This window comes from Micromys minutus, assembly GCF_963924665.1.
Source record: "Micromys minutus genome assembly, chromosome: 22".
NCBI classification, from domain to species: Eukaryota; Metazoa; Chordata; class Mammalia; order Rodentia; family Muridae; genus Micromys; species Micromys minutus.
Genome location: NC_137957.1, coordinates 4,205,729 through 4,277,817, shown reverse-complemented (window position 1 = coordinate 4,277,817; position 72,089 = coordinate 4,205,729). Strand labels below are relative to the sequence as shown.

The 72,089-nt window shown below is 37.1% G+C and overlaps 1 protein-coding gene and 1 pseudogene across 2 annotated transcripts in view; one reads left to right on the top strand and one right to left on the bottom strand.

The window, feature by feature from the left end:
- LOC308435116 (non-selective voltage-gated ion channel VDAC1-like) overlaps window positions 1-181 on the top strand; it is an 825-nt pseudogene extending 644 nt beyond the window's left edge. The window contains exon 1 of the transcript in view: window positions 1-181. This exon is cut by the window's left edge and continues 644 nt beyond it. The product of the transcript in view is annotated as a non-selective voltage-gated ion channel VDAC1-like (transcript).
- A 28,601-nt stretch (window positions 182-28,782) lies between these two features.
- Window positions 28,783-71,307, bottom strand: LOC308435273 (vomeronasal type-2 receptor 116-like; the record flags this gene model as incomplete). The annotated part of the gene is made up of 6 exons (XM_080935945.1): window positions 28,783-29,699; window positions 48,450-48,573; window positions 49,975-50,193; window positions 50,741-51,547; window positions 53,634-53,925; window positions 71,291-71,307. 6 exons carry the CDS (start codon window positions 71,305-71,307, stop codon window positions 28,783-28,785), a joined length of 2,376 nt encoding a protein of 791 aa, XP_080792071.1.
- Window positions 71,308-72,089: the final 782 nt, after the last annotated feature.

Sequence of the window (72,089 nt, the reverse complement as noted above, 5' to 3'; positions counted from 1 at the left end):
CAAGTACCAGGTCGACCCTGATGCCTGCTTTTCGTCCAAAGTGAACAACCCCAGCCTGATTGGCTTAGGGTACATTCAGACCCTAAAACCAGGCATCAAACTGATGTCACCCCTGCTGGATGGCAAGAATGTCAATGCGGACAGCCACAAGCTTGGTTTAGGACTGGAATTTCAAGCATAAATGAATATTGTACAATCGTTAATTTTAAGCTATTACCTGCAGAATTTAGTGCACCTTTTAATGTTATATGTTGGGGATGCGAGAGTTGATAAATACTACGTTAGACCTCCAGGCAAAGGAGGGCTCGGCTTTAAGGTGTTTACTATTTCAGAGGTAATGCAGAACTCCCATTCCAGGAAGGGCCCTTTTAGATGCAGGCATGGGTGGGGGAGGAGCCCCTCTAGAGATGCCAGGCTACAAGTGCAAGCTGGGAACCTGTGGACCCTTTGTAAACCTGTATCCAGTCCCCAGATGAAATTGTGACTTCCTGAGCATCGAACTCTGGTGTCCCCATGCTATCTGCTCGGAAGCACGTGCTCACCTACGTGAAAGGGACGCTTCTAGACTGATCGTCACACCCTGTTCCCATCATGCCCTGTTCCCATCCTAGCCGATCACTTACCCGTTTTACACCAAAAGTAGTCTTTAGGGTATTTAGCTATTTCTTTTGTGCTATTTTAGGGTGGAGAGGTTGGGGATGGTGGAGCCAGTCATTCAGGACTTAATTCTTCTTTGTGTTGTGGTGTGGTTTTTGCACACGGAGGGGATGAAATTGCTCCGGGATTCTCTGGCCTGAGCTGGGCGGGTGATGGTGGTCACACCCTGACAACACTAGGGATCTCAACTGACTCCTCCTGTAGCCTCACCACTATTTTTTTAGCATTTTAATGGGTACATTATAAAGTCTTCCATTTTGTATGGAATTAGCTCCTCCCCTTCAAATGCTGTAATTAACACCACTTAAAATAAAACTTGAATAAAATACTGAAAAAAAGATGCCTCCATGTATATTTATGTACAGTCAGCTAAGATAACAACCCCTTCTGCTTATGGTTGTACATGCACACACAAATGTGTATTACATAAAAGTAAAGACATAACATTAAAAACAATTGTTATTGATTCTTGTGGAAATGTCTGGGGTAAAAATTACAAATACTATTTTACTCTTAGACTTTAATGGAACTTTCATCCCTGGGATGCTGTGGTAAGAATTGTTAATCTGGAAACAGAAACTTTTTGCGGCATCTAGGCAATCAATACAGCAGATTCAAGAGATTATGTACAAATGTTTGGAAACAAATCTACCATCAGTCACTACAGGGTAAAATTGATCTTACCAGTCTAAGGAGTACAAAATATGTAGATACCATAAAAATAGTCTTAATGAAAGTAGGCTTAGATTTTATTATGTGAGTTATCATGGAGAGAGTTATAAATAAACAAGTAATTATTTATGGCTTAATTTTATTTTAAGTAGTGTGCTTTACTTTAGGTAGTCTTAAAGAATACCTAAAGTATTATTTAGGTACAAGAATACCATGATACAGAAGTTGTAGATTTAAAATATCTACTATATATTTACAGGATGACTAGAATAATCAGGTATGAAATTGAAGAACCAGCAGTGTTCACACACTTAAATCAGGAAAATATGAAATGCTGTAGCAGACAAAGGTAATAATGCATATACTTTGCATGAGCTTGGGATAAAAGAATGAAGCTGGGCTTCAATACCTTTATCTAAGTGGCAACAGAGTAATCTTAGATAATTAATTGACAATCTTCTTCTTCCAGAAAATATTTGGTAAAGTCCATGATCACTAGCACTGCTGTTAAAATGAAATCAAAGGATGATATCATGTGGCAATGCTCAATGAACTGTAAATGCCACTAACCCCCTAGTGGCAAAATACCTTAAAATCACAAGCTGTGCAAGCTGTAGCCTTTGTATAAATCAATTGAAGTTAATATATTAAAAATAGAACTACTTTTATTTTTATAACCTTGTTTAGAGTATTTGAAAAATGAATATAACATGCTAACACATGAATAAATGTATAAAGTGTGTGTGTGTGTGTGTGTGTGTGTGTGCATGTGTGTGATTCAACCACTTATTAAAGAAAATAAAACTGGGGCTGCAGAAGAGGCTCATGGAGAACATGATGGCTTGAGTTGAACTGCCAACACCTGTGCCAATGTATCCTTACTACAGGATTCTGTCAACACCTGTGCCAATGTATACTTACTACAGGATTCTGCCAACACCTGTGCCAATGTATACTTACTACAGAATTCTGAATTCTCAGGCTCGTTTGGGGAGACAGTGATAGAAAAAAATTTCCAAGAGTCTCACAGATCAGGGAGCCTATTCTACAGAATAAAGAACAGACCATCTTTTAAGCAACATGGCAGATAAAAATAGACAAATAGACACACAACATTTTCCTCTATTTATTTTACACACACACACACACACACACACACACACACAAGTTATGTATGCATCCAAGTTTACACAGTATACATGAATGAAATCTCTACATTTCTAACCACATATACAGAGATGAAGAGTATTATATCAAGGGATATAAATTTGGCAAAAAAGAAAACATGTTTAAGTTAAAAGTAGGCATAAAATGTATAATATTATTGAGATGACATAATTAATGCATATATATGAGTTGTCAGTTGGATGAGAGCAAAAACTTTCACATGTTCTATAGCAGTATTAGAGTTGTTAATAATAATTGATTGAATAAAGTAACTGAGAAATGGTTTGACTATGCACAACATGATCAAATGATATGTCTCATGCCACCTAAATAAAAATTACAGTGATTTGATATATAAATATTATATACATGTATTGAAATACAGTATATACTATAACATAAATACTTATGTAAACAATTACTACATGTAAACTCAAAATTTAAAAAAATTTAAAAACATGACACTTATATAGCTATCTAATCTTGATTACAGGGTAAGATGTTAAATTCCCTTTTGCTAGACTCTGATAGCTCTTGCTTACAAACCATTGAAATAATTCGTTACTTTTTCCAGTTCAGTAACATCAGGAATTTTATAATTTGGCATTATGGAAGAAAGAAAAAATTTGCCCCAGGGTACTCTCCTGGGCATCAGAAGCCATATAAGAAAGGCAAAAACCAAGCAAGTAAGTTTTTTGGAGATGGCTCACCATTTATTTTTGACCTGTGGTAGGCGAGCTCTAAGAATTTAGGGTTTCTCGAAATGTCATTCCACGATTGCTTCTTACTGTTAATATGACTTTCCTGTCATGATTACATAGTGTAATAATTCATTGGCATCAACCAGCCCTATGGAGAAAAATTCCTGCAAGTCAACATGAACTTACATGAATTAATGCTGTTTAGACCCTGCCAAAGTTACCAGGGACTAAATCACCAACCAATCTGTACGCATGGTGGGACCCATGTCTCCAGTTGCATATGTAGCAGAGGATTACCTTTTCTGGCATCAATGGAAGAGGAGCCCCTTGGTTCTGTGAAGGCTTTATGTTCCACTGTAAGGGAATGCTAGGGTGCTGAGTGGGAGGGGATAGATGGGTGGGGGAACACCCTTATATAAGCAGGGGTGAAGAGGAGGGGATAGGAGTTTAATTGGGAAGGAACATGATATTTAAAATGTGAATAAATAAAATAATTAAGAAAATAAAAATAATTCTATAGAATTCCTGTTCTGATTCAAAATCTTACAAAGAAAACTTAAGGAGATGGTTTTACCAGAAATAAGTAATAAAGTTAGAACCAAGAATAGAATGTGCCCAGGTCTGCTTAATAAGGCATAGAATGAGTTTTCAGTTACACTAAGAAGAGAGACAGGCTTGAGGCAAATTTATGATAAAGGAAAACATTCATTTTAGGTCAGGTCCAAGAATGAAGTAAGCACTTTGATAAAGTGAGGTGTAGACTGATATCAAGGTGATACATGATTGAACAGTAGAGAGGTAGGTGGGAAAAGAGTCTGGAGGAGTGAAAGAGAGGGAGACTAGGTGGAGAGAAAGAAGGAAGAAAATGGAAGCTGACATGTATGTTTTTCTCATTGTATCTCTAGCATGATGAGATTGTTATAATTATTTCTAAGGTTTTCTATCATTTGTGGATTTAGAATTTAACATATAAACCTGTTTGATAAATTAACCATTGTGAAATCATGTATATACCAGGCAGTGGAGGAAAGTCGAGTGAAAAACAAATGCAGGGGCGGTGGAGTGAACCATGCCTGAGTTCTTAGAGGAGGCATGGAGCCACCAAGTTAGAGATCTCCACAGTGCTATATGGTTCCCTGGGTGCTGGCACTAATACTTGATAAAATGGTTTACACTTTTTACTATTTACCCCAGCAACAAGGTCATGAAAATCTTTCTTTGAACTTATAATGAAATTATAGAATGAAGCATGCTTTTAATTTAATAGTAACATACTCTGTAACTCCCCTTTTATGTAACATTTTATCTATGAGGCAATTTTCTAGAGAACTTTTATCTAAAAAGGTATAAAAAGGCCAGAGATAAGAAAAAAGTTGTAGTTTGGTGGGATCTACCGTATCCATTCAAATGTATATGTGTGACTTGGGAGGCTCTAGCCCATTCATCTAAATATATGTGTGTGGTATGTGGGACTCAGACCCATCCACCAAATGTAATATGAATATGTCTGCTTGTATATATATTATACATATATGTATATATGTGTGCATATGTGTATGTATGTAAGTATATGTGAACACTTGTGGATGAGACTGTTGGTTGGGCCCAATGAGAGTGCACATATGAGTGTCTGTATATTTGTGTGCATTGTATGTTTAAATTATTTACTTTGTTTTTCCCTTTTCTCTCTCTTGTTGTTAATAAGTTTCAAGCCTTGCCTATGGCCAGCAAAAGATTCTTGAGTACAGAGAGAAAGGAAACCAGTGCTTTTAAGGACAAAATAGTAAGAGAAAGGAAGCCAGCACTTATTAGCACAAAATAGTAAGAGAAAGTTACAAAGCCAATGTCCAGTGCTGTATTTTGCCCAGTCAAGCCCCTGGAAATCATATATTGTAAAATGTTTACCAGTATCCTGGACTCTTGTTATCTGTGAGATGTTAGTAGAACATTCTGGAAACCTTTAAATTCCAAAAGCAAGAGCATTCTGGGATAAAAATGTCTCTGGTTGGGATATATTACCTTAGAAATTTGGCATGAATAGGCAGAGTATGAAGTACAGAAATTTTAATAATCATTCTATCTCTTAGAATATTAGCTATTGACCTGTAGTTTATGAATCCTTTTGGTGGACAAATGGACCTTTCACAGTGGTTGGTTGTGTAACAGATATCCCTATTTCTAAACCATCAGTTATCAGTAGGATTCGAAATTTAAAATCTTGATATACTAAAAATTCAAGAATCAAAAATTCCTAAGATAAAAATGTCCCAATTGAATAACCTTGCTTTAGTGTTCTAACAGGGATAGGGTTAATATGACCTAGAAATGTCTCAGTTATAAATTATCTTTTAGAAGTATGATTTTAATAATATTAAGTACAAACTGAACATAAATCATGAGAATTGATTCCAATTTCCTGAAAATAATTAATAATAATAATAATAATAATAATAACAACAACAACAATGAGCTCTTACAATTTCATGATGCTTTAGATCAAAATAGATATTCCTAGTTACTAATTATTCCAAATGAGAATAAAAATAATTTTTAATTCAAATATCTTTCTTGAGTATTAAATTGCACAAATTAATATGATCTTTCACTAACCTATAATTCTCCAAACAAAAATGAGCGGTGTTTGCATAGCATATGTCTAAAAGGCATATGACTAACAGTTATAACTTTAATATTTTTAATTCTGAAGTTATCAAAATTAATAGCACAAATTGTTTCAAAGTCTTGTGGGTGTTCTTTATGTCACGGAAATTTACAGATTGAAATGGTTAAAATATTAAACACTTTTAACAGTTTTGCAAACAGTACCTATAGATAAAATTGTTTAAGTATTTTTGCATAACATGGTTTGGATTCAAGAATAATAGTGATTTTTTAAGTGCTAATCTACATAAAGCAACAAGATCTAGATTTGGAAGACAGAAATCTGCTTCCAAAAACACATGTTTGCTATAATAGATAAGATATAGAAAAAAGCATACAAACTGTTGTTAGAAGTATGGCAGTTTTCCTACTGTGGTGCTTTTTGAAAACAATTTACAAAACCTCAAAATATAACTGTCATATGATATACCCATTCTTAAAATATACAAATCTAACAATGAAGTAAGTATATGTCATGTTTTTGTTCATCAATGTATTTTTCACAAAGGCTAAAATATAAATTAATAAGATGTCTACAGTGAGTTAATAAATAAATATGTGTTGTTATAAAATACATGTATTTTTCAGAAATAAAAATAGTCAAATACTGGTTTTTAGAGGAAAACCAATGTAGTTGTAGAACTCAATAAAAAATTAACCTAAATATATTATGTCACAGAATATATATTTTCTTTTATCATTATAAGCTAAAAATATGTCTGAAAGTAAGAAAAGGGAGGGTGGTTACTAGAGTACAGGAACAAGAATAGGGGAAAGTAATTGAGGATGGAAGAATACGTAGTTATGATCAAGACTTATTTATTACATTCAATTCACACATGTTAACAATTATTATATAAAGGTAAAAAAATCAAAGCATTTCTATTTCCTCAGTATACAGCAAACATCCAAGAAATACATCAAGTAATGCTAGAGAAACGAGTAACGTTAGAGAAACACACACACACACACACACACACACACACACACACACCCCACGAACAATGTAACCTAAAACAAACAAACCAAAACCACACTTACCTTCCATTGTTCTTAAATGAAAAAAAACCCTCAGTTTAAAAAAATAACTTTGCTTTTTTTATTGTAGTGCTGTTATTTCAATGCTTTATTTGATGTATATACTGTTTTTAAACATTAAACCCACAAACTGTTTAGAATAGAATGTAATCATCTAACTTTACCAAAAGGTTTATCACTCTCAAAATAAATTGACCTGGTAAGACAAAAACAAGCACATATAGAAAAATAGCCATTAATGTCTGTTGTGTGGGATGGAAGCTTAGGGCAAGTGAAATTTCCTCTGGCAAGTACTGCAGTTGTACTTTCCTCTGAATCTTTTCCCAGTTTTCTCAAGAAGACAACATGTGGGTCTGTATGTGCTCTCTGAGCATGTTAAAGGTATGAGATCATACTACTGCTCTCAGCCAAAGTCCCACACATCTACACTGTGACTGGGAAGAGTATAAAATCTTCTTAATTTCAATAGTCATATTATTGCATGAGAATTTTCTGAATACTGACACATATTGAGCATTTAATTATGTCATTTAATTGCCATAGATCAAGGATTCAAAGTACAACTTGTTCAGCAGGTATGTGTTGAATGAAAGAATTCTATAACTGAAATATTTTTCTTAGAGGTAATGTTTTGGATAAGTAGGCTAAATGTGTAATGAGGAAAAGAATTTGTTTATTCCTACAGCTACAAAAATAATAAAGATTTGAGCTGGTGTCCGATTGGTTTCAAGTCCTGCACTCTCTAAAGATATCACTTCTTTACTGAGTTTGGTAATCAGTTGCTCTGCCATGAAGTTGTAACTGAGAGTTCATCTTGGTAATTCTCATTTTTCTAGCACTCAGAAAGCAATAGAAGATGACTGCCATTCATGCTAAGCAGATTTTTCTGGTTGTTGACCCATGGCTATTATCATCAAATTATTACCATAGCATTAGTCAATTAGAAAATATTGTAATAAACAAAAGTCCATCTTTCCATTCAAAAGCCTACATGGACTAACTCACTATTCTGTGGAAAGCATCAGTTAGAAGAACCACCGTGGAATTCACTCATACTATCTCATTTATGCCTATATGTGCCAAGAACTTCACAAACTTTACACACTCACCTGTGGCTGTTTGTAGATAGTGAAGAATTACTCTTGATGATCCAAAATATGTTGACTCCATTTACTATGAAAGTATATGAATTCTCCCCATGTTTCATAATCATTTGTCTAGTCAGTGTTATATGAAGTTATTCAAGCATGAAATCATCATAATCAGATAATGAAGACTCCACAGAAAACATTTTCATCAATAATCCCATGAGTTTTCTATTCTTCTATGGAGAAATTAGTTTTAGCAGAAGCTGGAGCCTTGGCAATTTATATAATCCCTGGAGTATTTGGGAGAAATGTTTATTTACCTCTCAATAAACACAGGCAAAGCTAGCAGAGACCTTGAAACAACTAGAATTAATAGATATATACAGAACATATCATCCTAAAGTAAAAGAATACACCTTCTTCTCAGCACCCCATGGCACCTTCTAGAAAATTGACCCCATAATTGGACACAGAACGAGCCTCAATCGATATAAGAGGATTGAAATACTCCCATGCATCCTCTCAGATCACCATGGTCTACAGCTAGTCTTTAAAAACAACAAAGACAACAAAAAGCCTATGTACACACGGAAACTAAACAATGCTCTGTTAAATGATAGCAGGGTCAAAGAAGAAATAAAGAAAAAAATTAAGGACTTTCTAGAATTCAAAAAAAAAAAAACCAAAACATAAACAAACCTATGGGATGCAATGAAAGCAGTACTGAGAGAAAAACTCATAGCACTAAGTGCTTCCAAAAAGGAACTGGAGAGAGCTTACATCAGCAACCTGACAGCACAGCTAAAAGCCCTAGAATAAAAGGAAGCAGATATACCCAAAAAGAGTAGACGGCAAGAAATAATCAAAATTAGGGCAGAATTAGACCAAATAGAAACAAAAAGAACTATTGAAAAAAATCAACAACCAAGAGTTGGTTCTTTGAGAAAATCAACAAGATTGATAAACCCCTAGCCAGACTAACTAGAGGGCAAAGAGAGAGTATACAAATTAACAAAATCAGAAAGGAAAGTGGACACATAACAACTAAAACTGAGGAAATTCAAGAAATCATCAGATCCTACTACAAAAACTTATACTCCAGAAAATTGGAAAATCTGGAGGAAATGGACAAATTCCTAGACAGACACAAGATCCCAAAGTTAAACCAGGACCAAGTAAACCACCTAAATAACCCTATAACACCTAAAGAAATAAAAGAAGTCATCAAAAGCCTTGCAACCAATAAAAGCCCAGGTCCAGACGGGTTCAGTGCAGAATATTATCAGATATTTATTGTGGATATAACACCAATACCCTCCAAACTACTCCAAAAGATAGAATCAGATGGAATACTACCCAACTCATTTTTTGAGGCTACAATAACCCTCGTGCCTAAACTACACAAAGACCCTACAAGGAAAGAGAACTTCAGACCAATCTCACTTATGAACATTGATGCGAAAATACTCAACAAAATCCTTGCACACCGAATCCAAGAACACATTAAAACGATCATTCATCATGACCAAGTAGGCTTCATCCCTGGGATGCAGGGATGGTTTAATATAAGGAAATCCATCAATGTAATCCACCATATAAACAAACTCAAAGAACAAAATCACATGGTCATCTCACTAGATGCTGAGAAAGCATTTGACAAAATTCAACACCCCTTCATGTTAAAGGTCCTAGAAAGAACAGGAATCCAAGGTCCATACTTAAACATAGTAAAAGCAATATACATCAAACCAACAGCCAACATCAAACTTAATGGCGGGAAACTTGAAGCAATCCCACTAAAATCAGGGACTGGACAAGGCTGCCCATTCTCCCCCTACCTATTCAACATAGTACTGGAAGTCCTGGCTGGAGCAATTAGACAGCAAAAGGTGATCAAGGGGATAAAAATTGGAAAGGAAGAGATAAAAACATCACTCTTTGCCGATGACATGATAGTATAATTAAGTGACCCCAAAAACTCCACCAGAGAACTCCTACAGCTGATAAACAAGTTCAGCAAAGTGGCTGAATACAAAATCAACTCAAACAAATTAGTAGCCTTTCTATACTCAAGGGACAAACATGTGGAGAAAGAAATTAGGGAAAAGGTACCCTTCACAATCGTCACAAAAACTATGAAATACCTTGGTGTGACTCTAACTAAGCAAGTGAGGGACCTGTAAGACAAGAACTTCAAACCTCTAAAGAAGGAAATTGAGGAGGATCTCAGAAAATGAAAAGATCTCCCTTGCTCATGGATTGGAAAGATCAGCATTTTAAAAATGGCCATCCTACCAAAAGCAATCTACAGATTCAACGCTATCCCCATCAAAATTTCAACCCAGTTCTTCATGGAATGCGAAAGATCAATGTGCAATTTCATATGGAACAACTAAAGACCTAGAATAGCGAAATCCATCCTCAACAACAAGAAAACATCTGCGGGAATCACTATCCCTGACCTCAAGCTATACAACAAGGCAATTGTGCTGAAAACTGCATGGTACTGGTACAGAAATCGGCATGTGGATCAATGGAATAGAATAGAAGATCCAGAAATGAGCTCTCACGTAAATGGTCACCTGATTTTTGACAAAGGTGTCATAAACATTCAATGGAAAAAGGACAGCCTATTCAACAAATGGTGCTGGTCCAACTGGCACTCAGCAAGCAAAAGAATGAAAATAGACCTCTTCTTATCTCCTTGTACAAAGCTCAAGAGTAAGTGGATCAAAGATCTCCACATTAAACCAGATACACTGAAACCATTAGATGAGAAAGTAGGGAAAACCTTAGAACACATAGGCACAGGAGAAAATTTTCTGAACAAAACACTAATGGCTCAAGCTCTAAGGTCAAAAATTAACAAATGGGACTTAATGAGATTGCAAAGTTTCTGTAAGGTTAAGGACATTGTCAAGAAAACAAAATGGCAGCCAACAGAATGTGAAAAGTTCTTTACCAACTCTACATTAGATAGAGGCCTAATATCCAAGGTATACAAGGAACTCAAAAAGCTAGACACCAGAGAATCAAACAACCCTATTAAATATGGGGTACAGAGCTAAACAAAACATTCTCAGTTTAGGAGTATCGAATGGCTGAGAAACATCTGAGGAAGTTCTCGACATACTTAGCCATCAGGGAAATGCAAATCAAAACAACCCTGAGATTCCACCTCACACCAGTCAGATTGGCCAAGATCCAAAACTCAGATGAGAACAGATGCTGGCGAGGTTTCGGAGAAAGAGGAACACTTGTCTACTGTTGGTGTGGTTACAAAGTAATACAACCACTCTGAAAATCAGTCTGTCGATTCCTCAGAATATTGGACATAGTACTACCAGAAGACCCAGCTATTCCACTTCTGGGCATATACCCCAGAGACACTTTAATACACAACAAAGATATATGCACCACTATGCTCATAGCAGCTCTATTTATAATAGCCAGAAGCTGGAAAGAACCCAGATGTCCTTCAGAAGATGAATGGATACAAAAATTGTGGTACATTTACACAATGGAGTACTACTCAGCCACCAGAAACAATGACTTAATCAAATTTTTAATAAAATGGCTGCATCTACAGAATATCATCCTGAGTGAGATAACCCAGTCACAAAAGAATAGACAAAATATGCAGTCACTGATAATTGGATACTAACCCCAGAAACAACTCACAGACTCTGTGAAGTTCAAGAAAAGGAAAAAAGAAAAGAAAAGAAAAAACCATTATGCTTAATCCTTACACACCAAGAAAACATTGACTAATTCTGGGTTACATCCTGTTTTACATGTACTTTATGTTCATTGTAACTAGTAAGGTCTTAATGCAAACTATCAAACCTTCAAAAAAAAGCCAAGCACTGACAAAAGTGTATTTGTATACGTTTATGCAAAGATGCTTAACATTTATACATTTATCTTTGTTTTTGTTTTTTAAAATAAAGTTGTTCAATAAAAAATTGTAACAACAAAAAATAAATAGAAACTCAATTTGATCAGTCTTAACAATTTTGAGTATGATTATATTACTGACCATTTGATATCGACTAACTCATTGGTGCATGTTTCTACTAGTAAGACATTTTTCTCCTTTCGTCGGAATTTCCTAATTCCCTAAAAAAAGAAGTGGCATGAAGAATACAAGGCCTGGGAAATCATGGAGCCTGCTATGCGCTTGGGTCTCCTAAAAGCGCCAGAAGGTATACTAATGAAATCTCACTGACATGACCTCTTCAACATGGCCCAAATGAGGGCAAAAAAAACCATATGCTAATGGTGATGCACCCAGTGTCTCTTAAAACTTGAAATGTAAATTCTCACTAAATGTTGGGTGATTGAACTCATGTAATTTATCATGAGACACCATTGTTTTTACAGTAAAGAAAAAAGATTTGTCTTACAAAATACCACAAGGATGATGGCCACAATGGCCTTTATTTTTGAGGAATTCTTAGTGTTCAATCTTTGCCTCATAGTTGTAAAAAAAGTCTTCCAAAAACCACAAGATTCAATAGTTTAATGTTTATTTGGTACTCCCATCCACCCAGACTAACAAATTCTATTTGTATTAAAACAGGACTGCTCATTGTCCTAAGCAGCTTAAGGGACTCAGGGATTTAGAATAGGTTCTACCTGTGTATGTCGACTCTGTCAATGACCTATATCTATTAAGTTTCCTCCTGGGATTAATCTTCAATACATAAAATATTTATTAACCTATCAATCAGTCATGTCCAGTATATAGATTCAAATACTGCCTTAAAGAATTAAAGGGCTATGAAAATCATTTTTCACTCCACATCCCAAATCAGCTGACCAAAGGTCCAGTTCCCAAATATTGCATCAATAACACAACACTGAAAGCCTCTCTAATCAGCATGAGAATTTCATATTAACTTGGGGGAAACGAATCACAGAGAACAACATCTACTGCTTACTATTATTTTACAGAGCATGGATTCACCATATTTGGCATATGGGGCTGAGAGATCTAGAGAACATCTTCTTAGTTTTAATTTCTAAACTGATATGTACTAATAATCTTCACAAACATTTACTCCAACATCCCCATTCGCTCCTCTTAGTCTCATAAAATTACTTCCTTTGTAAGTACAGTAGTAAAGAGTTGCCTGGGTGTGTTACCAAAAGATTTGGATTTCTGGGCACTTACTGCTCCTCTCCTCTCTTCTGACATGTAGGCATTGTTTTTCTTCTATTGAGCGACCACTGGCATCTGTGACTCATTATAAGTTAGGCCTCTAAATATTACTGATGCAGAGTAAGATGGTCCATGTCTCAAACCAAGTTCCAAATACCCTCAGCTAATGCATTTTCCATAGTAATTCAACACAATCAGCAAGTACCAAGTACCCTTTTAAAGACACGCGGATCATACTATAAAATATGCCACACTTGGTACCTGTCTGCTAGATCCTAACCCTGGGTTCCAATCCAGTATTCCTCTGCAGAAACAATTGAATTACTTCTATTTTTGAAATAGATCCCCATTACGCAGTTCCACTGCAATACACAACATGCCCTGAAGATGGCAGCAGTATATTTTCAGAGAAAGCATAGCATTCAGGGTAATAGGAAGCAGTTGCAAAGTTATGAGCCATGTAGAAGGACATCTATGTCGTCCCCTAATGTTCTCCGTCTGGGGGTAGAAATGAGACATCATCACAGATATTCTGATGCTTTCTCTTTTCCTTTCTTTATTACAACAATTTATTTGTATTTTTGGTGAATTAATGTTTTCTCTGAATATATGTGTGTGTAACATATATGTCCATGGGGCTTTGAGACACAAGAAACAGTGTTACAAACCCTAAAACTGATAAGTGGCATGATCCACTGAGGTATATTTCAAAACCTTGGGCCCATGTTCTATTTGTAGCCCGTGGTCATCAAAAGATGTGGAGAAAGGAGGATCGGTCATGACTAAAATCCTTTAGTGAAACACGATCCTGTCATTTTCTCCACTACTGGAAGTGACCTGGCTTCTAATTCAGGTGACCACTATATATTGAGATGGATTAGATGTAATAGATTCCATTAGTCTAATATCCTATGCAAAGAACTGGGCATAATGATAGCTTAAGCAGGCAGTGAAAGTTCTCTTCCATGCTACCCACGTTCAGTATCCTACTTTCCCAAGTCTATTACGTACCTCCTGCCCAAGAAATTCAGAACATTTAAATTAAGTTGTCAAAACTATATTAGCCCAGAGAAATAAGCTCTTAGTTACTGTATCCTAAAAATAGAGAGTTCATAATTATTTTCTTCAACTGTACTGTGTGGGAGACAAACACCTCCAATATACATTTGAATCTTTCTTTATGAGTAAAGTAATTCCTGAGCCATTACTTTTCCTATGAGGGTTGGCCAATGTGTTCTCAGGCCAGCCCTGAGAAATGATTCACTTTCTACAAATCACTGAGCACAAAAATTCTAGCCTAGAAGAAAATTGGCAAATAGAATTCTTCCTGAGTCGGAGGGCGTTAGTGTTTGATACATATCAATATTTTAGATTCTTTTATTGCATGACGTAGGCATTAATCACTAAAGCAAAAAGGTACTCAAGGGGATTGAGCTGCCGCAGGAGCTGCTGACAGTTTGCCGAGCCCATTAGCTCCGTTGGCCCAGAGTCTAGAGGCAGTCATGCCCGGATACCTGCGCTTCCAATAGGTCTCTCTTCATCAGAAATGGAGCTGACCACACCAAGTTTGAAGATTTATGCCGGGAATTTGGTTGTTATGGTCCAATAGTAGAAGTTTATGTTCTACTTGATTTCTACACTCGACGTCCAGGAGGCTTTACATATGTTAAATTTGAGGATGTTCATGATGCTGAAGGTGCTTTACATGGCATAGCTGAAGCCATTCCGACAATGATTGACCAAACTGTAGCTGGAACACCCAGTACAGTTCTGCTGACTACACTTCAAGAAGGATCTCAAAGTGGGAAAAGGAACCGAAGAAGGGCAGTTCAAGCGACCAAAGGGTGGGTGGAAGGTGCTGCAGTATTAATACTGTACAAATATTTGGACTCTGGTACAAATTATTGAAAATTACACGGAATAATTTGGAAGTTATGCAGAGCCTTTTGACGCCACTGGACAGTTGGCGGCGGGGATTTTTGACATCACCAGGACAATCAGAAGCTAGTCAAGGCAGAAATCTGACTCTGGCCCTAAACTCAGGAAACTGGTCCCGATTAAGAACATATACAATTGAAGCTCAGGACAGAACTTTTACATTTGTAGCCCAGGGTAGGCTCAGCGGATGTAGGTGTGGCAGTCTCTTTGTCTCTTGGGAGCCCCTCTTTTCCCTGATCTCCCCTACCTAGTCTCCAGAAAGATGTTTACAGAATTTTTTGATCATTAACTTGCTCGTTCCCTGACTCAGAACTTATGTTGTCTTTCTTCATGTAATTAAAGTGGTTGAAGACTGAATTTAAAAAGGCTTCACATTAGCCTCAGAACTGGCTGAAGTAGCGTTATAATTTTGACTCTTTCTTTTCTTTCAATTCTTGCTCCTGCCCTGGGGAACCTGTTGTCTGACCGAGCTGGCCTCGGACAGAAAGTAAGCATTTTAGGACAAATAAAAGAAAATTCAACATTTTGTACTTGTGGAAAAAATTTGTACTTGTGGAAACTAATCCCTAAATATGAACAGGTTTTTATTGACTCATGGGTATCCGATCTATGGTAAGTTACTGGAAGCTAGGATATCTGAATATCAAGGAAGACAGACATAGTCTCTAACAGTGCCTCTCTTGGTCTGTCTCAAATTAAATTGGATGGTAAAGGTGTGGTCCAATATAAAGTTTTTCCTGGTTTTCTCTTAAAAGTCAGTCCACTTAATGCGATGTTGGCAAATCTGCCTTTGTTTATTCCAGTGCCAGTATTTTCTTGTGTACTCCATACAGTTTATATCTAACCACTCCTTCCCACACTAATTCCACTTATACTTGATGTCCATTCATAAGGACCCATCTCTTCTCACCTGCTGTGTAGACAGTGTGTTTAACAGATATTTATTGAACCCATACTGGATAGTTAGAGAGGAGAACAGAGTCTTCCGTAAAACCTACTGATTACAATCTAGTGAATCATTACAGTATGACCTCATTATCTCGAGGTGTATTATAATAATATTTTATTTAATTCATATCCAAGTGTAATTATAAAACCCAATATACCATCAAAGAAAAGCAATTTTATAGTTGTCTATCATTTAACAGCATCTAGTTTTTGTTATATCTCCTGACTACAAATAAAGAAGAAAGGCTGTGATCAGCTGATCTATTGTGCAGTGATTAATGCACTAGAGTAAGATTAAAATCCCCCAAATAACAAGTATTTAACTTTACATTAAAGCAGACCCTGGGTGCTACAATTAGATTACTTTGAGGCAGACAGATGTTATCTCAATGGACTTGGTATATTCTGTATTAAAGAAAGTGTTTACTGGATAAGACTTTTTAGTCATCTACTTGTATATTTTATAAGGGACGTATTCTGTGTATAGTTAATAGGTAACTGTATAGTGTCTCAAATGTTTTGAATTACTTAGTTTCTTATCAGGTTATAAAGCTTGTTTATCCTAACCTTAATTCCATCACATTTGGATTTTTGTTGTATCTTTGCCATATATTTAAAACTGTCAAAATCTGAATTCTGGAAACAGTTTTAAGCCTTGAACACTTTTTAAACTGTAGTAAGATTGCATATAAATGAAGGGAGTGGTAAAATGAAGGTTATTTGTGGGAAATTTAAAAAAAAAAACTTTTTTCAGCCTGCCCAAATTTTGTAACAGGTACCAGACAAGAAATGTAAATTTTTGTTTCATTTTTGTTGCTGTTTTTATTTTGACTCAAGTTGGAAAAAAGCATTTCCAAGGATACAATAAAGATTGATAAATACTGAATTTAGTATGATTTCAAGATTATAAATACAGAATTATTTGCGGCATTTACATAATCATCAACATTGATGATTGTGGTTGATTATGTCTCAGGTAGAGGTGATGTGTATTAACAGTATCTGTGCAGTTCTTGTTGTGTTCCCACCTCCTTCCCTTTCAAACTGAGCTTAAGACCTTCCAGAGGAGAGAATTAAGTTGTGTGTTCAGATGCGGGTTTTGTTTAGTTTTTAAAATTGAATACCTTGTTTCTGTTTACTTTTGGGATTCTTTTATTTGGCAAGTGTTTTCAAAAGCTGGAAAATACCCCCGTTCCTTTATAAATACCATAACAGTAATTGATAGCTCCTGAGTTTTAAGTGTAGTAAGTTAGAAAGGACCCTGTGGTTTTGGGTGGCTGTTGAGTTAGGGTAAATTGTTTTTATTCTTGTCTGCTGTGGTTTCCACGTATATGAAAGGCTGTCACTATAACTCAGCACTTGCTGTAGCTAGCTGTCTGTTTTTCAGATGCTCCTACTTAACCTTAAAATTCACTCCAGTACATAAATATTTATCCCATTTTTCAAAAAAGAAAGTTGTCTTCTGTGGAATACCCACCATGTGGACAGGGATTTTTGCATACATGCCTTCTAACTTTACTAAGTTAAAAGTAGGTTTTAAGTATATCCCAAGATTATAAGCTGTTGAAGGTCCAGCACTCTTGAGCTGGCTTCCAAACTTCAGATACTTTTATATCTTCGTTGTACTTACCATGCCTCTCCCCCCCCCCTTTTTTTTTTTTTTACAAATATTGAGATTAAAGACTGTAACTTCAACAATAGCCAGGAATCAGAGAGAGGTTAAACAATTTTTCTTCAACTGTTAGCTAGCCTCATCAAGACACTCTATTCATTGTTGCAGAAGACTTCTCTTGGGTGTTTGCCTGTCCTTCCAATCCTGTTAGTTATTAATGTGTGTGTATTTGTAAAGCTGGTTTATCATTTACCCTGTGTTAAAACTGTAGTTCTTGTGGTTTTTGTTGTTGTTGTTGAGTTTTTTGTGTGTACAGTGGGGAGGGGAATAAAAACATGAAGCATATAAATTTTTATTAGTAACAGTAGTTTGTAAAGAAGTAAAGGGTCTTTGTAATCCAGGTTTTGTTTTTGAAGATCACATTTCTTTGACTGTCAGAGAGCAAAATAAACTGGTCTAGGTGCTTAAAAAAAGGAAAGAAAGAAAGAAAGGAACTCAAAGACAACCACTATTACACTATTATCTTAGGGAAAACTATGTACTATTTCCACAGAATTACAATTCAATTCTGGCCTATATTTCCTCTTTGTGAAAACCATTGAAATGTAAAATATCTCAAAATTAAGTATTATTATGATAACCTCAATCTTGTAAAATATAAACACTAATCTAAATCCTTAACAAATTGCCCACTGATTTTACACTCAAAATTCAAGAGCCTGCTTTTCATTCAAATGCATTTTTTTTTTTTTTTTTTTTTTTTTTTTGGTAAATTTGAGTCACTCCAAAGTCCAAAGTCTACCTCAATCTTATTGAAATCCTTTATATTAAAAATAGGTTTTTCCAAATGCATGATGATTTCTGAATACCAAAATTGTCACATGGCTATATTCTTAGCTCTTGAAATATTAATGATTTAAGGTCCAAGTGTACCACATTTTTAGAAGATGCTATACACTTATTTTTTTCTAAGAAAGACTAAGGCTTTCACTTTTTGGCCTTTATTTTATTTTATTTTATTTTATTTTATTTTATTTTATTTTATTTTATTTTTGAGCTTCATATGGCCTGTGAGTTGTTTCTGGGGGTATTCAGAGCTTTCTGGGGCTAGTATCCAATCATCAGTGACTGAATATTATGTCTATTCTTTTGTGACTGGGTTACCACACTCAGGATGATATTCTCTAGATGCATCCATTTTCTTAGGAATTTGAGTTCTTTGTATACCTTGGATATTAGACATCTATCAGATGTGGGGTTGGTAAAGATCTTTTCTCAATCTGTTGGGTGCCATTTTGTTTTCTTGGCAGTGTCCTTAGCCATACAGAAAATTTGCAATCTCATTAAGTTCCATTTCTCTATCCTTGGTCTTAGAGCACAAGCCATTGGTATTCTGTTCAGGAAGTGTTCCCTTGTGCCTATGTGTTCTAAGGTTTTCACTACTTTCCCTTCTAATAGTTTCAGTGTCCCTGGTTTAATGTGAAGATCTTTGATCCACTTACACTTGAGCTTTGTACAAGGAGATAAGAAAGGGTCTATTTTCATTCTTCTGCATGCTGAGTGCCAGTTGAGCCAACACCATTTGTTGAAGAGGCTGTCCTTTTTCCACTGAATGTTTTCAGCTCCTTTGTCAAAAATCAAGTGACCATATGTGTGAGGGCTCATTTCTGGATCTTCTATTCTGTTCCATTGATCAACCTGCCTATCTCTGTACCAGTACCATGTGGTTTTTAACACAATTGCCTTATAATATAGCTTGAGATCAGGAATGTTGATTCCTGCAGATGTTTTCTTTTTGATGAGGATGGATTTCTATATTCTAGGTTTTTTGTTATTCCAGATGAATTTTCAAATTGCTCTTTCCAAATTTATGAAGAATGGACATTGTGGGTGAGGAGCTTTATGTTTTTTACATCTTCTCTAAATGTTTTGTTGATATTTTCAATGTTGTCTTTGGCCCCTGTGATTCTCTCTTCCATCTCTTGTAGTCTGTTGGAGATGCTTGCATCTGTGACTCCTGATTTCTTTTTTAGGTTTTCCATATTCAGGGTTGTCTCTTTTTGTGTTTTCTTTATTGTTTATATTTCCATTTTCAAATCCTTCATCTCTTTGGTTGTGTTTTTCTCTAGTTCCTTGAGTTCTTTGAGTGTTTTTCATGTTTCCTCTTTAAAAACTTCTATTTGTTTATAGTTTTCCTCCTGTACTTGTTTAAGTGAGTTAATCACACTCTTCTCCGAGATCTCCATTATCATCTTGAGGTATGATTTCAGGTCTGAGTCTTCTTTTTTCTGGAGTGTTTCGCAATCCACTGCTTGCTGTGGTGGGAGAGCTGGGTTCTGGTGGCGCCAGTTTGTCTTGGTTTCCATTGCTTAAGTTCTTTTGTTTTCCTCTTGCCATCTTGTTGTCTGTGATTATACATGGTCTTGTTGTCAGTGATTGGTACCCATCTCTCTCATTGACCTGAGGCTCTGTGGGTTCAGGAACAAAACTGTTTGTGAGTGTCCGGCTTTCAGTGGGCAAGCAGTAAGTTCTGGTAGCAGTGACTCAGCTCTGTCTTTTTGGGCTTAGATGTGAGAGCTCTTGTGAGGCTGTTCTGGTAGCTCAGTCCTGTGCCCACAGGTTCTGAGTACTATTGTCAGGAACTTGGCTCTTTCTTTAGGCCACAAGGGACCCTTTTCCAGATAACACAGTACTTTCTGCTCTCTGAGAACTCCCGGTTTGCTCTCCCTGGGCCTGTGTGTCAGGCTTCCCTCTGGTCCAGGTGTAAGAGTGTCTGTAGAGTTGAACTTCAATCACTGCCTTTCCTGGGCAAACCCCAGCGTCCTCTGACAAGGGCCTGAGCCTTACTCTGGGCCTGTGTGTCTAGACTTTGAGCCCAGGCTTTCCTGGTGGATCCTGATTCCCTATGCCAGAGAATTCGGCCCCACTGAGGACCAGAGGGGTGCATTTTTCGCATGCTCTGCCTAGCCCTCTCTGCGCTTTGGTTACTCACAGTGCAGTCACACCAGGCTCTCTGCTCTTTCAGGTGGCCAAATGATTTTCTAGACAGTTTTAAGGTACCAAAACTTCAGGAACACTATCTAAAGAGTCCCTTATGACCTAAGGAAATAGAAGCAGTCATAAAAACCTCCATAAAACAAACAAATAAACAAACAAACCCCCCATGGCCAGAGGTTTCAGTGCAGAAATATTTCACGAATTCGAAGAAGAGCTAATAACAATACTCCTCAATCTATTCTGCCCAATGCGAACAAGAAGAAAACTACCTAACACTATCTGTAAAATCACAGTTATTGGCAAAGCTCAAAGACCCAACAAAGCAAAAGAGTTTCAAACCAATTGGGCTTATGTACATCTACAGAGAAATACTCCATGCCATTCTTGAAAACCATCTTCTTCAACTTCTTTCTTAAGGGACTCAAAGTTCTTGTTATACAGGTCTTTCAGTTGTTTGTTTAGGGTTACACAATGATATTCTATATTATTTATAATATTGTAAAGGATGTAGTTTGCCTAATATATTTCTCAGGCAGTTTACCATTTGTATTAGGAAAGAATATTGATTTAGAGGATTAATTTTGTATCCAGATGATTTGCTGATGTTGTTTATCTGTTGTGGAGTTTTCTGGTATAATTTTTGGGGTTTCGTATGCATACTATAATATAATCTGCAAATAACATTACATTATCATCTTCCTTTCTAACTTGTATTCCCTTGATCTCCTTTAAATGCCTTATTGCTCTAGATAGGACTTTAAGTACTATATTAAGTGGAAAGTGTGTGTGTGTGTGTGTGTGTGTGTGAGAGAGAGAGAGGGGGGCAGGCGGGCAGCCTTGTCTAGTCTACCATTTGAGTGGAATTGCTCTAAGTTTATCTCCATTTAGTTTGATGTTGGCTATTGGCTTGTTGCATACAGCTTTGTTTTGTTTATGTATTTGCCTTGTATTCCTGATTTCTCATGTACCTATAACTTAATGGGGGTGTTGTGTTGAATATTATCAAAAGCTTTTTCAGCATCTAATGCAATCTTGTGGGTTTTTTTCTTTCAATTTGTTAATATGGTAGATTACTTGATGGATTTTTGTATATTGAACTACACCATTTTTAGGATGAAGCCTGATTTATCCTAGTGGACTATGTCTTTGATTTGCTCCAAGATTTAGTTTGCAGGTATTTTATTTAGTATGTTTGCATCAATGCTCATAAGAAAAAAATGTTCTGAACTTCTCTTTCTTTGTTGATTCTTTGTGTGGTTTAGGTATCTGCAATGGTTTGTATATAGTTAGCCCAGGGAGTGACACTATTAGAAGGTGAGACCCTATTGGCAAAGGTGTGTCACTGTGGGTATAGGCTTTAAAACCCTCATTGGGAAGTGAGTATTTCACTAGCAACCTTCAGATGAAGATATAGAACACTCAGCTTTTCTTGTACCACGCCTGCATGGATGCTGTTATGCTCCTGCCTTGATGATACTGGATTGAACCTCTGAAACTATAAGCCAGCCCCAGTTAAATATTGTCTTTACAATGGTTGTCTTGGTCATGGTGTCTATTCACAGCAGTAAAACCTAACTAAAACAGAAGTTGGCGCGTGATGTTGGGTATTGCTGTCTTAGGCCTGACAGTGCTTTTGTTTAGAAGAATGTGGATTTTGGGACTTCAGAGTTGATAAGCAGTGGAATGCTTTAAATGGGGCATAATGTGCTGTACTAGGAGGAATGTGGAAGACTTTGTTATTGAAAGTGATGTGTATTATGCAGACCTGGCCCAAGAAGTTTCTGTGGAGAATTTCAAGACGTGGGCTAGAGTCTAGTTTTGTTGTATTTTGGTGACAAATGTGCCTACCTTTGTCCCTTGTCTGAAGAGTCTGCCTGAGACTAAGGTAAAGAGACTCAGACTAATTGCATTGACAAAGAAAATCTCAGAAATGTTCATAATAGACATGGTGCTCTGGTGAAGTCTCATGAAGAACATTTTAAATGACCATAGTAAGCTGAGAAAGGAAAAAATATAAAATATATTGGTTGAGTATTAAAGGGGCATGAAGAAGTCAAATTGAGCTGAGTCATCTGTTCAAGGATATTAAATTGAATTAAGGGAGTACTGATCTTTGTCCAAGATTCCAAGCAGCTAACTTTAGGTACAGGGACAAATTATAAGCCTTTAATTCCAGGAGGCAAAGACAAGCAGATCTCTGAGTTCAAGGCCAGCCTAGAACAAAACATGTTCTAGGTGAGGAAAACTTAAATACAGGCTTGGTGGAGCAAACTTTAATATAAGTTCTCAATATACAGGAATGTAGATTTCTGAGTTCAAAGTTCATTTATGGGGAAAGTTCCAGGCTAGCCAAGTTCAGGCAGTGAAGGAGTTAGAAAACAGAAAGCTGGTGATAATATTATAGCAAGGGATCCATGTTCCAACTGCAGCAAGCAGCAGAACTCATCAGCCTTTACAATGTGGCTCTTGCTTTAGAGTCAGGATTAGAAGAAACTACTAGAAAATTAATCCTGGTTCAGTGGAGATAAGAAATTACTGGTGACTAAGAAGAGACCAGGATTACTGAAGTGAAAATCTTCTGGGAAGTGTTTACAGAGAGCACAAAGAATCTGTGTTCCAGAGACAACCAATGTTGTACTTTGTGCTGAAGCTGTACTTTATAATCTGTAGGAGTCACTCGAGTGGTACTGGTTTTGGAGGCATGAAGAGGTCATGAATTGAAGCTGAAGCTTGGCACTAAATGGTAGTCCAGTGGTGAAGGTGCAGCTTCAGTTAGAGTTGATGGCACAGGACTAAAGATGTTATGCAAAGGAGTTGATGCTTGTCACCATGAAGATAAACTATGAGAGATTATTGGGAAAGCATAGTTGCAGCAGAAGACCCGACTGTAGTGGAAATGCAAGTACCATTGGGATGATCACCAAGAACAGGAGCAGCAGTGGATTAACCTGAGCTTAGAGTGCTACAGGGGGCAAAGCTGGAGAAGTGATGCCAGCCCTTTGGAGAAACCCAGAAGATTGTGTGTGAAACAAGAAGCTGTAACATTGATTTTGTCTTGGAGATCCCAAGATGTTTAAGATGCCAGAGCCATGGTCTATCTGATGAGGAAAGCTTCTAACAGGGAGTGGAAGCAGCACAGGAGAAAGAAGTTTGTTGCAGTCAACAAAGATGAAAAGGGAGTTGGAGATATGAAGACCAATTTGACATCAGACATGGAGACGCAAATTTTTGAATTTGCCCAGCTGGCTTCCAGTCCTGTTTTAGGAATAGTTAAGTGACTGAATGAATCTCAGAAGAGGCTTTAAACATTGGACTTTTAACATTGTTGAGACTGCTATATACTATGGGGACTTTTGAGGTTGTACTAAATGTATTTTTGCATTATGCAATGTTTAAGTATGGCCCCCATAGATTCATAATTTTGAACAAGTCTATGGGAGCCAGGAAGTGGAATGTGATGGTTCATATATGCTTAGCTTTTGTATATGGAGTGGCACTATTAGAAGGTGTGGTCCTATTGGAGTAGGTGTGTCACTGTGAGTGTGAGCTTTAAGACCCTCATTCTAGCAGCCTGGAAGTCAGTAATCTGCTACTGGCCTTCAGATGAAGATGTAAGACTCTCAGCTTCTCCTCCACCATGCCTGCCCGAATGCTGCCATGCTCTTGCCTGATGGTACTGGATTGAACCTCAAAACCCTATAAGCCAGCCCAAAATAACATTGTCCTTATGAAAGTTGGCTTTCTCATGGTGTCTTTTAACAGCACTAAAACCCTAAATAAGACAGTATCAAAGTAACTGTGGCTTCAGAAAATGAATTATGTAGTGTTCCTCCTCTTTCTATTTTGTGGAATAATTTGATAAGTACTGGTTATGGTAGCTGTTGCCTGTAAGTGAAACATGTTCTTCTAGATGGGCTGTCTTGTCTGACCTCAGTAAGAGAGGAAGCACATAGTCTTACAGAAACTTGAAGCGCAAGGGTAGCCAGATATGTATGAATTCTTACCAGCTGAGAAGGGAAGAGGGCAGGGCAAAGGTTTGTGGAAAGGGGTACCTGGGAGGGGCCACTGAGTGGGATGTAAAGAGAATATCTACAAAGTAAAATTAAATTTAGAAATGTCTCCATTAACATATGCTTTTTGGGGTATATTGCAGAGATTATTTTCTACTCTCTTGACTTTAAAGCTATTGGTTCTCCACAAAATCAGTGTAGAATATTTATTTTTCTTTCATTTTATATATTAAGGTAAATTAGTGTGGATGGTATTGGAAAAGAGACACACAGGTAAAGGTCGAGTGGATCAAAGACCACAATGTAAAACCAAATACCCTGAATCTCATAGAACAGAAAGTAGGAAATACCCTCAAATACATTGGCAGAGAGGAAACTTTTCTGAACAGAACACCAGTGGCTCAAGATCTAAGACAGCAATTAGTAAATGGAATCTCTTGAAACTGAAAAGGCTATGTAAGGCAAAGAACACTGTCAGTAGGACAAAATAGCAACCTGTGGAATAAAAAAAAATCATCATTAACCTAGTATATGATAGAGGGCTAAAATGACAAATAATACAATTTAAATGCAGTGCAGAGTTAAAAGGAGAATTCTCAACATAGAATCCTGAATGACCAAGAAGCACTTAAAGCAATGTCCAACATCTTTAGTCATCAGGAAAATGCAACTCAAGATGACCCTGAAATTTCATGTTATTCCAATAAGAATGGCTATGCTCAAATACTCAAGTGACAGCACATGCTGCCAAAGATGTGAAGAAAGAGGGACACTCCTTTGTTGTTGTTGGGATTGCAAATTATACAATCATTCTTGAAATCAATCTGGTAGCATCTCACACAATTGAAAATAGTTTTACCTGAAGACCCAGCTCACTGGTACTGTGCATATAGACAAAAGATGTTACACCACACCACAAGGACATGAGGCCTACTAAGTTCATAGAAGCATATATATATATATATATATATGTAGGGTTTACCTTCCATAAACCCCACATCCCATAGCCCCTCTACCTGCTTCTATAAGGGTGCCCCTACCCACCTGCTACTGTCTCCCCACACTGACATTCCCCTACACTGGGGTATCAAGCCTTAGCAGGACCAAAGGCTTTTCTTCCCATTGATATCCAACAAGGCCATCCTCTGCCACATATGCAGCTGGAGCCATGGATTCATCCATGTGTGCTCTTCGGTAGTGGTTTAGTCCCTGGATGTTTGTTTGATATTGTTGTTCTTATATGAAGGAACCCTTTTTGAATACCCAGAAACGGGAAACAACTGAGATGTCCCTCAACCAAAGAATGGATACAGAAAGTGTGGTTCATTGACACACTGGGATAGCATTCAACTATTAAAAATGAGGACAACATGAAATTTGCAGGAAAATGTATGAGACTATAAAATATGTTTTTGAGTGAGATAATCCACACATAAAGAGATGTGTGGTATGCACTTACTGACAAGGTAACATTAGACTAAAGGCACAGACTTCCCATGATACAACTTACAAAGTGTAAAAAGATTAAGAAGAAGGAAAGTTAAGTAAAGATGATTCAATTAACCCTAAAAGAGGTAAAGTAATTACATTAGACAGAAAGAAGGAGGAACCTTGAAGGGAGAGAAGAGAGGGAAGGGGAAAGGGGGCAGGATCATAAATGGAGGAGACAAGCGATAAGCCAGAAAGGCCAAGAATGAAGTGAAATATGAAGGAGCTGGGTGAGTGTGATGGAGAGTCTGAGACCTGCATGTAAGAGGCACCTGGGATTTAGTGTGGGTGACTTTAGTTAAAACACTGAACAGTGTAGAGATGCAATCTGAGAAGTATTTAGAAATGGTCCATGGAGGGTCCTTCTGGTTTCTGTTTGTGCCCAGAGCTGGACCTTTGCTACAGCTCTCTGTACCCAGATTCCTCCAGGAGAGAGCTGGTACCCAAGAAGTGCTGACACACCTGATAGCACAGGTAAGACAACCACTTCTGCTCAGAGGGACTCTCTCATAGCCCTCAGGACACAGGGACCAAGGAACACTCTGGGACATGATCCTCCCAGTTTCCATCTGTGCCAGGAGCTGACACTGAGCCAGCTTCTGGCTCAGAGAGATCCCATGTGTGGATGCTACAGTCATTCTTAGAAAGGGGAACAAAAAAAAAATCACATCAGGAAATATGGAGGAAAGTTTCGATCAGAGACTGAAGTAAATGCCATTCAAAGTCTGCCCCAACTGGGGAACTATACTATATACAGCAATCAATCCCAAACAATATTGTGGATGCCAAAAAGTGTATGCTGACAGGAACCTGATATAGCTGTCTCCTGAGAGGCTCTGCCAGAGCCTGAAAAATACAGAGGCAGATGCTTTCAGCCAACCATTGAACTAAGAACTGGGTTCCCAGTGGAGGAGTTAGGGAAAGGACTGAAGAATCTGAAAAGGTTTGCATCCCTATAAGAACAACCATGTCAACCAACCAGACCCCCACCCAGAGCTCCCAGGGACTAAACCACCATCCAAAGAGTACACATGGACTGACCAATGGCTCCATCTGCCCATGTATCAGAGGATGGCTTTGTTAGCCATCAATGGGAGGAAAAAAGCAGTGTAGGTAAATGTCAGGGCAGAGAGGCAGGAGGGAGTGAGTGGGTGGGGGAGAACCCTCATAATAGTTGGAGGAGGGGGATTGAGATAGGGTGTTTCTGGAGGGGAAAATGGGAAAGGGGATAATATTTGAAATGTAAATAAAAATATTCAGTAAAAAGAAAAATAATGAATAAATTATTTTTTAAAAAGAAAGGTCCACAGTGGAAAGGTGGGGACATCAAACTACCTTCAAAATTTTTGACCCAGAATTGTTCCCATCTAAAAAAAATTTCAGGGACAATAATGGACCAGAAACTGAAGGAAAGGCTGAGTAGTGACAGACAAGACTAAGAATTGATTGCATAGGCAGGAACACAGCCTTTACCGTACTGCTGACACTATGGTGTTCTAGCAGATAGGATTCTAGGATGGCTTTCCTCTGAGAGCATCTACCATCAGCTGACTGAGACAGAGATACTTATAGCCAAACATTAGACTGTGTTCAGGGACCCCTATGGAAGAGTTAATAGAATGATTAAAGGAACTGAAGGGTATGGCAACTGCACATGCAGACCAAAGTGTCAAGTACCCTGACCTGAGATCTCATGGAGACTAAGCCACCAACTAAAGATCATACACTGGCTGTTCTGAGGACATTGGTGCATATATATCAGAGGATTGGATACCTCGCTGGCCCCAGAGGGAGATGATACTCATAATCCTATAAAGACCTGATGACCTAGAGAAGGGACATACCCCTCAAGGAGGGCACCATCTTCAAGGCAACACTGAGAGGAGATGGAGTGAACACCGGGAAAGGCAATCAGGAGGGGGAGCAACATATGGGATATGGATAAATTAAATATCTTTTTAAATGGAAGAAAAATGAAACAAAAGCATTTGAAAATGTAAATTGTAGTGCTAATACTGTAATAGAAATCTTAATTTTGCAGCCATGCTGCATGCAATTCATCACATCTGAAAAGATCAGAAGTTAACACCTTCAGAAAAACACCCCATAATTAGGACAGGGAGAATTGCAAATGGTATCTAAAAGAAAAAAAAAAAAAACCCAAATCCCCAAACAAAACAAAAACAACAATAACAACAAAATGATAGTCAAACTGACTAATGAAATTGGGAGTAAAAAATTTAGAGGAAAAGACACAGAATTATCATATGGTTTTATGCATAGAGAATCATGATTCCAGATTATAACAGATTGCAACAAGAAAAATATTTATTAAGTTAGTAAAAACAATGAAAGTACATGCAGGCATAGCTCCAACTATATGTTTATTACATAAGATTTATTACACAGGTTATTTTTTAATTTTAAGCCATGAATAAACAGCAGTTTACCTTCAGAAAGTTGATTTCTTACTTCACCATGTGATTCCAAAGGATCAAGCTCAGAATATAAAATTTGGCAAGAAAGACATACCCACAAAGCTATTTTTGTGTACCATATTATAGCCTTATATATGACAACTGGAGTCACAGAAAACTAGTAATATTGTTTAGTCATAGAATCATATGAACTAAGTTTTAAATCAATTTTTATTTCTGTGATGTCTTTTATTCCTGATTTGATCGAGTTTGTTTTTCTCTGATCTGAACAAAATAACATAGCACTTTGGAAAAAAGATTAGGCTTAGGATGCTTGCACTGGAAGCTAAGATAGAAAAAATTTCTATAACTATCATGGTCTTCCCTGTGGTGCTGTGGTAGACAGGGAGAAAGGTGACCCAGACACTACAGAACACCAGCATGCTGAAAGACAGGAACTTGGCCTCATTAAATATGTCAGGCAGATTTCTAGACAAAAAAGCCATAAAGAAGCTACTAAAGGCCATCATACCCAAGTAGGCCAGAGTGCCATGGAACGCAAGGGCTGAGCCCTTGTTGCATAGAATAATGATATGTCCATATTCTGAATGAGAATCCATGTCAACAAATGGTGGAGATGTACCCAGCCACATGCTAGTGAAAAGTACTTGCACCAAAGTGCAAACTGGAATGATCAAATTTGGGGCCTTTGATATCAGCAGCCATCTTGTCTTTTTTCCTGGAGCAGTAATCTTGAAGGCCATAACAACAGTGATGGTTTTGGCCAACACACTAGATAGTGCCACTGTGAACAGAAATCTAAGTAGGTTCTCCTGCAGGATGCATGTGACTGTGTTAGGACGGCCAATGAAGAACAAAGGGCAGAGGAAACAGAAGGTTAGAGTGATGAGCAGGATGTAACTGAGAGATCTGTTATTGGCCTTCACTATTGGAGTGTCTCTGTAGTTTACAAAGACCCCAATGATAAGAGCTGTGAGTGCAGAGAATCCCAGACACACGATTGTGAGTCCCATCCCTAAGGGATCTTTATAGGACAGAAATGTTACAGTTTTCTTGAGGCAGTGTCTCTTTCCTGCGTTTGCATAATGAGTGTGTGGACACTTCACACACTGATCCATATCTGGGGGTAATGGAATTCGGTAATGAATGCATAGTCAAGCTTTTCCTTTACCCTGATATATTTTACAGTTACAAAGCACTGGGTGGTTATTACAACTATGTTCACTTGTCATTTTAAGTATAAATAAATGATTATTGTAAGGTAAATTAATTCATGGGATGAGGTTTAAACTCCTTTAATAAAACTACATTAGCAAAAGCAAACTATGAAGGAAAGTCTATTTTTCACCTTATACATATATTACTGAAGAAACCAGGCAGGAACTCAAGGTAGGTTATGGAGGCAAGATTTGTAGCTGAGCCCATGGGATGACATGTTGTATGATCTTCCTGTACTGCAATGTTCAACCTGGTTTCTTATGTAGCTCAGAATCCCCTCTGTGGTTGTACCACACATAATTCAGTAATCCAGCCCACAGGACTCACTAACCACATATATGACCAAGAGGCTTGCATACACACCAGTTCTTGAAAGCATTTTTAAAGTGTGATTTATGTTTGGTACATAAATGCAGATTGTATCAAATTGACAATCAAAACATCCAGGATACTATAATACAAAAGCACAATTATTTTTGTCATGTCTTTTCCTATTCTCATGCTTTTTGTTTCTTTGTACCATATATTTGTCTTATACTTGACCTACTTTTCAGTCATAAGAATGCAAAATTATGCAGCAAATATTAATTCAGTCCTTACATCAGTTCTCATAAAATATTTCTTAATTTAAAAGTGATTGTGTGAATTCAATTATAAGGGATCTATTTTTCACTGATTTTTTTGTCTAAAATGATGGTGGTTTCAGATGTATGACACTCATTTATTTATTTTTTAGCATAAAAATATATGAATATGTTTTTGTCAGTACATGATTTTTTAAAGGTTTGATAGTATGCATTAAAATCTTACTATTTACAATGATCATAAAGTATATGTAAAATAAAATGTAACATGTAAATAGTCAAAGTTTTCTTGGTGTGTACAGATTAAACATAATGATTTTTAAATACCAAAAATTTCCACAAGGCTATCTTCTTAGCTCATGAATTATTAATGATTGAAGGCCTAGGTGTACCCCACTATGAGAGGGCTCTATACACTTATTTTTTTTTAAAGAAGGAATGAGACTTCCACTTTTTGGCCTTTCTTTTTTATCTTCATATGATCTGTGAGTTGTTTCTTGGATATTCAGAGCTTTCTGTGGTGAATATCCAATTATTAGTGACTGCATATTAAGTCTGTTCTTTTGTGACTCTCTTGAAGTTGAAGCAGCAGAACTGAACAGGAGTGCACACATTCAGCCCAAGGCCAAACCCTGCACAGCTGAATCTGGATGGCAGCTCACCCACTCACTGGTCCTTGGAGCTCAGAAGAGCAGTAGGACTGCTTTCTATCCTATGCGAAAGGTTTCCTGGGAGCTTGGAAGAGCAGCTGGAATGCTTTCCTCCCTAAGAGGAAGGATCCACAGGAGAGACAGGCTCCATACAGACACAACAAGATTTCCTATAATCACAAGTAACAAAATGGCAAGAGGAAAGCAAAAGAAATTAAGCAATGGAAATCAAGACAACCTGGCAACATCAGAACCGAGCTCTCCTACCACAGCAAGTAGTGGATTGCCAAACACTCCAGAAAACCAAAACTCAGACTTGAAATCATACTTCTGATGATGATGGAGATCTTGGAGAAGGTCATAAATAACTCCCTTAAACAATTACAGGAGAACCAGGAAAAATCACTCAAAGAAATACAGGAAAACATAACCAAACAGTTAAAGGAATTGAAAACATAAATGGAAACAATAAAGAAAACACAAAATAAGGACAACCCTGGAGATAGAAAACCAAAAAAAAAAAAAAGAAAAGAAAAGAAAAAGGGATCAGGAGTTACAGATGCAAGCATCGCCAACAGACTACAAGAGATGGACGAGGATCTCAGAGGCAGAAGACAACATAAAAAAACATAGAAAAATAGTCAGAGAAGATGCAAAAACAAAAAAAGCTCCTAACCCCAAAATTCCAAAAGATCCAGGACAGAAAGAGAAGACCAAACCTAAGGATAATAGGTGTAGAAGAGGGTGAAGAATATCAACTAAAAGGCACAGTAAATATCTTCAACAAAATCAAAGAAGAAATTTTTTCTGCCCTTATGAACGAGAAGACCACGAACATACAGGAAGCCTATAGAACTTCAAATAACTTGGACCAGAAAAGAAACTCCTCATGACACATAATAGTCAAAACACCAAATATTCAAAACAAAGACAGAATCCTAAAAGCTGTAAGGGTTAAAGGATATGTAACATATAAAGGCGGACCAATCAGAATTACACCAGACTTCACAACAGAGACTATGAAAGCTAGAAGATCCTGGATGAAGACCATCACGAGAACAAAAATGCCAGGCCTGGTTACTATAGCCAGTAAAACTCTCAGTCATCATAGATGGAGAAACTAAGATATTCCATGACCAAACCAATTTTACATAATATCTGTCCAAAACTCCAGCTCTACAAAGGATGACAAATGGAAAAATCTAACACAAGGAAAGAAACTACACACAAGGAAAAGCAAAAAATAATTATGCTAGGAAACCAAAAGAAGAAAAGCACACAAACATAAGTCTATCTCTAACAACAAAAATAACAGGAAACAAAAAATCACTATTTCATAATTTCTCTTAACATTAATAGACTCAATTCTTCAATAAAGAGACATAGACTATCAGACTGGGTATGTAAACAGGATTCAGCATTTTGCTGTCTACAGAAAATTCATCTCAGAGACAAATAACAGACACTACCTCAGAGTAAAAGGCTGGGAAAAAACCTTCCAACAAATGGTTTCAAGAAACAAGCTGAAGTAGCTATTCTAATATCAAATAACATAGATTTTTCAACCAAAAGTTATCAAGAAAGATAAGGAAGGACGCTTTTTACACATCACAGGAAAAATCTATCAAGATGAACTCTCAATTTTGAACATCTATGCTCCAAATACGAGGGCACCCAAATTTATAAGAAAAATCTTATTAAAGTTCAAAGAATATATTATATCAAATACAATGATAGTGGGAGACTTCAGCACCCTGCTCTCATCAATGAACAGATGGTGGAGGCAGAACCTGAACAGAGACACAGTAAATCTATCAGAGGCTGTGAACCAACTGGAATTAACAGACATCTACAGGACATTTTATCCAAAAACAAAAGAATATACTTTCTTCTCAGCACATCACGGTACCTCATCCATAATTGACCATATAGTCAGTCACAAAACAGGCCTCAACAGATACAAGAAGATTTAAATACTCCCATGCTTCCTAACAGCTCACCATGGAGTAAGGCTTGTCTTTAATAACAACAAAAACAACAAAAGCCCACGTACACATGGAAGGTGAACAATGTTTTGCTCAATGATAGCTTGTTCAAGGAAGAAATAAAAAAAGAAATTCAGGATTCTATAGAATTTAACGATAATTACACCACTACAGACCCAAACTTACGGGACTCAAACTTATGTATAAAAACAGTACTGAGGGACACAGGCCAGGTGAGAAGGCATTCCGAGTAGCCAGAAAGCAGAGAGATCTCTGCCGAGCATGTGAAAAGTGCACCCCTCCCGACTGATTTAGAGGAGCAGAAACCCTGCTTCGGAGTTATGTGTTTCCAGCCAGCTACCCATGCATGCAGAACAGGCGCTCAGGCACTATGCCACCAAGAACAGCGGAGATCCAGGGACAGAGGCCTGGTGAGATTGTGTTCCGAGTATCCAAGTAGCTGGGCAACAGAGGTCTGTGCCGAGTGCTCAGAAAGTGCACCCCATACCTTACCCATTTCTTGGTTCAGAGAAGCAGGAACCATGCTTTGGGCTGCCTGTTATCAAGCAGTGGCCCATGCTTACAGAAAAGACGCTTAGGCCATTGGCCACCAGGAACATGTGGAGACCCAGGGACACAGGCCAGGTACAAGGGAGAGGTGAGAACCAATCACTGACAACAAGACCACATATAAACACAAACAACAAGTTGGCAAGAGGAAAGAGAAAGAACATACCCCAGGGAAACCAAGACAACCTGGCAAGACCAGAACCCAGCTCTCCCATCACAGCAAATAGCAGAATGCCAAACGCTTCAGAAAAAGAAGACTCAGACCTGAAATCATACCTCAAGATGATGATAGAGATTCTTAAACAAGGACTGGAGGAAAAGCATAAAGAATTGGAAGCTTTTAAAGAGGAAACAAGAAAAACATTCAAAAAACTCAAAGAACTAGAGGAAAACAAAACCAAAGAGATAAACGAATTGAAGAAGAAATTTAAAACGGAAATTGACATAATAAAGAAAACGCTAAAAGAGACAACCCTAGAGGTAGAAACCCTAAAAAAAAAATCAGTAGTCACAGATGCAAACATTTCCAACAGATTACAAGAGACGGAAGAGAGAATCTCGGGGGTTGAAGACAACATTGAAAACATAGACAAAACAGTCAGAGAAGATGCAAAAACCAAAAAGCTCCTAACCCAAAATGGCCAGTAGATCCAGGACACATGAGAAGACCAAACCTAAGGATAATAGGAATAGAAGAGGGAGAAGAGTATCAACTAAGAGGCACAGTAAATATCTTCAACAAAATTGTAGAAGAAAACTTCCCTACCCCTAAGAATGAGATGATCACGAGCATAGAAGAAGCCTACAGAACTCCAAATAGGTTGGACCAGAAAAGAAATCCCTCCTGACAAATAATATTCAAAACTCCAAGTGCCCAAAGCAGAGAAAGAATACTAAAAGCAGTAAGGGAAAAAGGTCATGTAACATAGAAAGGCAGACCAATCAGAATAACGCCCAATTTCTCAACAGAGACTATGAAAGCTAGAAGATCTTGGACGAATATCATTCAGACCCTAAGAGAGCACAAGTGTCAGCCCAAGCTGCTATACCCAGCAAAACTCTCAATCACCATAGATGGAGAGATGAAGATATTTCAAGACAAAACTAAATTTACACAATATCTGAACACAAACCCATCACTACAACGAATTATAGGTGGAAAACTGAAAACAAGGAGGGAAACTACATCCTACTAAAAACAAGAAAATACCTAAGCAAGAAAACCAAAAGAAGAAAGACACACAGACAAAATTCTACCTCTAAAAGCAAAAATAGCAGGAAACAGCAACCACTATTCTTTGACATCTGTCTACATAAGTGGACACAATTCCACAATAAAAAGATATAGGCTATCAGACCTATAAAAAACCCAGCATTTTGCTGCATACAGGAAACTCATCTCAGAAACAAAGACAGACACTATCTCAGAGTAAAAGGTTGGGAAAAATCCTTCCATGCAAATGGCCCCAAGAAGCAAGCTGGAGTGGCCATTCTAACATCGAATAAAGTAGATTTTCAACTAAAAGTTATCAAAAAAGATAAGGAAAAACACTTTTTACTCATTACAGAGGAAATTTGTCAGAAGGAACTCTGGATCTTTAACATATATGTTCCAAATACAAAAGCACCCATAATCATAGAAGAAACCCTAAAAAGTTCAAAAAATACATTGTACACCCCACAATAATAGTTGGAGACATCAATACCCCACTCTCACCAATAGACAGATCATGGAAACAGAAACATAGCAAGGACACAGTAAAACTAGCAGAGGTTATGAACCAACTGGAATTAATAGATATCTACAGAACATATCATCCTAAAACTAAAGAATACACTTTCTTCTCAGCACCTCATGGAACCTTCTCGAAAATTGACCACATAATTGGTCATGAAATGAGCCGCAATAGATATAAGAAGATTGAAATACTTCCATGAATTTTTCCAGATCACCATGGTCTAAGGCTGGTCTCTAATAACAAAAAAGACAGCAAAAACCCATATACACATGGAAACTAAACAATGCTTTATTAAAGATAGCAGTGTTAAAGAAGATATAAAGAAAGAAATTAAGGATTTTCTAGAACTCAATGAAAATGAAAACACAACATACACAAACCTATGGGATGCAATGAAAGCATTACTGAGAGGAAAACTCATAGTTCTGAGTGCTTCCAAAAAGATACTGGAGAGAGCATAAACTAGCAACTTGACAATACAGTTGAGAACTCTAGACCAAAAGGAAGCTGATACACCTAAGAAGACAGCAAGAAAAAAATCAAACTTAGGGCAGAAAGAGACCAAATAGAAAGAAAAAGAAACATTCAAAGAATCAACAAAACCAAGAGCTGGTACTCTGAGAAAATTAACAAGATTGATAAACTCTTAGACAGACTAAATAGAGGGCAAAGAGAGAGTATCCAAATCAACAAAATCAGAAATGAAATTGGAAACATAACAACTGAAACTGAGGAAATTCAAGAAATCATCAGATCCTACTACAAAAGCTTATACTCAACAAGGCTGGAGAATCTGACGGAAAAAACCACATGGTCATTTCACTAGATGGTGAGAAAGCATTTGACAAAATTCCACACTCCTTCATGTTAAAAGTCTTGGAAAAAAAAGGAATCCAAGGCCCATATCTAAGCATAATAAAAGCAATATACAGCAAACCAACAGCCAACATCAAACTTAATGGTGGGAAACTTGAAGCAATCCCACTAAAATCAAGGACTCCACAAAGCTCCCTATTCTCCCCCTACCTATTCAACATAGCACTGGAAGTCCTGGCCAGAGCAATTAGACAGCAAAAGGAAATCAAAGGGATACAAATTGGAAAGGAAGAAGTAAAAACATCACTATTTGCAGATAACATGATAGTATACTTACGTGAACCCAAAAAATTCCACCAGAGAACACCTACAGCTGATAAACAAGTTCAGCACAGTGGCTGGATACAAAATTAACTCAAATAAATCAGTAGCCTTCCTCTACTCAAAGGACAAATATGGGGAGAAAGAAATTAGGGAAAAGATACCCTTCACAATAGTCACAAACAATATGAAATACCTTGGTGTGACTCTAACTAAGCAAGTGAAAGATCTGTATGACAAGAAGTTCAAATTTCTAAAGAAGGAAATCGAGGAAGATCTCAGAAAATGGAAAGATCTTTCATGCTGATAGATTAGAAGGATGAACATTTTAATAATGGCCATCCTACCAAAAGCAATCTACAGATTCATTGCAATCCCCATCAAAATAGCAACCCAATTCTTCATAGAGTTGGAAAAAGCAATGTGCAATTTCATCTGGAATAACAAAAGACCTAAATAGTAAAATCCATCCTCAACAACAAGAAAACATCTGCAGGAATCACTATCCCTGACCTCAAGCTATATTACAAGGCAATTGTGCTAATAACTGCATGGTACTGGTACAGAAATAGGCATGTGAATCAATGGAATAGAATAGAAGATCCAGAAATGAGCCTTCACGTATATGGTCACCTGATTTTTGACAAAGGCACTGTAAACATTCAATAAAAAAAGGACAGCCTATTCAACAAATGGTCCAACTGGCACTCACCATGCAGAAGAATGAAAATAGACCCTTTCTTATCTCCTTGTACAAAGCTCAAGTGCAAGTGGATCGAAGATGTCTACATTAAACCAGATACACTGAAACTATTAGATGAGAAAGTAGGGAAAACCTTAGAACACTTAGGCACAAAAAAAAATTTTCTGAACAAAACATCAATGGCTAGTGCTCTAAGGTCAAAGCTTGACAAATGGGACTTAAGGACACTGCAACATTTCTGTAAGGTGAAGGACACTACCAAGAAAACAAACGGCAGCCAAAAGATTGGGAAAATATCTTTACCAACCCCACATAAGATAGAGGTCTAATATCCAAGGTATAGAAAGAACTCAAGAAGCTAGACACCAGATAATCAAACAACCTTATAAAAATGGGGTAAAGAGCTAAACAAGAAGTTCTCTGTTCAGGAATATCGAATGGCTGAGAAACATCTAAGGAAGTGGTTGACATCCTTAGTCATCAGGGAAATGCAAATCAAAACAACCCTGAGATTCCACCTCACACCAGTCAGATTGGCCAAGATCAAAAACTCAGATGGACAGCAGATGCCGATGAGGATGTGGAGAAAGAGGAACACTTCTCCACTGTTGGTGGGGTTCTAAACTGATACAACCACTCTGGAAATCAGTCTTGCGGTTCCTCAGAAATTGGACATAGTACTACTTGAAGATCCAGTTATTCCACTTCAGTGCGTATACCCTAGAGAAGCTTGAACATACAACAATGACACATGCACCACAATATTCATAGCAGCTCTATTTATAATAGCCAGAAGCTGGAAAGAACCCAGATGTCCTTCAGAAGATGAATGGATACAAAAATTGTGGTATATTTACACAATGGAGTACTACTCAGCTATCAGAAACAATGACTTTTGAAATTCTTAAGAAAATGGATGCATCTAGAACATATCATTCTGAATGAGATAACCCAGTCACAAAAGAACAGACATAATATGCAGTCACTGATATTTAGATACTAACCCCAGAAAGCTCTGAACACCTCACAAACAACTTAAAGACCATATGAAGTTTAAGAAAAGACAAAAAAAAAAAAAAAAAAAAAAAAAAAAGAAAAGGAAAAACCATTATGCTAAATCCATACACAACAAGAAAACTTTGACTAATTCCACGTTTCTTTTACATGTGCTTTATGCTCATTTTAACTAGTAAGATCTTAATGCACACTATCAAACCTTTAAAAAACCAAGCAGTGACTAAAATGTATTTGTATACTTTTATGCAAAAATGCTTAAAATTTGTACATTTATCTTATTTAAATAAAGTTGTTCAAAAATACAAGCAGTGCTGTGATGAAACCTTATAGCTCTGAGTGCCTCCAAAAAAAAAAAAAAATATATAATCCTGAAGGGAGGATACACTAGCAGCTTGGCAGCACACCTAATAGCTTTAGAAAAACGAAGCAGATACACCCAAGAGGAGTAAATGACAAGAAATAATCAAACTTGGAGTAGAATAAACCAAATAGATATTAAAAAATAGATACTACATAAAGAATAAACAAAACTGTTCTTTTGAGAAAATTAACAAGATTGATAAGCCCTCAGCCAGACTAACTGGAGGGCAAAAATACAATAACTTAATTTACAAAATCAGAAAAGAGAGGGAAGACATAACAACAGAAACTGAGGAAATTCACGAAAACATCAGGTCCTATTACAAAAGCCTTTCCTCAATAGTGAAAAATCTAAAGGAAATGGACAAATTTCTAGACAGATACAAGAAACAAGATGTAAATGAGGACCAGATAAACCATCTAAACAGTTTCATAACACATAAGGAAATAGAAGCATCAGTCTGCCGATAACTCAGAAAATTGGACATAATACTACCTGAAGAGCCAGCTATTCCACTTCTGGGCATATACCCCAGAGACACCTTAGTACACAACAAACATGTATGCACCACAATGTTCATAGCAGCTCTATTTATAATAGCCAGAAGCTGGAAAGAACCCAGATGTCCTTCAGAAGATGAATGGATAAGAACATTGTGGTACATTTACACAATGGAGTACTACTCAGCCACCAGAAACAATGACTTGACCAAATTCTTAAGAAAATGGCTCCATCTAGAGAATATCATTCTGAGTGAGACAACCCAGTCACAAAAGAACAGACATAATATGCAGTCACTGATATTGGGATGCTAACCCCAGAGGCTTGCACTCCCCCAGAAACAACTCACAGACTGTATGAAGTCCAAGAAATAAAGAAAACAAAAATATATATATATTTACAAAACAAGAAGACTTTGACTATTTCCATGTTGCGTTTTGTTTTGCATGTACTTTACGCTCATGGTAACTATTAGGTTTTCAATGCATACTATCAAGCCGTTGAAAAAATCAAGTACTGACTAAAAAATATATTCACATAGATTTATGTAAAAATTATTTTAATTTCTGAAAAAACAGTACTGACAAAAATGTATAATTTTAAGCAAAAATGTTTAAAATCTGTACATTTATCTTTGTTTTGTAAAATAAAGTTGTTAAAAAATCAATTGACGAACACATCAAAACGATCATTCATCATGCCCAAGTAGGCTTCATCCCTGGGATGCAGGGATGGTTTAACATAAAGAAATTCATCAACATAATCCACCATATAAACAAACTCAAAGACCAAAATCACATGGTCATCTCACTAGACGCTGAGAAAGCATTCGACAAAATCCAACACACCTTCATGTTAAAAGTCCTGGAAAGAACAGGAATCCAAGGCCCATACTTAAACATAATAAAAGCAATATACAGAAAACCAACAGCCAACATCAAACTTAATGGCGAGAAACTTGAAGCAATCCCACTAAAATCAGGGACTCGACAAGGCTGCCCACTCTCCCCCTACCTATTCAACATAGTACTGGAAGTCCTGGCTGGAGCAATTAGACAGCAAAAGGAGATCAAGGGGATACAAATCGGAAAGGAAGAGATAAAAACATCACTCTTTGCCGATGACATGATAGTGTACTTGAGTGACCCCAAAAATTCCACCAGAGAACTCCTACAGCTGATAAACAAGTTCAGCAAAGTGGCCGGATACAAAATTAACTCAAACAAATCAGTAGCCTTCCCGTACTCAAAGGACAAACATGTGGAGAAAGAAATTAGGGAAAACGTACACTTCACAATCGTTACAAAAACTATGAAATACCTTGGTGTAACTCTAACTAAGCAAGTGAAGGACCGGTATGACAAGAACTTCAAACCTCTAAAGAAAGAAATTGAGGAGGATCTCAGAAAATGGAAAGATCTCCCATGCTCATGGATTGGAAAGATCAACATCTTAAAAATGGCCATCCTACCAAAAGCAATCTACAGATTCAATGCAATCCCCATCAAAATTCCAACCCAGTTCTTCATGGAATTGGAAAGATCAATGTGCAATTTCATATGGAATAACAAAAGACCTAGAATAGCGAAATCCATCCTCAACAACAAGAAAACATCTGCGGGAATCACTATCCCTGACCTCAAGATATATTACAAGGCAATTGTGCTGAAAACTGCATGGTATTGGTACATAAATAGGCATGTGGATCAATGGAATAGAATAGAAGATCCAGAAATGAGCCCTCATGTATATGGTCACCTGATTTTTGACAAAGGAGCAGTAAACATTCAATGGAAAAAGGACAGCCTATTCAACAAATGGTGCTGGTCCAACTGGCACTCCGCATTCAAAAGAATGAAAATAGACCCGTTCTTATCTCCTTGTACAAAGCTCAAGTGTAAGTGGATCAAAGATCTCCACATTAAACCAGATACACTGAAACTATTAACTGAGAAAGTAGGGAAAACTTTAGAACATATAGGCACAGGAGAAAATTTCCTGAACAAAACAGCAATGGCTCAAGCTCTAAGGTCAAAGATTAACAAATGGGACTTAATAAGATTGCAAAGTTTCTGTAAGGCTAAGGACATCGTCAAGAAAACAAAACGGCAACCAACAGAATGGGAAAAGATCTTTACCAACACCACATCAGATAGAGGCCTAATATCCAAGGTGTACAAGGAACTCAAAAAGCTAGACACCAGAGAATCAAATAACCCTATTAAAAAATGGGGTACAGAGCTAAACAAAACGTTTTCAGTTGAGGAACACCAAATGGCCGAGAAACATCTGAGGAAGTGCTTGACATCCTTAGCCATCTGGGAAATGCAAATCAAAACAACCCTAAGATTCCACCTCACACCAGTCAGATTGGCCAAGATCCAAAATCAGATGACAGCAGATGCTGGCGAGGCTGCGGAGAAATAGGAACACTTCTCCACTGTTGGTGGGGTTGCAAGCTAATACAACCCCTCTGGAAATCTGTCTAGCGATACCTCAGAAAATTGGATATAGTACTACCTGAAGACCCAGCTATTCCACTTCTGGGCATATACCCCAGAGACACCTTAGTACTCAACAAAGATGTATGCACCACAATGTTCATAGCAGCTCTATTAATAATAGCCAGAATCTGGTAGGAACCCAGATGTCCTTCAGAAGATGAATGGATACAAAAATTGTGGTACATATACACAATGGAATACTACTCAGCCACCAGAAACAATGACTTAACCAAATTCTTAAGAAAATGGCTGCATCTAGAGAATATCATCCTGAGTGAGATAACCCAGTCACAAAAGAACAGACATAATATGCAGTCACTCATAGTGAGATGCTAACCCCAGAGGCTTGCACTCCCCCAGAAACAAATCACAGACTGTATGAAGTCCAAGAAACAAAGAAAGCAAAAAATATACATATATTTACAAAACAAGAAGACTTTGACTATTTCCATGTTACATTTTGTTTTGCATGTACTTTACGCTTATTGTAACTATTAGGTTTTCAATGCATACTGTCAAGCCCTTGAAAAAAATCAAGTACTGACTAAAAAAATATATTCACATGGTTTTATGTAAAAATTACTTTAATGTCTGGAAAAACAGTACTGACAAAAATGTATAATTTTAAGCAAAATATGTTTAAAATCTGTACATTTATCTTTGTTTTGTAAAATAAAGTCGTTTTTAAAAAAATCAATTGACAATAACAAAAAAAGAAATAGCAGTCATCAAAAGCTTCCCGATCAATTAAAAAAAAAAAAAAAAAAAAAAAAAAAAAAAAGCCCAGGACCAGCTGGGTCTATGGGTCTAGTAAAGAATTCTATCAGATTTTTATAGAAGACCTACTACCTATCTCCAAACTATTCTACAAAATAGAAACTGAATGAACACGACCCAACTTGTTCTTGAAAGTCACAATTACTCTCATTCTAAACGACACAAAGACACTACAAAGAAAAAGAACTTCAGACCAATTGCTCTCATGAACATCGATGCAAAAATACTCAAAAAAATTCTTGCAAATTGAATCAAAAAACACGTCAAAACAATCATCCACCATGACCAATTAGGCTTTATCCCAGAGATGCAGAGATTGTTCAACATATGGAAATCCATCAACCTAATCCAACATATAAACAAACTCAAAGGAAAAAAATCACACAATTATCTCTCTAGATGCTGAGAAAGCATTTGATAAATTCAACATCCTATCCTGATAAAAGTCTTGGAAATATCAGGAATCCAAGGCCCATACCTAAACATAGTAAAAGCAATATACAGCAATCCAGCAGCCAACATCTAACTAAATGGAGAGAAACTTGACACAATCCCATTAAAATCAGGGACTAGACAAGGCTGCCCACTGTCCCCCTACCTATTCAGTATAGTACTGGAAGTCCTGGCCAGAGCAATTAGACAACAACAACAATAAACAAACAAACAAACAAAAACAAAAGTGATTCACATTGGAAATATCAGTATTTGCAGATGATAGGATAGTATACTTAAGTGATCCGAAAAATTCTACCAGAAAACTTTTACAACTAATAAACAACTTCAGCAAAGTGGCTGGCTATAAAATTAACTCAAACAAATGAATAACCTTCCTCTGCTCAAAGGTTAAAAAGGCTAAGAATGAAATTAGAAAATTGACTCCCTTCACAATAATCACAAAGACTATAAAATACCTTGGGGTGTTCCTGACCAAGCAATTGAAGGATCTGTATGTGGCATGAAGTTCAAGACTCTGAAGAAGAAAATTGAATGAGATTTTAAAAGATGGAAATATCTTTAAAGCTCATGGATTGAAAGAATCATCATTTTAAAAATGACCATCTTGCAAAAATTAATCTATAGATTCAATGCAATCCCCATCAAAATTCCAACTCAATACTTTATGAAGTTGAAAAGAGCAATTTTCAAATTCATCTGGAATAACAAAAAACCTTGAATATCAAAATCCATTTTCTACAATAAGAAAACATCTGCAGGAATCACCATTCCTGACCTCAAGCTGTATTACAAGTCAATTGTGTTAAAAACCACATTGTTCTGGTACAGAGATAGGCAGGTTGATCAATGGACCAGAATAGAGCAACCAGAAATGAATCCCCACACATATGGTCACTTGATTTTTTTTACAAAGGAGCTGAAAACATTCAATGGACAAAGGACAACCTCTTCAACAAATGGTGTTGTTTCAACTGGTACTCAGCATGCAGAAGAATGAAAATAGACCCTTTCTTATCTCCTTGTACAAGGCTCAAGTGAAAACCAGGTACACTGAAACAATTAGAAGAGAAAATATGGAAAACCTTAGAACACATAGTGGCAGGGAAAAATTTCCTGAACAGAACACCAATGGTTTGTGCTCTAAGACCAAGGATCGAGAAACGGGACTTAATGAGATTGCAATATTTCTGTAAGGCTAAGGACACTGTCAAGAAAACAAAATAGCAGCCAACAGATTGGGAAAAGATCTTTACCAACCCCACATCAGATAGAGGTCTAATATTCAATATACACAAAAAACTCAAGAAGTTAGATGCCAGAGAATCAAACAACCCTATTAACAATGGGGTACAGAGCTAAACAAAAAATTCTCAATTGAGAAATATTGAATTGCTGAGAAGCATCTAAGGAAGGGCTTGACATCCCTAGTCATCAGGGAAATGCAAATCAAAACAACCCTGAGATTCCACCTCACACCAGTCAGAATGGCTAAGATCCAAAACTCAGATGACAGCAGATGCTTGTGAGGATGTGGAGAAAGAGGAACAGTCCTCCACTGTTGGTGGGTTTGTTAACTGGTATAACTACTCTGGAAATCAGTCTTGCGGTTCCTCAGAAAATTGGACATAGTCCTACCTGAAGACCCAGCTATTCCACTTCTGGGCATATACCCCAGAGGTGCTCCAACATACAGTAAGAACACATGCACCACAATGCTCATAGCCCTATTGATATTAGCCAGAAGCTGGAAAGAACCCAGATGTCCTTCAGTAGATGAATGGATACATAAGTCGTGGTTGGTATATTTATACAATGAAGTACTACTCAGCTATTAGAAGCAATGACTTTATGAAATTCTTAGGAAAATGGATGCATCTAGAGAATATCATCCTGAGTAAGGTAACCCAGTCACAGAAGAACACACACAATATGTAGTCACTGATAATTGGATACTAGCCCCAGTAAGCTCTGAATATCACAGAAACAACTCACAGGCCATATGAAGCTCAAGAAAAACAAAGGCCAAAAAGTGAAACCCTCAGTCCTTCTGAGAAGAAAAAAAAAGTGTATAGCACCCTCTCAGAGTGTGGTACTCCTGGACCTTAAATCATTAATAATCCAAGATATAAGAATGTGGCAATTTTTGGTATTCCAAAATCATTATGTTTAATCTATACACACCAAGAAAACTCTGTTTCCATGTTACTTTCTGTTCTACATGTACTTTATACTTATGGTAACTAGTGGATTTCAATGCATGCAATTAAACTTCTAAAACAATTAAGTACTGACAAATATATGTTCATATAGTGTTATGTCAAAATGCCTTTAAAACTCTGTACATGTATCTCTCTTTTTGTTAAATAAAGTTGAAAGAAAAAAATGTATCAAACAGACCAAGTACGAGGAATAAGCAGGAAATAAAATCAGAGCAAAAATAAATTAGTAAGGAATAAAGAAAGCAAAACAAGAAATTAACATATCGAAGAGATGATTCTTTGAGAAAATTAACAAGATAGACAATCCCTTAGCAAAAATAAATAAAAGTTATTTTCAAATAAGCAAATTCAGAGATTAAAAGGGAAACTATAATGACAATGATGATTTTTATACACTCAACCATTCCTCCATTCCTGGGATGAAACTTACTGTTTTATGGTGCATGATATGTTTGATGTGTTGCAGAAATTGGTTTACAACTATTTTTTGATTAATTTTGCATCAATGCTCCTAAGAGAAGTGATTCTGAACTTCTATTTCTTTGTTGAGTTATATGAAGACACAGGGACCCTGACACCTAAACCACAGAAAAACTCAAAGAAATCAGTAACCCTACTTTATACAAGTGATAAATGGGCAGAGAATAAAATAGAGATGCAACACTCTATAACATAGCCAGGAGTAGTATAATTTATCTTGTTGTAACTCAAATAAACCAAGTGAAAGATCTCCATGATGAGAACATCAAGTCTCCGAAGAAGAAAATTGAAGAGGATATCACAAAATGCCAAGATCTTGTGTGCTAATAGAGAGATAGGATTAACATAGTAAAAATAGCTACTTTACCCAAAGCAATCTACAGATTCAGTGCAATCCCCATTATAATACCAATACGTTTTTAGAGACCTTGAAATAGCAGTTTCAATTTCATGTGGAATAAAAGAAAGCCAAAATAATGCCAAACAATAAAAAACCTTGTAGAAGAATTATCATTTCTGACTTCATGCTGTACTAAAGGAACAGAAACAGACAGGTTGATCAAAGGAGTCAAATCAAAGTCAGAAGTAAATCCAAACACCTATGAATTCTTGATATTTGATTAAAAAGCCAAAACAAAATGACCACAATACCAAACATCTTCAATAAATGGTGCTTAGCTAACTGGATGTCTACATGTAGAAGAATGCACAAAGATCCATATTTATCACCCTGCACAAAACTCAAGTCTAAGTAAATCAAGGACCTCAATATAAATTCACATACACTAAATTGCACCGACTATAAAATGGCAAACAGTCTTGAATGCACTGGTAGAAGAGACAATTTCCAGAGCAGAATGTCAATGGGTTTACTCTCTATGATCGACAATGTAACAATGAGACCTCATGAAACTGAAAGCCTTCAGTCAGGCAAAAGACACTGTCAATAGGAAATAATGGTAGCCTAATGATTGGGAAAGGACCTTTTCCAACCTTACAACTATTAGGTTCCATCTTACACCCATCAGAATGGCTAAGATTAAAAACTCAAGTAATCTTACATTGTGTTTAGGATGTGAAGCAAGGAAGAACAAACACTCTTCCATTTCTTGTGAGAGAGGAAAATTGTACAAGCACTTTGTGATTCAATTTGACCTTCTATCAGAAAGTGGCAATAGTTGTAATTCAAGATGCAGCGGTAGCACTCCTAAACATATACCCAAAAGGCACTGCAATTTCCCACCATGACACTTACTCAAGTATCTACATAACATTTATTTGTAAAAACCAGAAATTGGAAAGAATCTAAATACCCCTCACAATGGACAATGTAGTACTTCTATACAACGGAATGTTATTCAGCTATCAAAAACAACGACACCATAAAATTTGGAGGAAAATAAATAAATCTTGAGAATATTGTCCTGAGTGAGATAACCCAGTCTGAAAAGACATGAGTCGTATGTGTATGTACATAGTTATAATGAATAGGAACCATAAAATACAGGATGCCCATGCAACATTCTACATACGAAATAAGCTAAACAAGAAGGAAAGCAAACGAGGAAGCTTGAGTCTCACTTAGAAGGGAAAATAATATAGTCAGAACAGGTGAATGCATGGTAGAAACAGGGTTGGAGAGCAAATGATGAGGGTGATGGGAGATTCAAGATAATATTGGGGAGGGACAGGTGAGATGGCCACATGGCCAAGAAGTGAATGGAATTTATCAACTCACAGGGTTAGTAAGATGGAAAAAAACTCCATTATATGCTGGAGACTACGGAAAAGGGAGGTGCCCAAGAATTAATAAGGGTTACCTTAGCTGTGACTCACAGCTTTGGAGACATGGAACCTGAAAAGGCCACCTCCTGAAGCCAGTCAGGAACCCACTGGAGCAATAGGGACAGCAACCTACACACAAAACCCTAGATCGAAATTTCATCCTGTTTAAAGGAGATGTAGTGAGAGTGACAGAGAAGAGACTGAGAGAATATCCAATCAGCAATCAACTCATGGGTAAGTAACAATCCATGACACTATTAATGATACTTTGTCATGCTTGCAGACAGAATTTTAAATTGACTGTACCCTGAGAGGTTCCACCCAGTAGCTGACTCAAACAGATGCAATACCCACAGTGAAACTGTGGCTGTAATTTGGGGACTCCTATAGGAGTATATACTATAGGATGAATAAGAGGAAGTATTGTGGGGGCAAAGTGAATAGGAACTCTACAGAAGACCAAGAAAAACAACTAACCTGGACCCTCTGGCCTTTCAGAGACTGAACCACCAACTAAAGAGCATACAGGGGCTGGACTAAGGCCTCCCCACACATATGTAGCAAATGTATAGCCTGGTTTACATGTGGGCTCATCAGATGTGCAGCTTGGTATATATCTGGGTCTCAACCGGTGAATTAGATCTCCAAAAAGCTATTGTGTGACATTTGTTCTTCTAGCTGGGCTCCCTTGTCTTGCCTCAGTGGTAAAGGATGTGCCTAGACCTAGATGTGTCAGGGTGGGGTGCTACTCAGGGAAGCCTCACCTACTTAGAGGCAAAGGAGTCAGGGAATGATGGAAAGGACTGAGAAAGGGAGTGACCAGAAGGGGTGAAGTAAGATGTGAAGTGAATAAACAGAATAAAAATATATTAGTTAAAAATAGAGTCTCAAAATTATGAAGACTTAATACTCAGAATATTGTCAATGAAATTCTATGTTGAAATGAAACATTTGCCTTTGCTTTGAGGAAGTGATTTCTTGAGGCAACAATGCCTATAATGTATAAAAATGTAAACCATTAATATGTGTTATTTTAAAAGGAAATGCACCAGAACTATTTAAAACGCTAAACTGAAGTAAATGAATGATCATGTGGCTCTCCTGCCTAATTTTTTCTCTGTAGCTTATCTTAGTCAGAGCGTTGTGGAAAGGATGTAACATCCTGGGAGAGGCTTGTCATTCACCTGTATCATTAGAAATCTCATTCTCTTGGCAAGGAATGCAGTCAAAGCAACAGGCAAGCTTGTTCTCCAGGACAACTTTTCTGAATCCAGGACTGCAACTCTCACTGCATACAGACTGAGGGGTCTGAAAAATATTTAATACAAGTTACAAAATATTTACATATTTGTCAGTGCCCAAATAAAGGATGTATTTTACAATACAGATCACTTATTAATTAAATTGTATATTCAGAAATGTAGATTTTAGCTGTGCTCATTGTTTCCATGTAACATGATATACAAGTACATTCTTTTTAAAGCTAGGTTGCAAGACTATGAAACTCTATAAGATCTGTAAAGATTTTGGAAAGTAGATCCAAGAAGGTGTAAGTTAGGTTGCTGTGAAAATGTCTAAGGAGGGTATGTTGGGACTCTAGACTGATCCTTAAAATTTCTGGTTGGGTAGATGCAGAGATTTATCCTAAGTTCTATCTCTCTCTCATCATGGTATAAATTAATAATACCATAAAAACAAAGTTTTGGGTAATTCTGAGTAGTATTTCCTGCATTGCATTAGTTATTTTTGCCCTATGTATGAAAATGGAAAAGAAATTTGGCCAACAGCAGCCATTACTTCTTTATTCACTGATTTGGAGGAGATCTTTCTGATTTCCTAAAATCAGTGCTGTCATGATTCCCTAACATGATGAACTTCATTTCCAATTTGTAATGGTAAAAACAAGATCCTTCTTTCCTCACATTAATTTTGCTGCCTAAATTTTTATAACAAACAGGTAAGTATAAAAAAAATGTGCTCTAACTTTGCCGATTTGTTTGTTAAAGGCATAAGTCAAACACTAAGGAAAGTGACTCCTATTATCTAAGTTAGTTGTGTTAATTAGTGTTTCTATTGTTGTAATAAACAGCAGACTGATAGCAATCTGTGAATAGTAATTCTCATTGGAATTACACTTAGACCCCAGCATTTATCATCAATAGAAATGAGGACAGGAGTTTAGGTCATAAAACTGGAGAAAGTATTTGAAATAGGAACTCTAATAGGATTTCTGCACACTGGCTCGCTAATGCTGCATTTTTTCAGCTTTGTTTCTTAAACAACTAAGAACTGCCACCACTGTGATTTTAATGGCTCCTCCTCTGCGAATGTTGTATCAGGACAAAGTTTGATAGGTTTGGCTCTAGGCTAGTTTTTGTAAATATTTTCTCTGCTGACAGTCCTCTTCCCAGGTAAATCTAATTTATGTCATTTTGACAAAAATAATTAAGAAAAAGGAAATCAACATAAACATCCAGATTGCTGTTTGGTTACAATGACTTCATAAACTAGTAATTCATATTCTGCCTTTAAATGACAAAATGATTTGATTACTTGAAAATATTGGAAACACATCCACCAGAATTAGCAATCAGGAAAAGTCTTTTTATTGATAGTTATGGAGCCAATGTAAACAAACAAGAGCCATTGGACCTAGAATCATACATTATTTACATACATTAGAATCTTTTAAATAAGAAACACACCCACCTTTGTAAATCCTATGGGCCACTGGATCATATATTCAGATAATGACAATTCTTGGCTCTGGGGAGAAAATGTACCCACATTCACAAATAGTGAAAAACCTGTTGGAAAATCCCAAAAGTTGGTAATATCATACTCTGAATCTGTCTTCCTTTTCCAATCAAGGACCACATGGTCACCAGCAGAATTTATCACGTCAGTGTTCTTCAGAAAAGGGTGAAGCTAAAATATGTATGAAATACTATGAAAAAACAGTCTTAGACATGTAACAAAACTACAAACATGAAGTTATTTCTTGACTGCAATGTATAATGTTAATACAGTTTAAAATTATTTTTCTGTGGAGTTGAACAACGAACACCTTAGAAGAAAATAATTATAATTTGATTTCTAAAATGTCAGTTTTAGAGAACAATCTAATTCAAGCAGTATTAAGTAATCAAGAAAAATACTGTAAAAAAACTCGACCTTTTAAATCTAGCTATCTCCTTCTATTTTTTGAAAATTTTCACTGCCTCCATGCGAAATGTGTGTTTACTAAGCTTCAGTGGATAATTAGAAATGGGTTCCAGAACATAATAAACCTAGTTTTGTAGTTTAATATCTGACACTTCCACATAGAAAAGGGGGTACATTGATATTTAAGTTCCAAAATATAGCATACCTCTTACAGGTTATTGAAAAAAATCTAGAATTGAACTAGTTTGGGACTTTTTAAAGAAGCTAGTATAATGTTGCTAATGTTACAATACAATGAAAACAAGATTACCTGCCAGGGGAATAGCGTTTTCCTATCTTTGTTTTCCTGGAATTGAACTTGGAACTGGTTGAGAATCATCTCATGGAGACTGTGGGCAATGGCATACACAGCATTGTACACATTGTAACTTTCTTCAGACATGAACATGTCAAATATTTTCCCTGGCAACAATTCCAAAGAGGCGTTGGGCATACAGTTTTTAAGGATTTTACACTCCGAATGTTTAAGTGAGCACTTAAAATACCAGTTCCACAAGATATGAAGAAAACTGTCATCTGGGTATTTGATAGGTGTAGCTTCCTGCATAAATTTTGTGAAGCCCAGAATTTCCCCATGGTGGGGTGAAAAAGTGAGCATCCCGTGGGACAAGTCTAACAAGTTGTAGTCTCTAAATTTTGAGCCAAATACTTTTTTGCTCATGACCCAAACTTTTCTCTGTAGATGCTTTCTATAGCTATATTCTATATTAAAAACCATGAAGGCAATGTCTGTATATATTACAATCACATTTGCTGTTGACTCCAGAATACACACCCAAAAATCATTTTGCACATAATATAATGCATCACCTTTTACTGATACTGTCCTCACATAAGCTATGCATACTTTATTTTTGTCCATCTCCTTTCTCAAGTCTGATATAAACTGAATACCACTGTGACCATCTGGGATGATCAGTCCCACCCAGGTCCAATTGAAATAAAGCAACAAAGAGACAATACCACACAATAGCGATGCTTCTTTTGGGGCTACCTGGTATAGAGATGGAAACTGCTTTCTGTCATTCAGAACCTGATCAAAAGACCCAAAAGAAATCTGAAAGAAATACAATATTTAAAACATTAAGAACAAAAATTGTCATTTATCCAAAGTGTACAAATAGAGGGGCCTAAGGCTTCACCTGCATACATAGCAGAGAATGATCTTGTCTGATATTAATGGGAGAAGAGGCCCTTGATCCTGTGAAGGCTAAATCTCCCAGCATGGGTGAATGCTAGGGCAGTAAATTGGGAGTGAGTGGGTGAGCGGGGAGCACCCTCTTAAAAGCCAGAGTAGGAAGGGATAGGATATAACATTGGCATAGGGGATAATGAGAAGGGGGATAACATTAGAAAGTTTCATAGATCAACTAGGCTACATCTCAGTGATGCAGGGATGGTTCACTATATGAAAATACATCAATGTGACCCACTCTGTGAACAAAGTCATTTTAAAAACCACATCGTCATCTTATTAGATGCTGAAAAAGCCTTTGGCAAAATACAATACTGCTTCATTTTAAATATATTGGAGAGATCAGGAATTCAAGGTTTACATCTAAACATAATAAAACTAATGTTAAGCAAAAAAATAGCCAACATAAAACTAAATGGAGTGAACATTGAGGCAATCCCAGTAAAATCAGGGACAAGTATAAAGGCTGTCTAATCTCCCTGTATCTATTCAATATAGTAATAGAACTTTTAGGTAGTGCAATTAGGCACCCAAAGGAGATGTAAGGGATACAAATTAGAAAGGATAAAGTCAGTACATCACTATTTGTGGATGATGTAATAAGTGACCCTGAAAAATTCACAAGAGAAAACCTGTACCTGGTTAAAAAAAAGTCTTAAGCAAAGTGGTTGGTTATAAAATGGGCAGAAAAAGAAATTAGGAAAAGGACACCACTCACAATAGTCAAAAATACTATAAAATATCTTGGTGTGACTCTAACAAAGCAAGTGAAAGATCTGTATGATAAGACCTTCAGGTCTCTGAAGAAAGATATTGTAGAAGACCTCAGAAGATGAAAAGAACTCTCATTATCATGAATCAGTAGGATATATATATATATATTATATTATATATTATATATCATGTATCATATATCACATACCACATATCACATATCATATATCATATATATTATATAGATGATACAGATGTAGATATTCAATGCAGTCCCTATCAAAATTCTTTACAGAGATTGAAAGAGCAATTCTCAGATTCATTTGGAACAACAACAACAAAACCCAAGATAGTGAAAACTATTCTCAACAGTAAGAGAAATTCTGGGAAAATAACCATCTCTGACCTCAAGCTCTACTACAGGGCAGTAGTGATAAAAAATGCATGGTACTGGTACAGGAACAGGAAATTGGATTAATGGAATAGAATTGAAGACCCAGAGATGAGCCCACATACTAGTGCTCACTCGATCTTTTACAAAGAAGAAAAAAACCATCCAGTGGAAAAAAGAAAGCATATTCAACAAATGGTTCTGGCTTAAGTAGTGACTGGCATGCAGAAGAATGCAAAATGATCCATTCTTATCCCCTTGTACAAAGCTCAAGTTCAAGTGTATCAAGGAATCCCACATAAAACCAGATACACTGAATAAAATAGAAGGAAAATTTAAAAAGAACCTTAAACATGCTGGCACAGGGGAAATTTTTCTAAACAGAACACTAATGGCTCATTCTGTAAAATTAACAATTGACAACTGGAATCTCAAAATTGGAAAGCTTCTGGAAGGCAAAGGACACTGTCAATAGGAAAATACAGCAACCCTCAGATTGGTAAAAGATCTTGACCAGCCCTTCATCTGATAGAGGCCTAATATCCAAACATGCAAAGAATTAAAAAAGTTAGACTCCAGAGAATATAAAATGGGGTATATAACTAAACAAAGACTAAAGGTTTTAAATTTTCTTGTATATGATCCATTCTCTTTACTATACTTTTTAAAAACCCAAACCCAAACCAAACCAGAAAGAAAAAAAGAAAAACATGGAAGTTTTTTTTTCTGTGTTTGTGGTTGTTCTTTTATACTCAGTAATCACAATCTCTCCCTTTTATTTGGCACACAGCTACAATCTGAGAAAAGAGACCTGGCAGCCCATCACTCACATAACTCACTCACCTGTGGAAATTTGTAAAGATTCATCAGTCTTCCAATATTTTCAGATATTTTCCATGATATTCCTGTAAGTGCAGCAGCTGATTTGCTCTCTCCTCTACAGCTGTAATTAGGGATGGAGTTGCTCAAGCCTGTGAGCCAATAGAGTACACTCCTCAGAACATTCCTTTCAAAATGTGGCAGAGTATAAATCTCAAGTCCCAGAGAAGTGTTTGGTAAAATGAGGGAGTTCCGGTTGATCTCATTGATGGCAAACAACATAGATAAAACAAGCTGGTAGTTTTGTTCTTTGATCCTGCACACAAATATTACAGCATTCTTAGAGTGAACTCACACCAATTGTTTCTAAACATTTATTGCAGTGTCTTCTACATTTTAAAAGTTTGTGTTTCAATAGGACACACACTTTTATGTTGGGCACTTAATTCTTTAATTCAAATAGTGTACTAAGAAATTTGATGTTGATGAGCTACTTAAGTGGCATACTTACTAATGTTAAGACCAGGAGAGTTTGCTTTTTCTCATACCCAGATGTGGAAATATATTACTACCCTTGAATGACTTGGGAATCCTGCATAAAAATCACTGTTCTGGTCTTCCAACCACAAAAAATATGAAAAAAATAGACTTTTAAGCCACCAGGTTCTGGTGATACATGATTATGTATTGATTCAATCTATGTGTGGCAAGATTTGGCTGATCTACAATTATATATATATATATTATATATCATAAAATTCTAATTCCTGTGAGCATTCTTTGCTTTTAATTGAATAATTATTTTTATTCCTCTTTGAACTATCATTTGGCAAGTAAATTTACTCATTAAAGTTTATGTGATGAGAAAAAAGAACACAGCATTTCACAGTCAGGTATCATGAAACTATGTCCACCTTCTTAATCCCCTTTCATTTTCAAAGTGCAGTTGAAGCTTTAAACCTAAACTGATTTCTAAATGTGTTTCCTTATATTCACAGATAAGTTTAGCTCTTGTAACCTACAAAAGAAAATTTTCACTGGGACAGATAACTACAGAATGGCAGAAGGGGTCGAAGCAGAATGAGCCACACAGAGGGATGCCCAGAACTGAAAAATCTACCACACATCTCCGGACATTAACCTTGGGGAGTATTGTGGAAGATGGGCCAAAGACATTGTAAAAAAAAAAAAAAAACAAAAAAAACAAAAACAAAAAAAAAAACAACTCAACTAGGACAGCAACTGTAGACCTGACCTGTATTCACAGGGTGAGAACTCTGAGACTCAAACATAAGCTTAAGATTGTAGACACCTAACTATTGCTGAAAGCAGGAGTAGATATTCAGTTTTGGGGAATGAACAATTACTTACTCAACTTCAATTACTCAGTTCCCAAACCGTATGTATACATGAAACATTAAATGGACTTAGGCTGTAGGTATATAATTGTATTGTGCTTAGACATATCAGTAACTACAATAGAATATAATGCCATTATTTGAGAGGAATAGTTTGTAAACTAAAAGATAGTATGGCCAAAAATGACAGGGAGAGGTTAGAACAGGAAAGCTAGCAAACTAATGATACTATTTTGTGAGATGTAAAAAATATTATATATAAAATATGCATTATTACAAAATTAGAAATTGTATAGGATAGTAATCTGGAGGCATATTGTGTTTTAAATAACACAATTACACATTTCTTGATCATTGGAAAACTCATGTGAGCTCAGGGACAAGGTTAGTACAAAAATTCATGCTGTCATCCTTCCAGTTTCCATCTGCTTCCAGAGCTGGCCATGTGCCAAATCTCTCTGAACTCAGATCCTTTGAGAAGACGGATGGTCTTCCAGAAGTACAGACACACCTGATAACACAGGTAGGACTCCCACCTCTGCTCTTAGGGACCCATTCAGAGCCCTCAGGACACAGGAAAGTAGGAGCAGCTAGGGAAAGGGTCCTTCTTCTTTCCAACTGCACCCCAGACCTGACCTTGTGCCATGCTCTTGACATGCAAATCCTACCAGAACAGAGTACTCCCAGGAGTACTGATGCACCTGACAGCACAGGTAAGACCCCCACTTCTGCTCCAAGAAACCTGCCTGGAGCCCTCAGGAAACATGAACCAAGGAACAGTCTAGGAAAGGATACATCTGTCTGAGCCCTAAGCTGACTCTGTGCAACAGCTCTTTGTACCCAGATTACACTGGGAGAGAGCAGGTCTCCCAGGAGTCCTGATACACAGACTTACAGAAGAGTGAAGCCATTGTCAGAGACAGCAAGATCAGCTAACATCAGAGATAAACAGAAGACTAGAGACAAGTGCAAAAGCCCAACCAACAGACACAAAGCCAATTGGCATCATCAGAAGTTCTTCCACCAAATCAAGCCCTGAATAACACAACACACCAGTAAAGCAAGGTTCTTATTTAAAATAACATCTCTTGATGATGCTAGAGGGCTTTTAAAAGGACGCAAACAACTCCCTTAAAAAAATGCATGACCACATAGGTAAACAGGTAGAAGCCTTTAAAGAGGAAAGACAAAAAAAAATCGTAGAGAATTACAGAAAAACACAAGCAAACAGGTGAAGGAATTGAACAAAGCCATCAAGGATCTAAAAAATGGAAATAGAAAAAAATAAAGAAATCACAAAGTGAGATGATCCTGGAAATTTAAAGCCTAGGAAAGAGATCAGGAGTCATAGATGCTACAATCAACAACAGAATACAAGAGATAGAAAATAGAATCTCAGGGGCAGCAAATACCATAGAAAACATTGACACAACAGTTAGAGAAAATCCAAATTGGAAAAAGCTACTAACTCAAAATATTTAGGAAATTCAGGAACCAATGAGAGGAGCAAAACTAAGGATAAAATGTATAGAATAAAGTAAAGATTCCCAAATTAAAGGGCCAGTAAATATCTCCAACAAAATTAGCCAATTATCAAAAGAAACAAGTTGGAGTAGCCACTCTAATATAGATAAAATCAACTTTTAACTACAAATTATCAAAAAAGGGCGACTTCAGGGCGCAGAACAGGGAACGGCCCATTATCCACTCGGATCAGCAGCTCCTAAAGCTTTAAAGACTGGTGAGTAGGAAATCTGGACAACCAGGGAGCAGAGAGATCTCTGCAAAGTGTGCACAGTAAGCGAATCCCCAGGCCTGCCTGATCCAGGGACCAGGAACACAACTTTGGAACCTTTGTTTCCACCCGGTGGCGACTTCAGGGTGCAGAACAAAGAGCGGCCCATCTGCCACTGGGATCAGCAACTCCTAAAGCTTTAAAGACTGGTGAGTAGGAGATCTGGGCAGCCAGGGAGCAGAGGGATCTCTGCAGAGTGCACACGGTAAGAGCACCCCCAGGCCTGCCTGATCCAGGGACCAGGAACACAATTTTGGAACTTCTGTTTCCACCCAGCGGCGACTTCAGGGTGCAGAACAGAGCCCGGCCCACCTGCCTTCCCCCTCGAGCAGCAGCTCCTAAAGGCTTAAAGACTGGGACCAGGAACACAACTTTAGAACTTCTGTTTCTACCCGGTGGCAACTTCAGGGCGAAAAACAGGGCACGGCCCATCTGCCACTCGGATCAAAAGCTCCTAAAGCTTTAAAGACTGGTGAGTAGGAGATCTGGGCAGCCAGGGAGCAGAGAGATCACTGCGGAGTGCGCACAGTAAGCGCACCCCCAGCCCTGCTTGATCCAGGGACCAGGAACACAACTTTGGAACTTCTGTTTCCACCCTGCGGCGACCTCAGGGCACAGAACAGAGCTCGGCCAATCTGACACCTGGACCAGTGGAGATCCAGGGACACAGACCAGATACAAGGGAAAGGCAAGAACGTATCACGGACAACAAGATGGTGAGAGAAAAGCTAAAGACTATGTCCCAAGGAAACCAAGACAACCTGGCAATACCAAAACCCAGCTCTCCCATAACAGCAAACATTGGAATGCCAAACACTCCAGAAAAAGAAGACCCAGACCTGAAGTCATACCTCAAGATGCTGATAGAGATACTTAAACAAGAACAGGAGGAAAAGCAAAAAGATTCACATGCTATTAAAGAGGAAACAAGAAAAACACTCAAAGAACTCAAAGAACTTGAGGAAAACAGAACCAAAGAGATGAGGGAATTTAAAACAGAAATTGACACAATAAAGAAAACACTAAAAGAGATAACCCTAGAGGTAGAACACCTAAAAAAGAAATCAGGAGTCACAGAAGCAAGCATTTTCAATAGACTACAAGAGATGGAAGAGAGAATCTCAGGGGCAGAAGACAACATTGTAAACATAGACAAAACAGCCAGAGAAGATGCAAAAAACAAAACGCTCCTAACCCAAAATGTCCAGGAAATGCAGGACACAATGAGAAGACCTAACCTAAGGATAATAGGAATAGAAGAGGGAGAAGAGTATCAACTAAGAGGCACAGAAAATATCTTCAACAAAATCGTAGAAGAAAACTTCCCTACCCACAAAAATGAGATGACCACGAGCATAAAAGAAGCCTTCAGAACTCCAAATAGGTTGGACCAGAAAAAAAAATACCTCCTGACACATAATAGTCAAAACACCAAGTGCGCAAAAAAGAAAGAATACTAAAAGCAGTAAGAGAAAAAGGTCAGGTAACATATAAAGGCAGGCCAATCAGAATCACACCCGATTTCTCAACAGAGACTATGAAAGCTAGAAGAGCTTGGAAAGACATCATGCACACCCTAAGAGAGCAAAAGTGCCAGCCCAAGCTGCTATACCCAGCAAAACTATCAATCACCATCGATGGAGAGATGAAGATATCTCAAGACAAATCTAAATTTACACAATATCTGACCACAAACCCAGAACTACAACGAATTATAGGTGGAAAACCCAATACAATGAGGGAAAATACAGCCTAGTGAAAACAAAAAAACTCCTAAACAAGAAAAATGAAAGAAGAAAAAAACACAGACACAACTCAACCCACAAAAGCAATAATGGCAGGAAACAGAAACAACTATTCCTTGATGTCTATTAACATAAATGGACTTAACTCCCCAATAAAGAGACATAGGCTATCAGACTGAATACATAAACAAAATCCAGCCTTTTCCTGCATGCAGGAAACTCATCTCAGAGACAAAGACAAACACTATCTCAGAGTAAAAGGGTGGGCAAAAAACTTCCAAGCAAACAGCCCCAAGAAGCAAGCTGGAGTGGTAATTCTAATATCGAATAAAGTAAATTTCCAACGAAAAGTTAACAAAAAAGATAAGGAAGGACAGTTTTTACTCATTACCGGGGAAATCTGTCAGGAGGAACTCTCAATTCTTAACATATATGCTCCAAATAAAAAAGGACCCATATTCATAAAAGAAACCCTACTAAAGCTCAAAAAATATATTTCACCCCACACAATAATAGTGGAAGACTTTAATACCCCACTCTCATCAATGGACAGATCATGGAAACAGAAACTGAACAAGGACACTGCAAAACTAGTAGAGACTTTGAACCAACTAGAATTAATAGATATATACAGAACATATCATCCTAAAGGACAAGAATACACCTTCTTCTCAGCACCCCATGGCACATTCTCGAAAATTGACCACTTAATTGGACACAGACGAGCCTCAATCGATATAAAAAGATTAAAATACTCCCATGCATCCTCTCAGATCACCATGGTCTACGGCTGGTCTTTAACAACAACAAACACAAAAAAAAAGCCTACGTACATAAGAAAACTAAACAACGCTCTGTTAAACGATAGCAGGGCCAAAGAAGAAATAAAGAAAGAAATTAAGGACTTTCTAGAATTCAACAAAAATGAAAACACAACATACCCAAACCTATGGGATGCAATGAAAGTAATACTGAGAGGAAAACGCATAGCCCTAAGTGCTTCCAAAAAGAAACTAGAGAGAGCTTACATCAGCAACTTGACAGCACAGCTAAAAGCCCTAGAACAAAAGGAAGCAGATATACCCAAGAAGAGTAGACGGCAAGAAATAATCAAAATTAGGGCAGAAATAGACCAAATAGAAACAAAAAGAACCATTGAAAAAATCAACAAAACCAAGAGTTGGTTCTTTGAGAAAAACAACAAGATTGATAAACCCCTAGCCAGACTAACTAGAGGGCAAAGAGAGAGTATACAAATTAACTAAATCAGAAAGGAAAGTGGAGACATAACAACTGAAACTGAGGAAATTCAAGAAATCATCAGATCCTACTACAAAAAATTATACTCCACAAAATTGGAAAATCTGGAGGAAATGGATGAATTCATAGACAGATACAAGATCCCAAAGTTAAACCAGAACCAAGTAAACCATCTAAATAACCCTATAACACCTAAAGAAATTGAAGAAGCCATCAAAAGCCTCCCAACCAAAAAAAGCCCATGTCCAGACGGTTCAGTGCAGAGGTTTATCAGACATTTATTTGGGATATAACACCAATACTCTCCAAAGTATTCCAAAAGATAGAATCAGATGGAATACTACCCAACTCATTTTTTGAGGCTACAATAACCCTCGTACCTAAACCACACAAAGACCCTACAAAGAAAGAGAACTTCAGACCAATCTCACTTATGAACATTGATGCAAAAATACTCAACAAAACCCTGCAAACCGAATCCAAGAACACATCAAAACGATCATTCATCATGCCCAAGTAGGCTTCATCCCTGGGATGCAGGGATGGTTTAACATAAGGAAATCCATCAACGTAATCCACCATATAAACAAACTCAAAGAACAAAATCACATGGTCATCTCACTAGATGCTGAGAAAGCATTCGACAAAATTCAACACCCCTTCATGTTAAAAGTCCTGGAAAGCACAGGAATCCAAGGTCCATACTTAAACATAATAAAAGCAATATACAGCAAACCAACAGCCAACATCAAACTTAATGGTGGGAAACTTGAAGCAATCCCACTAAAATCAGGGACTCAACAAGGCTGCCCACTCTCCCCCTACCTATTCAACATAGTACTGGAAGTCCTGGCTGGAGCAATTAGACAGCAAAAGGAGATCAAGGGGATAAAAATCAAAAAGGAAGAGATAAAAACATAACTCTTTGCCGATGACATGATAGTGTACTTAAGTGACCCCAAAAACTCCACCAGAGAACTCCTACAGCTGATAAACAAGTTCAGCAAAGTGACTGGATACAAAATCAACTCAAACAAATCAGTAGCCTTCCTATACTCAAAGGACAAACATGTGGAGAAAGAAATTAGGGAAAAGGTAGCCTTCACAATTGTCACAAAACTATGAAATACCATGGTGTGACTCTAACTAAGCAAGTGAAGGACCTGTATGACAAGAACTTCAAACCTCTAAAGAAGGAAATTGAGGAGGATCTCAGAAAATGGAAAGATCTCCCATGCTCATGGATTGGGAAGATCAACATTTTAAAAATGGCCATCCTACCAAAAGCAATCTACAGTTTCAACGCTATCCCCATCAAAATTCCAACACAGTTCTTCATAGAATTGGAAAGATCAATGTGCAATTTCATATGGAACAACAAATGACCTAGAATAGCGAAATCCATCCTCAACAACAAGAAAACATCTGCGGGAATCACTATCCCTGACCTCAAGCTATATTACAAGGCAATTGTGCTGAAAACTGCATGGTACTGGTACAGAAATAGGCATGTTAGCCATCAGGGAAATGCAAATCAAAACAACCCTGAGATTCCACCTCACAGCAGTCTGACTGGCCAAGATCCAAAACTCAGATGACAACAGATGCTAGCGAGGTTGCGGAGAAAGAGGAACACTTCTCCACTGTTGGTGTGGTTACAAACTAATACAACCACTCTGGAAATCAGTCTGGCAATTCCTCAGTGGACAGATCAAGGAAACAGATACTAAACAGAGACATAATGAAACTAACAGAAGTTTTAAACCAAATGAATTTAACAGGTATCTATAGAATATTTCAACTGAAAACAAAAGAGTATACTTTCTTCTAAGAACCCCATGGTACCTTCTCTATAATTTAACATATAATCTGTCACAAAACAGCCTTCAGCAGACACAAGAATATTGTAATAACCCCATGCTTCCTATCAGATCACCATGGACTAAGGCTGGTATTCAATAACAAATACAAACAAACAAACAAACAAGGAAAAAACAAAAGAAAGCATATATTTATATAGAGCAGAAGAATGCTCTACTCAATGATAACTTGGTTAAGAAAAATTAAAATTTTTTTTAAATTCAAAGTAAATGAAGCCACAACATACCCAAACTTATGGGAAACAATGAAAGCAGAGCTAAAAGGAAAATTCATCGCTCTGAGTGCTTCCAAAGGAAATTTGAGTGAACATACACTAGCAATTGACAGCTCATCTGAAAGCTAGAACAAAAAGAAACAAATACACCGAATGAGGAGCAGAAATCAAAAGAATTATACAAAGAATCAATGAAACCAGGGTCTTGTTTTTTGAGAAAACCTACAAGATATATAAAGTCCTACTCAGACTAACCATAGGGCATAGATATAGTATCCAAATTAACAAAATCAGAAATGAAAAGAGTCATAACAATAGAAACTGAGGAAATAAAAAAAAAACCACATCAGATCTACTACACAAACGCATACTCAAAAAACCTAAAAAATCTGGAGAAAATGGACAGTTTTCTAGACAGATACCAGGTACCTATGTTAAATCAGTATGAGATAAAACATCTAAACAGTCCCATAATTGCTAATAAAAAATAAGCAGTCTTTAAAATCTCTGAACCAAAATAAATAAATAAATAAATAAATAAAATAAAATCTCTGAACCAAAAAAGACCACTGTATAGATAGATTTATTGCAGAATTCAAGCAGACCTTTATAGAAGGGTTCTACAAACTCTTTCACAAAATAGAAACAGAAGGAATACTATCCAGTTCTTTCTATGAAGCAATGATTACTGTAATACCTAAACCACACAAAAACCCTAATAAGAAAGAGAACTTCAGACCAAATTCTATTATGAACATGGATGCAAAAATACTCAATAAAATTTTTGCAAACTGAATAAAAGAATATATCAAAATTATTATGATCAAGTAGGCTTCATTCCAGGAATGAATGGATGATTCAATATATAGAAATCCATTAACATAATCTACTATATAAACAAAATCAAACAAAAAAAAAACATGATCATTTCATTAGATGATGAGAAAGCATTTGACAAAATTCAACACGCCTTAAGGTTAAAAGTCTTGGAAAGATTAAGAATTCAAGGCTGTAGGACAATCCGCCACCTGGACCAGCGGAGACCCAGTGATGAAGGCCTTGGTGAGAAGGGGGTCCGACAAGCCAGGGGGCAGAGAGATCTCTGCCCAGCACACATGGAAAATGCGCCCCTGCCCTGCCTAATCCAGGGAACAGGAACCCAGCATGGGGACCTCTGTTTCCAGCCTGCAGCTTTGGGGCGCAGAACAGGGCTCGGGCCATCTGCCACCTTGACCAGCGGAGACCGAGAGATGAAGGCCTGGTGAGAAGGGGGTCCGACAAGCCAGGGGACAGAGAGATCTCTGCCCAGCACACACGGAAAGCACGACCCTGCCCTGCCTGATCCAGGGACCAGGAAACCAGCATTGGGACCTCTTTTCCCAGCTTTGGGGTGCAGAACAGGGCTCGAACAACCTGCCACCTGAACCAGCGGAGATTCAGGGCCACAGGCCAGGTACAAGGGAAAGGCGAGAACCATACAATGACAAGATGGCAAGAGGAAAGCGAAAGAGCATATCCCAGGGAAACCAAGACAACCTGGCAACACTAAAACCCAGCTCTCCAATCACAGCAAACAGCGGAATGCCAAACACTCCAGAAAAAGAAGACACAGACCTGAAATCCTACCTCAAGATGATGATAGAGATCCTTAAACAAGAACAGGGGGGAAAGAATAAAAAATTAGAAGCTTTTAAAGAAGAAACCAGAAAAACACTCAAAGAACAACACTCAAATTTCAAGGCAATTGTGCTGAGAACTGCATGGTACTGGTACAGAAATAGGCATGTGGATTAATGGAATAGAATAGAAGATCCAGAAATGAGCCCTCATGTATATGGTCACCTGATTTTTGACAAAGGAGCTGTAAACATTCAATGGAAAAAGGACAGCCTATTCAACAAATGGTGCTGGTCCAACTGGCACTCAGCATGCAAAAGAATGAAAATAAACCCTTTCTTATCTCCTTGTACAAAGCTCAAGTGTAAGTGGATCAAATATCTCCACATTAAACCAGATACACTGAAACTATTAGATGAGAAAGTAGGGAAAACCTTAGAACACATAGGCACATGAGAAATTTTTCTGAACAAAACACCAATGGCTCCGACTCTAAGGTCAAAGATTGACAAATAGGACTTAATGAGATTGTAAAGTTTCTGTAAGGCTAAGGACACTGTCAAGAAAACAAAATGGCAGCCAACAGAGTGGGAAAAGATCTTTACTAACCGCACATCAGATGCAGGTCTAATATCCAAGGTATACAAAGAACTCTAAAAGCTAGACACCAGAGAATCAAACAACACTATTAAAAATGGGGTACAGAGCTAGACAAAAAGTTCTCAGTTGAGGAATATCGAATTGCTGAGAAACATATAAGGAATTGCTCGACATCCTTAGCCATCAGGTAAATGCAAGTCAAAACAACCCTGACATTCCACCTCACAGCAGTCAGACTGGCCAAGATCCAAAACTCAGATGACAGCAGATGCTGGAAAGGTTGTGGAGAAAGAGGAACACTTCTCCACTGTTGGTGGGGTTATAAACTGATACAACCACTCTGAAAATCAGTCTGGCGATTCCTCAGAAAATTGGACATAGTACTACCTGAAGATCCAGCTATTCCACTTCTGGGCATATACCTCAGAGACACTCCAATATACAACAAAGACGCATGCACCACAATGTTCATAGCAGCTCTATTTGTAATAGCCAGATGCTGGAAAGAACCCAGAAAGAATCATCCTTCAGTAGATGAATGGATACAAAAATTGTGGTATATTTACACAATGGAGTACTACTCAGCTATCAGAAACAATGACTTTATGAAATTCTTAAGAAAATGGTTGCATCTAGAGAATATCATCCTGAGTGAGATAACACAGTCACAAAAGAACAGACGTAATATGCATTCACTGATAATGGGATACTCACCCCAGAATTCTCTGAACACCCCAGAAACAACTCACAGACTGTGTGAAGTTCAAGAAAAAACAAAAACAAAAACAAAAAAAATTATGCTCAATCCTTACACACCAAGAAAACTTTGACTAATTCCAGGTTACATCCTGTTTTACATGTACTTTTTGCTCATTGTGACTAGTAAGACCTTAATGCACAGTATCAAACCTTTGGGAAAAAAAGCCAAGCACTGACAAAAATGTATTTGTATACATTTATGCAAAAATGCTTAAAATTTATTCTTCTATCTTTGTTTTTTAAAATAAAGTTGTTCCAAAAATAAATAAATAAATAAAAATAAAGTGAAAAAAATAGAATTCAAGGCCAATACCTAAGTATACCAAAAGAAATATACAGCCAACTAGTAGCCAACATCAACCTGAATAGAGAGAACCTTGAGTCATCCCCCACTGAAATCAGGGACAGGACAAGGCTGCTCACTCTCTTACTACCTATTTTATACTATATGAATTCCTAGCCAGAGCAATTAGACAACAAAAGGAGGTTAAAAATACAAATTGGAAAGAAAGAAGTCAGCCTATCACTATTAGTAGATGATATGATAGTATACTTAAGTGACCCTTAAATTTTCAACTAAGAACTTTTAAACTTTATAAACAAATTCAGCAAGTGGCTGGATGTAAAATTAACTCAAAGAAATCAATAGCCCTCCTCTACTCAAAGGATAAACAAGGTGAGAAAGAAATTAGGGAAATGACATCATTCCCAGTAGTCAAAAATATTATAAAATACTTTAGTCTGGTTCTCACCAAGCAAGTAAAATATTTGTGTGACAAGAATTTCAAGTCTCTGAAAAACAAAACTGAAGAAGTTCTCAGAAGATCAAAAAAATCTTCCATGCTCATGGATTGACAGGATTAATATATTAAAAATGACCATCTTGCTGAAAGCAATCTACAGATTCAGTGCAATCACCATTAAAATTCATACTCAATTCTTCATAGAGTTGGAAAGAACAATTTACAAATGTATTTGGAACAACAGCAATAGTAACAAGATAGTGAAAACGATTCTCAACAATAAAGAACTTCTGCAAAAATCACCATCCCTGACCTCAAGTTATATTATAGAGCAGTAGTGATAAAAAGGCATGGTATTGGAACAGAGGTAGATTATCGAATAGAACTGAAGACCTAGAAATGTATCCACACACCTATATTCACTTGATCTTTGATAAAGGAGCTAAAACTATCCAGTGGGGGAAAGAAACAGTATATTCAACAAATGGTGCTGTTTCGATGGGAAATCAGCATGTAGAAGAATGCAAATCAATTCATTCTTATTTCCGTGTACAAAGCTCAAGTACATGTGGATCAAGGAGCTCCACATAAAACCATATACACTCAAACTAAAAGAGGAGAAAGTGGGAAAGAGTCTTCAGTAAATGGGAGCTGGGGGAATCTTTTTGTACAGTTCACCAATGGCTTATAATCTAAGATCAAGAATCAACAAAAGGGACCTCATAAATTTTCAAAGATTCTGTAAGGCAAAGGACACTGTCAGCAGGACAAAACTGCAGCCAACAGCCAACAGATTGGGAAAATTTTTTTACCAATTCTCAAATCAATAGAGGGGTAATATACAGCATATACAAAGAACTCAAGAAGTTATATTACAGAGAATAAAATAATCCTATTAAAAATTGGGATACAGAGCTAGACCAAGAATTACCAATGGAGGAATATCAAATGACTGAGAAGCACCTAAAGTAATATTAAACACCTTTAGTTATCAGGAAAATGCAAATCAAAACCACCCTGATATTCCACCTTACACATTTGGAGTGGCTAAGATCAAAAACTTAGCTGAAAGCAGATGGTGGAGAGGATGTAAAAAAAAGGGGGGGGGGAAACTTGTCCATTGTTGGTATGAATGCAAGCTGGTACAACCACTGTCAAAATCAGTCTGGAGGTTCCTCAGAAAACTGGACATTGCACTACTTGAGGACCCAGCTATGCCACTCCTTGATATATACCCAAAAGATGCTCCAACACATAACAAGCACACATGTTCCACTACGTTCATAGCAGCCTCATTTATAATACCCCAAAGCTGGAACGAGCTCAGATATTCTTCAACAGATGAATGTATACAGAAAATGTGGTACATTTACACCATGGAGTACTTACTACTCAGCTACTAAAATCAATGACTACATGAAATTCTCTGGCAAATAAATGGAACTAGAAAATATTATCCTGAGTGAAGTAACCCAATCACAAAAATCCCCACTCATTGTATGCTTTTACTGATAAGTTCATATTAGCCTGAAAACTTGAATTACCCCAAGACAATTACAATTCAGAGACTACATGAAGCTCAAAAAGAAGGAAGACCCAAGTGCAGAAGTTTCAGTCCTCCTTAGATGGGGAAACAAAAATCATTCACATCAGGAAACATAGAGACAAAGTTTGGAGCAGAAACTGAAAGAAAAGGCCATCTAGAGATTGCCCCACCTCAAGAACTATCCCAAATACAGTCCCAAAAGTCAGACAATATTGCAGATGCCAAGAGCATGCTGACAGGAGCCTGATATATCTGTCACCTGAGAGGATCTGCCAGAGCCTCACAAATACAGAGTCAGATACTCAGAGACAATCACTGAACTGAGAACAAGCTCCTCAATGATGGAGTTATAGAAATGATTGAAGAAGCTGAAGGGATTTCCAACCCCATAGAAGAACTACAATATCAACCAACCATTCTCTCCAGAGCTCCAATGGACTAAACTACCTTCCAAAGAGTACACATTGAAGAACCTATGGCCACAGCTGTATATTTATCATAGTCTGGTCATGTTGGGCATCAATGGAAGGACAAGCCCTTGGTCCTGCCATGGCTATATGCCCCAATGTTGGGGAATGTTAGGGCAAAAAGACGGGAGGGGTGTGTGCATAGGTGGGGGATCATCCTAATTTGTAGGTAATGTAGCTATGTTAATATTTAACAAACCAGACTTCAAAAAATTACTCAAAAGAGATTGGGAACAAGAATTTATATTTATCATAGAAAAATCCACAAAGATGATATTTCCGTTCTCTACATCTACGCCCCTGAAACAGGACATCTATAGTGGAAAAGGAACATTACTAATGTTTAAATAATACATTGACCCTCATACACTGATAGTGGGCGATTTGAATGTCCCACTCTCACAAATGATCTGGTCACCCCGACAAAATCTAAACATAGAAAGAGTAGAGGTGATAGACATTATAATTCTAAAGGTCATCACAAATATATAAAAATATTTCACGCAAACCCAAAAGAATATACTTTCTCTTAAGTACCTCACAGAGTATTCTCAACACTGACTACATATTTGATCACAAACCATTTCTCTACAGACACAAGAAAATTGATGTAATCCTATGCATCTGATCAAACAAATGCTAATTATAGCTAGTCATCAACTTGACAGAAACAATAGACAGCTTACAAGCTCATAAAACCTGAACAACTTCATACTGAATGACTAGCGATATCTAGGATGTCTATGTACAAATAAAGAAAGAGAAAAAAGCTCCCTAGAATACAATGAAAAGGAATACCTAACATAGTCAAATTTATGGGACTGGATGAAGATGTTCTAAAAGGAAATTTTATACAACTAAATAATTTTATAAAGAGACTGGAAAGATGTCATACTAGCAACTTAACAGCAGACCAGAATGTTATAGAACCAAAAAAAAGCAAACACACCCAAGCAGAGTGAATATCAGAAAATAATTTAACCAATGTCTGAAATCAAATCATTAGTCTTCCTTTATACAAATGTTGGAAAAGGATGAAAAAGAAATTAAGGAAACAACTCCCTTCTCAGTGGCCACAGATAATATAAAATATCTTGGAATAACTCTAACCAAACAAGTAAAACATCTATATAAAAACACCTTTTAGTCTCTCAAGAACAAAATCAAAGAAGATCTCAGACTATGGAGAGATCTCCCATGCTCATGGATTGGCAGAATTAACATAGTAAAAATGTTCATCCCATCCAAGGTGATTTACAGATTCCATGAAATCCCAATTAAAACCTCAACACAATTCCTCAAAGACATGGAAAGATCAATTCTCAAATTTATCTAGAAAGGAAAAAAATCCAGACTAGCAAAAACAATTCTTAAAAATAAAAGAACTGCTGGGGGAATCACCATCTCTGACCTCAAGCTATACTACAAAGCAATAGTGATAAAAAGTGCATAGTATTGGTACAGAAACAAACATGTAGATCAATGGAACATAAAGAGACACAGAAAAAACCTACACACTTAAAGACACTTGATCTTTGATGAAGACATCAAAATATACAATGGAAAAAGAAAGCACTTTCAATAAAAGGTGCTGGTCTACTTGGCTGTGTGTATGAAGAAAAAAGAAAATAGACCCATTATTTGTCACCTTGCACAAAGCTCAAGTCAAAGTGGATCAAGGACCTCAACGTAAAACCAAATACATTGAATCTAATAGAGAAGGCAGGAAAGATCCTGAATCTTTTGGCACAGGGGAAATTTCCTAAACAGAACTTCAACGGCTCAGGCTCTAATATTAAAACTTGATAAATAAGACAACATGAAACTGGACTGCTACTGTAAGGCAAAGGATATAGTCAGTAAGACAAATTTTCAACCTATAGTTTTGGAAAAGTTTTTCACTAACCCATATCAGATAGAGGGCTAATATCCAAAATATAGAAAAAACTCAAAAAGCTAACCACCAGAAAAAAAAAAAAAAAAAAAAAAAACAAACTATGAAAAAAGAGGGTGGGGGGAGTTATAGAACTAAACAAAGAATTCACAACAGAGGAAGCTGGAATGTCTGAGAATCACCTAAAGCAGTGATCAGAGTCCTTAGTGATTATGGAAATGCAAATCAAAATGACCTTGAGATGCCCCTTATACCAATCAGAATGGCTAGAATCAAAAACTCAGGTGATAGCACAATTTCATGAGGATGTGGAGAAATAACACTCCTTCATTGATGGTAAGATGGCAAGCTGGTATAACCACACTGACAATCAATCTGCAGGTTTCTCAGAAGATTGGAAATAGATCTATCCTGAAGACCCAGTTATGCCACTCTTGGAAATATACCCAAAACATCTGCACCAGGCAGCAGGGGCATGTACTACACTGTGTTCGTAGCAGCCTTATTTGTCCCATGACAGAAGAATAGATACAGAAAATGTGGTTTATTTACACAATGGAATACTTCTTAGCTATTAAGAACTAGGTTTGCCACTCCTGTGCATATACTCAAAAGATGCTCCAACCTACAACAAGGGCACACACTCCACTATATTCATAGCAGTCCTTTTTTTAAAATTTTTTAAAAATTTTTTAGCAGTCTTATTTATAATAGCAAGAAACTGGAAAGAACCCAAATGCCCTTCGACAGAGGAATGGATACAGAAAATATGGTACATTTACAAAATGAAATATTCCTCAACTATTAAAAGCAATGACTTCATAAAATTCTTAGGCAAGTGGATGGGACTAAAAAATATCATACTTAGTAAGGTAACCCAGTCACAAAAGAACACACATGGTATGCACTCACTGGTAAGTAGATATTAGCACAAAAGCTCAGATACTCTAGATATAATTCATAGACAATATGAAGCTCAAGATGAAGGAAGACCAAAGAGTGGATACTTCATTCCTACTTAGAAAGTGAAACAAAGAAATATAGGGAAAAACAATAAAGCAGAGACTAATGTAAAGGCCATTCAGAGACTGCCCCACCTGAGAATCTATTATATAGTCAGTCTCCAAACCCAGTAACTATTGTGGATGCAAAAAACTGTTTACTGACAGGAGCCAGATATAGCTGTGTTCTGAGAGGCTCGGCCAAAACCTTACCAATAAAGATCCAGATGCTTGTGGCCAACCATTGGACTAAGCAGGGTGACCCCTATGGAGGAGTTAGGAGAAGGACTGGAGAAGCTGAAAAGATTTGCAACTCCATAGGAAGAGCAACAGTATCAATGAACCAGACCCCCAGCGTGTCTAGGAACTAAACCACCAAACAAAAAGTACACATGGAGGGACCCATGGCTCCAGCTGCATATGTAGCAGAGGATGGCCTTATGGGGCACAGATGGGAAAAGAGGTTCTTGTCCTGTGAAGGGTAAATGCTCCAGTGTAGGGGAATGCTGGAGTGGAGAGGCAGGAGTATGTAGGTGCCTGGGTGAGCACCATCACAGAAGCAGTAGGAGGAAGATGGGGTAGGGGCTTTTGAAGGGAGGAACCAGGAAATAAGACAATATTTGAAATGTAAATAAATAAAATATCCAATAAAGATGAAAGGAATAAAAAAAAATTCAAAGAGCATTTCTGAAGGGAAGATACAGATGCTCAAGATGGGAAATACATATCAGTGTTAAAATCCACACTTAACCTGAGACACTGGAATATTTTAAAAATAATGTGTCAATTCAATGCACTTACCGTAATTCATTTTCCATTTCATTAGATAATGTTTTCCAATCTATTTTATCATTCAGTGGGTATAACCGAAAAATAGGAAAAAATGCACCAATTATCACAGCCCCATCTTGGTATAAGTGGGGTTTTGTTTCACTTAGGCAGGAATGGGTTGCGGTGATCCAGATGAGAGTTAGCATCTGTAGAAACCAGGAAATAAAAAGCCAAGAGAACAGCATATTAATAGATATTTCATCCAAGATCTAAGTCTTAGAGTGTTAAGTCCCATTGTATAGTATATATATGCTTGAGTATGTGTGTTTGCGTCTTTCTACATCTCTGTTTCTCTTTCTCTCCCATCCCCTGTGTGTGTGTGTGTGTGTGTGTGTGTGTGTGTGTGTGTGTTTGCTTGTGCGCTTGTGGACACACATACATATCCCCATGATGTTTATCACTTGATGACTGAGTATGTACCACTAATCAGCCTGAGAAATTTACAAGGATCATTTCCTCCACCCTTGGAGACTTCCAAAGCACATTATCCTTCAGGCCCTGCATCTGAGGCACCATACTCTTCGAAAAACAGGTTATTATATGAGATAACAAATTTTTATCTTCAGGCAGAATAAAGATAATTTCCTCCATGACAATAAGATCCCAGAGTTGGACTCTCCTGAATTTCTGGACACAGGGGTTTACCAAAAAAGTGATCATATGAGAGCCCTTAAAAGTAATACACACATATTACATCAGAGAATATCATTGCTGGAAAAATATAAACAAGCAAGGACAGGCCTGGGCCAGGCATTGATAAGCTGATTGA